This window comes from Salmo salar, chromosome ssa12 (assembly GCF_905237065.1).
Source record: "Salmo salar chromosome ssa12, Ssal_v3.1, whole genome shotgun sequence".
In the NCBI taxonomy this organism is placed as follows: Eukaryota; Metazoa; Chordata; class Actinopteri; order Salmoniformes; family Salmonidae; genus Salmo; species Salmo salar.
Genome location: NC_059453.1, coordinates 22,825,556 through 22,895,576, shown reverse-complemented (window position 1 = coordinate 22,895,576; position 70,021 = coordinate 22,825,556). Strand labels below are relative to the sequence as shown.

General features: G+C 44.2%; 6 protein-coding genes across 29 annotated transcripts in view; 4 read left to right on the top strand and 2 right to left on the bottom strand.

The window, feature by feature from the left end:
• The window catches only part of LOC106590752 (nuclear factor 1 X-type), a 162,513-nt gene extending 160,207 nt beyond the window's left edge, over nt 1–2,306 (top strand). For all 19 annotated transcript variants that reach the window (XM_045691086.1, XM_045691088.1, XM_045691083.1 and 16 more), the window contains one exon: nt 1–2,306. This exon is cut by the window's left edge and continues 2,653 nt beyond it. The gene's annotated coding sequence lies outside the window, so the exon portion shown is untranslated.
• Nucleotides 2,307–3,615: 1,309 nt separating this feature from the next.
• LOC106590024 (RING finger protein 11) lies at nt 3,616–8,206 on the top strand. The gene is made up of 3 exons (XM_045691070.1): nt 3,616–4,091; nt 4,466–4,635; nt 4,893–8,206. The coding sequence occupies exons 1-3, from the start codon at nt 3,993–3,995 to the stop codon at nt 5,062–5,064; spliced, it is 441 nt and encodes a 146-aa protein (XP_045547026.1). The 5' UTR covers nt 3,616–3,992; the 3' UTR covers nt 5,065–8,206.
• Nucleotides 8,207–22,957: 14,751 nt separating this feature from the next.
• Nucleotides 22,958–26,763, bottom strand: LOC106590030 (heme oxygenase). Its single transcript, XM_014180523.2, has 7 exons — nt 26,570–26,763; nt 26,260–26,308; nt 25,589–25,700; nt 25,031–25,246; nt 24,277–24,549; nt 23,883–24,000; nt 22,958–23,705 (listed from the first exon to the last, which is right to left on the bottom strand). The coding sequence occupies exons 2-7, from the start codon at nt 26,304–26,306 to the stop codon at nt 23,578–23,580; spliced, it is 894 nt and encodes a 297-aa protein (XP_014035998.1). The 5' UTR covers nt 26,307–26,308; nt 26,570–26,763; the 3' UTR covers nt 22,958–23,577.
• A 2,004-nt stretch (nt 26,764–28,767) lies between these two features.
• LOC106590222 (HMG domain-containing protein 4) lies at nt 28,768–31,464 on the top strand. 2 transcript variants are annotated; one of them, XM_014181011.2, is made up of 6 exons: nt 28,768–28,885; nt 29,540–29,717; nt 29,916–30,046; nt 30,459–30,683; nt 30,920–31,048; nt 31,143–31,464. In XM_014181011.2, the coding sequence occupies exons 2-6, from the start codon at nt 29,549–29,551 to the stop codon at nt 31,185–31,187; spliced, it is 699 nt and encodes a 232-aa protein (XP_014036486.1). In that variant the 5' UTR covers nt 28,768–28,885; nt 29,540–29,548; the 3' UTR covers nt 31,188–31,464. The 2 variants fall into 2 exon arrangements, with proteins under 2 accessions (XP_014036486.1, XP_014036477.1); XM_014181002.2 differs by lacking the exon at nt 28,768–28,885 and adding an exon at nt 28,935–29,357.
• Nucleotides 31,465–33,967: 2,503 nt separating this feature from the next.
• LOC106589832 (zinc finger CCCH domain-containing protein 13-like) lies at nt 33,968–40,655 on the top strand. The gene is made up of 7 exons (XM_045691069.1): nt 33,968–34,259; nt 35,567–35,913; nt 36,120–36,353; nt 36,570–37,962; nt 38,140–38,205; nt 38,320–38,567; nt 38,902–40,655. The coding sequence occupies exons 2-7, from the start codon at nt 35,569–35,571 to the stop codon at nt 39,865–39,867; spliced, it is 3,252 nt and encodes a 1,083-aa protein (XP_045547025.1). The 5' UTR covers nt 33,968–34,259; nt 35,567–35,568; the 3' UTR covers nt 39,868–40,655.
• Nucleotides 40,656–47,263: 6,608 nt separating this feature from the next.
• Nucleotides 47,264–57,287, bottom strand: LOC106590038 (protein lyl-1). 5 transcript variants are annotated; one of them, XM_045691067.1, is made up of 4 exons: nt 56,948–57,287; nt 52,481–53,431; nt 49,122–49,216; nt 47,264–48,722 (listed from the first exon to the last, which is right to left on the bottom strand). In XM_045691067.1, the coding sequence occupies exons 2-4, from the start codon at nt 52,702–52,704 to the stop codon at nt 48,199–48,201; spliced, it is 843 nt and encodes a 280-aa protein (XP_045547023.1). In that variant the 5' UTR covers nt 52,705–53,431; nt 56,948–57,287; the 3' UTR covers nt 47,264–48,198. The 5 variants fall into 5 exon arrangements, with proteins under 5 accessions (XP_045547023.1, XP_045547024.1, XP_014036030.2 ...); XM_045691068.1 differs by lacking the exon at nt 56,948–57,287 and adding an exon at nt 55,288–55,733 and having other exon boundaries at nt 47,264–48,719; XM_014180555.2 differs by lacking the exon at nt 56,948–57,287 and adding an exon at nt 55,288–55,730 and having other exon boundaries at nt 47,264–48,719; nt 51,934–53,431.
• Nucleotides 57,288–70,021: the final 12,734 nt, after the last annotated feature.

Genomic DNA, 70,021 nt, shown 5'->3' with positions numbered 1-70,021 from the left:
TTATTGTCTCTTTTTTAATGTTTAACGTGTAATCATTTGTTTATAAAAATGTTTGGAGGGGCTGAAGGAAGAAACATTTCTTACAAAACATTTTTAAAAAATTGAACATGAAATGAAAAACCGGTGAAATGAAAAACCGGTACTTTTACACACTATAAAGTACATTCAAACTATTACAAAATGAATGATAATGAACAAAATAATGACTACCTTTAGGAAACCGCATTTATTATTCCTCTTCTCTATTTCTATTCCTTCTCCTGTTTGTAATATTGAGTGGAGGGAGGGGTTCCTATTCCTTCCTATATTCCTCTAGTAGGTTGTGAAACAAAAGGCATTTTGGTTCAACCTTTAGATAGGACGAGAGCTGTACTGTAGGCTTATCAATGCCCACAACAAATACTTCTGATTTCGCCCAGATTATTATACTCCTCTCTCCGAGTCTGAGCAAGGAAAAAAAAGAAAAATGTCAGTTTAGAATTTGTTTCATTTGAGGAGCCTGTCAGAACCATGACGTAATGATAGAAATACAGTAGGCCTATGCAAAGTGAGCTTCCCTCCACCCCTTCCTTCTCCACCCTCTCCCTCATTCCCCTGTAAATTCACCTTGACTAGTGCTTGTGCTGTAGTGTAGTTTCCCAGCAGTTAAAGGTTGTCCCTTAAAAGTGCCTTTTGTTCACAGACTCCATTTTGTAATCCAGATCGCTCCCCTTTCATTCGAAATAATTCAAGGTTGAGGTGGAAGTGCCCCTAAGTGCAGATATAGGATCAGTTTACTGTACCCCATATCCTGACCTGAACCATTAGGAAGGGATATGCAAAACTGACCTTAGATCAGTGCTTAGTGAGTAACTTAAGCCGACCTCCACCTTTCAAAAATGATCCCCCTCCATTGTATCAACCTTCCCATAAATCCTTTCCCTTTTCAAAATCCGTATATATATAGTACAAAAGGAAACTGGTGTGAATTAGTTCTTTACTTTTTATTGATAAATGATGACAAAAAAATACTGAAAAGGAAAAAAAACTTGTTCTCGTTCCCCCTTGCTCTCTGGCTTTTTTCTTCTTCCCTCCGTCTCCTCCTCTCCTCTCCTCTGTCTATCTGTTCTCTCGTAGACACTGGAGTAGTCTGTAACTGTGTCCTCTCTCTCCTTCCCCCCTCCCTCCCTTCCTTCCTTCTGTTAATGGAAGGGGTTGTTGAAAAAAAAATGGCCGAAACTTTTTGTCTTGAGCAGAATGCAGTTAGCTTACGTTATTCTTGTCTGTATTGCCTCTTCTTCACATTGTATACCATTACCCATCCTCTTCAGCTTCTCCATTCAAACAGCTAATGTAAGTGAACAAATTACACCAATGGGCTTTTGGGGGTGCGCCTGCCCAGTGTAGGGTAGGACTGGGTGTTAGGGGTTATGGGGGTAAAGGTCTTAGGGGGTCAATAATGTTGGGGTAAAGGAGAAATTATAGGGGTACCTTTTGGGTGTTGGGGAGGGGGGGCTGCTGTTCTGCTGTGACAAGTTAAGAGTTTATTTTTATTTATTTTGTTTTATTTTATTCCTTTATTTTATTTTAGACTTAATTTGGATTTTTGCTTTCATAGTTCCTATCTATCAGGGTATGCCGTCATTGAAACTCTAAGAGAGTCTTGGACTGTAAATGAAATGCTACAAGCACCTTATAACTACTGGCTGAGAAAAGGGGGTTTGCAATACTACCAGCACACACACACACCTAGTCATGTATCAAATACTCTAAACTCTTGTATTATTATTGTGAGGTTTTATCTAGTGAAGCCAGCAGCAGTATTAGCCATTGGCAAAACACAGACCACAACCCACCATATAGAGCCAGCATGAACCAGGCTTGAGGCATACTCTCAAGTGAAGCGTAGAGATATCAGTTTGAATGCCAGGCTCTAAAAACTCTGTTCCGTTTTGAGATTTGGTTTTGTTTTGTTGTTTTTGTTTTGTTTAGTGGTGTCTAGACAGTACGCCCTTTGACCCCCGACCCTACGCCCTCAGAGCAGAAGAGCCCCACTCATGCCTGTAGCTCTGTCTGAAATGGCACCCTATTCCCTACATAGTGCACTACTTTTTCACTATTCCCATAGGGTCCTGTTCAAAAGTAGTGCACTATGTAGGGAATAGGGTGCCATTTTAAATGCATCCCATGTCTTTGTGTATAAGAAACACCCCCAGAGCTCTATAGGTGAAATGCATGTGTTAATTACAGTTTCTTTTCCATAAGAAGAAAAACACAGTTTGAGCAGAGCAGCACCTTGATTGAATAAAAGGATGTTCTTGACTGTAGCATCTTGACTGTGTTGTGTCTTTATTTATGATCATGACTGAGAATGGAAATGATGATAGTGAAACCTCATACCTACATGACAAGTTCAGGTAGTTTGATGTGGAAAGGTAGCCATACAGTGAAGGATGTTCTTGACTGTTGGATCTGTGTTGTCTTCATTATGATGACTGGAAATTAAAATGATGAAGGGATATAACTATTGTTAGTCTTATTAGCAGTGGGGGGAAAAGTACCCAATTTTCATACTTGAGTAAAAGTAAAGATACCTTAGTAGAAAATGACTCAAGTAAAAGCCACCCAGTAAAGTAAAAGTCTAAAAGTATTTGGTCTTAAATGTACTTAAGTATCAAAAGTATACTGAACAAAAATATAAATGCAACAAGTGTTAGTCCCATGTTTCATTAACTGAACTGAAATATCCCAGAAATGTTCCATATACACAAAAATCTTTTCTCTCAAATTATGTACACAAATTTGATTACATTGCTGTTAGTGAGCATTTATCCTTTTCCAACATAATCTATCCACCTGACAGCTGTGGCATTTCAAGAAGCTGATTAAACAGCATGATCATTACGCAGGTGCACCTTGTGCTGGGGACATTAAAAGGCCAATCTAAAAATGTGGGAGGGAGTGTGCAATTGTCATGCTGACTGCAGGAAGATCTACCAGGCCTGATGCTATTCTCCAGTCATGTGAAATCCATAGATTAGAGCCTAATGAATTTATTTCAAATTGAGTGAGTTCCTTCTATGAACTGTAACTCAGTAAAAATCTTTCAAATGTTTTGTTCAGTATAAATGTTATTGCAAAAATATACTTAAGTATCAAAAGTAAAAGTTTAAATCCTTTCACATTCTTTATATTAAGCAAACCAGACGGCATGATTTTCTTTTGTTTTATGGATAACCAGAGGCACACTCCAACACACTGACATTGTTTACAAACAAAGCATTTGTGTTTAGTGAGTCAGACAGATCAGAGGCAGTAGGGATGACCAGGGATGTTCTCTTGATAAGTACTTGAATTGGACCATTTTCCTGTCCTGCTAAGCATTCGAAATGTCATGAGTACTTTTGGGTGTCAGGGAAAATGAATGGAGTAAAAATTGCATTATTTTCCTTAGGAATGTAGCGGAGTAAAATTTCTCAAAAATATACATAGTAAAAGTACAGATAACCCCAAAAAACTACTTAAGTAGTACTTTAAAGTATTTTTACTTAATTACTTTACACCACTGCTTATTAGGCCCATTTTCTCGTCCACCTACCCGCCATTTTTTCAAAAAGCAACTTCCGGATCTACCAACTTCCCATTAACTAGCGACGTCATTTCTGTGTATACAGATTGTAAACAAAGCCAAAACAAAGATGGATTCATCAAAAGGTTTAATCTAAAAAATATAGTCAGATCGAATAACCAAATAGCACAAATTGGAATCGCTGTCATTTACAGTTCGCTGACTTAGGTATTGGTAGAAATATTTCCAAGTTACACAGCGATTAGAATTGTTTTTCTGCATCGACGTTGGAGTGCTGCTGTTCATTCCTACTCGCTAGCTACCCAGCAGGCTAGCTAAAAAGACAACTTATTTAGCAAGACACGTAAAAATATTTGTTTTTGTTGCTGTCCTGTTAGCTAGCTGTCCTGTTCGTAGTGGGGGTTGTGTGTGCTGGTCCAGTTCAATGGGGAACTGTTTGTCTTCGCAAGGCGCCGACGACTTGTCTCTCCTCAACGAGTCCCAGGAAGCCAGTGTTCCAGGGGAGCCTCCACCGCCTTACCAGGTAAATTCAGGGGGAGATGGATCACATCTATACCGGGGATTCATTGATAACAATGTCAACTAACTGTCCACGTTGTTAAGTTAGCCTAGTAGTATGTTGCATGGGCTGTGTTTTGTATCTTGTTGCTCATTTTGTATTCTGTCAGACGTGTAGGGTTCACTAGTAAACTATAACTGTCATGTGAGAATTTATGGCATGGTTTAGCTTACTAACGCTTCTATAAAGGCTTTCTGTCCATTTCCCCATCAAGTCAATTGAATAAAATCTGACTGTGAGATAGTAGAGGATCCACATGTAGTTTTGGAGGGGTCCAGAGACTCCCTGATGACTGTATCATGGGTTACCCTGTACCCCTCTCCCTACATGCCATACAGGAGCGTGTCCAAGCGCCAGTGTACCACCCCACCCCGAGTCAGACGTGCCTGGCCAGCCAACTGACAGAGGAGGAGCAGGTCCGTATCGCCCAGCGGATTGGCCTCATCCACCACCTCCCCAGAGGCATCTTCGACCCCGGCTCTGAGCCCTCTGACAAGAAAGTCAAAGAGTGAGTATGTCTTTTTCTGCCCTGTGACCAACCATATCATTTTTCTTGTAGCACAACCAATTTAGACACTAATTTACTAGCAATGTCCTATTTCTAGCCACATTATCTTGAGCCATGGCCCAGAAAGATATTTGTGGGTCCTCCCCTCATCCATTACCAAGTGTATGTAAGTTAGCTGTAGGCCTCTCATTATTTGAAACCTGTACCAAATTTTGACTAAATGCTATCTATCATGTTGTGCGCCTCACTCTCTCCAGGTGTGCGATCTGCATGAATGACTTTGAGTACGGCGACCCCATCCGGTTCCTTCCCTGCCTGCACATCTACCACGTGGACTGCATTGACACCTGGCTGATGAGGTCCTTTACCTGTCCTTCCTGTATGGAGCCTGTGGATGCCGCCCTGCTCTCCTCCTATGAGACCAACTGAACCAAACAGAAGAAAACGGATTAAAACAGGGAGGGACTTGACCTGGATTGTCCAATAAGAAATGCTTGTTCAATTTTTTTCAGTTGCAAAACTATTCCCTATTTAATGTACTACTTTTCACCAGCCTTATAGGCCCTGATCCAAAGTAGTGCATTAAATTGGGAATAGGGTGCACACAATCCTAGAAACTTCCCCTCTAACAGAGGTGCCAAACGCCCTTATGATCCATCACTTCTTTAACCCGGATGTTCTGTTCTAGTCACACAGCCTTGGGAGGAGAGATGGGTTGTGTCAAAATATATATATATTTTAAATGTAACCTTTATTTAACTAGGTAAGTCGGTTAAGAACAAATTCTTATTTACAATGACGGCTTACGCCGGCCAAACTCGCCGCCCTATGGGACTCCCAATCACGGCTGGTTGTGATACAGTCTGGATTCAAACCAGGTTGCCTGTAGTGATGCCTCTAGCACTGAGATGCAGTGTCTTAGACCACTGTGCCACTTGGAAGCTCCATATGTAGGGAGTGCCACACTGAGTGTGTTGAAAGTGGGGTTTTCTACTCTGTATTGGGGCTTTTGGAATTAGGAACGTCTGTCTCTTTCGCCTTTTCAGACTTTGCCAAATACATCTTAAGTGAAGTGAAGGATATAGATGGAGAACTTTAGAAGTCATCATGAGAGATATTATTGACAACTGATTTCATCTTTGGATGATCTGAGGGTGGTAGACTAGAGATTGGCCCATTAGTTTAGTTTATGTAGGCTGGTCTTGGATCTGTTAGTGCTGTCTTCTTGACAACAACTGGCAAGACAGCACAAACAGATCTATATCTTTGTTTATGTGGTTGGTTTATTTTAATTCCCTTTTCAATCATCCCCCTCCAGACTAAAATGTGCAATATGATGTGAGGAAGTGCTAGAATTGCACCGTTCTGATTGGTCAACAGAAGGTGACCCCCGACCTTAACACTGCTGTCTCGGCCAATTAGCTTTAAGACGGGTATGGCCTTGAATGTCTCTCAAAAAAGCACAGGGCTTTTCACTAGAATGCCATTTTTTTTCTAATTAAAGGGCAATCATAGAGAAAGTTCACAAAGTAATGAGATATGAGAATAAGCTATGAGGTCTCCATCCCATGCCGGTCTAGTAGGTTACTTCATGACTTACTACTGGCCTCATACCTTTATTGGAGATGTTACTACTGGCCTCATACCTTTATTGGAGATGTTACTACTGGCCTCATACCTTTATTGGAGATGTTACTACTGGCCTCATACCTTTATTGGAGATGTTACTAGTGGCCTCATACCTTCATTGGAGATGTTACTACTGGCCTCATACCTTTATTGGAGATGTTACTACTGGCCTCATACCTTTATTGGAGATGTTACTACTGGCCTCATACCTTTATTGGAGATGTTACTAGTGGCCTCATACCTTCATTGGAGATGTTACTACTGGCCTCATACCTTTATTGGAGATGTTACTAGTGGCCTCATACCTTCATTGGAGATGTTACTACTGGCCTCATACCTTTATTGGAGATGTTACTACTGGCCTCATACCTTTATTGGAGATGTTACTAGTGGCCTCATACCTTCATTGGAGATGTTACTACTGGCCTCATACCTTTATTGGAGATGTTACTACTGGCCTCATACCTTTATTGGAGATGTTACTAGTGGCCTCATACCTTCATTGGAGATGTTACTACTGGCCTCATACCTTTATTGGAGATGTTACTACTGGCCTCATACCTTTATTGGAGATGTTACTAGTGGCCTCATACCTTTATTGGAGATGTTGGATTTGTATGCATGTTGTTTTACAGGGTGGGTTGTTGTAGCTGTTAGTTAGTCTGGTTCCAGATCTATTTGTGCTGTCTTGCCAAGGTGGCGAGCCTTACTAGGCTAGCTCTTAGTACCTTAAACTGCATTTTCACCTTGGCTCTTTTTCCTTACAAAGCTTTGCCTTGACTGTGCTGTCTTACTCTTATGAGATCATGGTTTGTTGTTGTTGTTCATTCTTATGTTTACTGTTAGTGAGTGACTTGTGTCCAAAATGGCACCCTAATCCCTATATAATGCACTACTTTTGAGCAAAGCACGATGCAGGAACTGGTCAAGAGTAGTGCACTACTTAGGGATTAGGGTGCCATTTTGGACGTAGCCAAAAATGCTGTGCTATTATCTATCCTCGAACTCTATGCACCTTGGGATCTCCTCTGGTACCGTGTAGGTCTGGGACTGTATTCACAAAGAGTCTTAGAGTAGGAGACCGTTTTGCCTTTTGGATCATAGTTATATGGACTCCTAGTCTTTGTGACTACAGGCCTTGAATCAGGACGGAGGAAATATCTTGTTTGTTCTCCTTTTCCCTCTTCCTCCTTCTATTTCTCCTACTACTCACTCTATTGTCTCTTTGAATAACTTTATTGTAGAAGTGTTTGACAAGAGAAAAGAGAATGAATATGTGTCAAAATATAATTTACACTGTTTTGGATACTGTGTGTAAAGGTTGTATCTAAAGTGTTTTCCAATGTTGTCAGAAAATGTGTTTGTGAATATAGATCTGTTTTTTGTATTGTAGTGATGATCTATTCTACATGATTGAATTCCAGAGACTTTTAAACTGTTTTGTCGATTGATTATTGGACTAAAATTAATAGGAAACTATTCTTGATTGACTGTGGTTTGATACTAACAAAGTAAGGACACGTGAGAGAAGGTACAGACTCAAACTGAGGAGAATGGATAATGAATTGAACCCATTCTGAATGTAACTATCTGATCGTGGACGTTACTGTGGTGAAGTCAAAATCAGGTCCGTATTTGAAATGTACCCTCATCACCAACTCTTAAGGTGAAAGTGGGGAAAATATAACTGCTATTCAATTCAATCCTAGACCTATGGCCTTTTAGGTGAACGTGAGCCAACTCCTGTGAAGTACAATCATTTCTGATACTCGTGTCATTGTTTTAGTGCTCCTTGAAGCTGGAGATGGAGAGTGTGTCTACTAAAAGAAGAAAATGATCAGTCAGAATGTTCCTGGCTGCTGTTTCTGGGGTTTGTAATGTGTGTGCAGTGAGGGCTCAGCTTTTAGGAAAAACTACAATAAAAAGTGGATGCCAAATCTAAGCTTCTTCATATATGGCTTCTTATTACCATATTCTAATTTTGTATCTGTTTCATCATAGTTACATTGTTTTAAAACAATTTGTAATAATGAATTGCAAGTGCACCATCTTTGGCATAACAGGTTAGCTAGATTGAGGTGTCTTATGATTCCAGTGTATATCCCACCCACAGGATGCTTTCACCATCATAGTCCACCCATCTATTGTCCGCTACAGCGAGGTCATGAAGAAAGAAGAACCTATTTACATGTTTTTTTGCCTGCTAAGAATGGAAGAGAGATGACCTCTATGATGACACAGAGGTCTTCTGTCCCCTGTAGACAAGGACCACCTCAGTGATGACACAGAGGTCTTCTGTAGACAAGGACCACCTCAGTGATGACACAGAGGTCTTCTGTAGACAAGGACCACCTCAGTGATGACACAGAGGTCTTCTGTAGACAAGGACCACCTCAGTGATGACACAGAGGTCTTCTGTAGACAAGGACCACCTCAGTGATGACACAGAGGTCTTCTGTAGACAAGGACCACCTCAGTGATGACACAGAGGTCTTCTGTAGACAAGGACCACCTCAGTGATGACACAGAGGTCTTCCGTCCCCTGTAGACAAGGACCACCTCAGTGATGACACAGAGGTCTTCCGTCCCCTGTAGACAAGGACCACCTCAGTGATGACACAGAGGTCTTCCGTCCCCTGTAGACAAGGACCACCTCAGTGATGACACAGAGGTCTTCCGTCCCCTGTAGACAAGGACCACCTCAGTGATGACACAGAGGTCTTCCGTCCCCTGTAGACAAGGACCCTGGCCATGTTCAGGAAGCAAATAAGGAGGGTTTCTTTATGTCATCTTAAGAGTCCTATCTTCTAATATACTCAGCAAAAAAAGAAATGTCCTCTCACTGTTTATTTTCAGCAAACTTAACATGTGTAATTATTTGTATGAACATACAAGATTCAACAACTGAGACATAAACTGAAGAAGTTCCACTGACATGTGACTAACAGAAATTGAATAATGTGTCCCTGAACAAAGGGGGGGTCAAAATCAAAAGTAACAGTCAGTATCTGGTATGGCCACCAGCTGCATTAAGTACTGCAGTGCATCTCCTCCTCATGGACTGCACCAGATTTGCCAGTTCTTGCTGTGAGATGTTACCCCACTCTTCCACCAAGGCACCTGCAAGTTCCCAGACATTTCTGGGGGCAATGGCCCTAGCCCTCACCCTCCGATCCAACAGGTCCCAGACATGCTCAATGGGATTGAGATCCGGGCTCTTCGCTGGCCATGGCAGAACACTGACATTCCTGTCTTGCAGGAAACCATGCACATAACGAGCAGTATGGCTGGTGGCATTGCCATGCTGGAGGGTCATGTCAGGATGAGCCTGCAGGAAGGGTACCACATGAAGGAGGAGGATGTAACGCACAGCGTTGGGATTGCCTGCAATGACAACAAGCCATGTCCCATGATGCTATGACACACCGCCCCAGACCATGACGGACCCTCTACCTCCAAATCGATCCCGCTCCAGAGTACAGGCCTCGGTGTAACGCTCATTCCTTCGGCAATAAACGCGAATCCGACCATCATACCTGGTGAGACAAAACCGCGACTCGTCAGTGAAGAGCACTTTTTGTCAGTCCTGTCTGGTCCAGCGACGGTGGGTTTGTGCTATAGGCAACATTGTTGCCGGTGATGTCTGGTGAGGACCTGGCTTACAATAGGCCTACAAACCCTCAGTCCAGCCTCTCTCAGCCTATTGCAGACAGTCTGAGCACTGATGGAGGGATTGTGTGTTCCTGGTGTAACTTGGGCAGTTGTTGTTGCCATTCTGTACCTGTCCCGCAGGTGTGATGTTCGGATGTACCGATCCTGTGCAGATGTTGTTACACGTGGTCTGCCACTGCGAGGACGATCAGCTGTCCGTCTTGTCTCCCTGTAGCGTTGTTTTAAGCGTCTCACAGTACGGACATTGCCCTGGCCACATCTACAGTCCTCATGCCTCCTTGCAGCATGCCTAAGGCACGTTCACGCAGATGAGCAGGGACACTGGGCATCTTTCTTTTGTTGTTTTTCAGAGTCAGTAGAAAGCCCTCTTTAGTCCTAAGTTTTCATAACTGTGACCCTAATTGCCTACCGTCTGTAAGCTGTTAGTGTCTTAACGACCGTTCCACAGGTGCATGTTCATGAATTGTTTATGGTTCATTGAACAAGCATGGGAAACAGTGTTTAAACCCTTTACAATGAAGATTTGTGAAGTCATTTGGATTTTTATGAATTATCTTTGAAAGACAGGGTCCTGAAAAGGGGAGGTTTCTTTTTTTGCTGAGTTTACATGCAGTCCAGACTGGCCAGTAATAGGTTGATACTGCCTATTTTATTATTTCAGTAGCCTAATAGGTTGATACTGCCTATTTTATTATTTCAGTAGCCTAATAGGTTGATACTGCCTATTTTATTATTTCAGTTGCCTAATAGGTTGATACTGCCTATTTTATTATTTCAGTTGCCTAATAGGTTGATACTGCCTATTTTATTATTTCAGTTGCCTAATAGGTTGATACTGCCTATTTTATTATTTCAGTTGCCTAATAGGTTGATACTGCCTATTTTATTATTTCAGTTGCCTAATAGGTTGATACTGCCTATTTTATTATTTCAGTTGCCTAATAGGTTGATACTGCCTATTTTATTATTTCAGTTGCCTAATAGGTTGATACTGCCTATTTTATTATTTCAGTTGCCTAATAGGTTGATACTGCCTATTTTATTATTTCAGTTGCCTAATAGGTTGATACTGCCTATTTTATTATTTCAGTTGCCTAATAGGTTGATACTGCCTATTTTATTATTTCAGTTGCCTAATAGGTTGATACTGCCTATTTTATTATTTCAGTTGCCTAATAGGTTGATACTGCCTATTTTATTACATGTATTCTCTGCTTAACAGCAGACTACTTTATTCCTAAAGGCTCATAATTCTAGATACACACATGTTAGAATCATTAAATATGTGAATGTCTTTGATTTATTTTTATTTTCATAATTCTAGATATTTTCAGACTCATTAAATACGGGAATGTCTTATATTTTGTGTTCATAATTAATGGTCTGTCTGAAATGAAAGCCAGTACATGTAAATCCATGTAATCCAAACTAATGTGTTGTGTACTTATGACATATGCAAATGTAATAGAATAAGAAAAGACTGTCTTAACATCATTTTCACGTGCTCAGCTAATAAACTAACAAACCGAAAGTATGCTTATAATAGACTAAAATGCTCTTGACTTTTAGGTTCAATTGTATACACACATGTTGCATTTGAGCAAAATGTTTGAAAAGCTCTTCATAAATAAGTTATTATTTTGAGTGAAACTATCCTGTTGACATGGCATTATTTAAGCATTCAGAAAAGTTTTTTTTTGGTAACATTAGGTATGTGTTTTGGTAAAATGAAAATTTTAGTTTTATTCAATGAACTACTGACAACATTTCTCCCAAATGTCAAGTAAAAATATTGTCATTTAGTGCATTTATTTGCAGAAAATAGACAGGTCATGGGTTCAGGTCTGGAGACAGTGTTCAGGTCTAGAGATTGGAGACCCTGTCCATGACAGGGTCTTGGTCTGGTGGTCCTCCATCCACACCTTGATTGACCTGGCTGTGTGGCATGGAGCATTGTCCTGCTGGAAAAACCAATCCTCAGAGTTGGGGAACATTGTCAGAGCAGAAGGAAGCACGTTTTCTTCCAAGACAACCTTGTACGTGGCTTGATTCATGCGTCCTTCACAAAGACAAATCTGCCTGATTCCAGCCTTGCTGAAGCACCCCCAGATCATCACCGATCCTCCACCACATTTCACAGTGGGTGGAGACACTGTGGCTTGTAGACCTCTCCAGGTCTCGCACCCACTGTGAAATGTGGTGGTGGAATTTTTGTGCCAGGAGTGGCATAAAGTCACCCAACATCAATGTGAAAGACTGGTGGAGGGCATGCCAAGACGCATGAAAGCTGTGATTGAAAATCAGGGTTATTCCACCAAATATTGATTTCTGAACTCTTCCTAAGTTAAAACATTAGTATTGTGTTGTTTAAAAATACATATTAACTTATTTTCTTTGCATTATTTGAGGTCTGACAACACTGCATCTTTTTTGTTATTTTGACCAGTTGTCATTTTCTGCAAATAAATGCTCTAAATGACAATATTTTTATTTGGAATTTGGGAGAAATGTTGTCAGTAGTTTATAGAATTAAACAAAAATGTTCATTTTACACAAACACATACCTATAAATAGTAAAACCAGAGAAACTGATCATTTGCAGTGGTCTCTTAATATTTTCCAGAGCTGTATATTACCTATGCCTATACTGCCATTCATTCTAATTAGACTGCTTTTGGATTCATCCCTAACCAAGATGGCTGCTATGTATGCCCAATTTTGGAAATTTGAGGGTTTATTGTCACATCTGCTCCTGCTACACCCCCTAGTGGACATCTGGTGTCTCCTTGACCTGCAGCCATTCTCCCAGTTCTCTCCCTCTTCTTCTCTCTGTGTGTGATTGTGTGGTTGGAGACAGGTGTGCTGGAGTCAGGGCAGTTCCCCACCAGCTGCAACCCGTTCCATAATCAAGTCCTCTACAAATACTCAGTCCTGCCACTTCCACTCTGCCAGATCGTAATCGCTGTTCATTTTGCCATTCTGACTGATTCCTGTCTCCTGTTCCACATCGCGCTACCCTGTTCTGGATTCAACTCATCACTCCCTTGGATTCCCCTCTGGGCCTGTTTGCCCTGTCCCAGCTCACTCCAACCTCAGCCTCCACATCGGGTTTCCTACAACTCATCCAAGCTTCCCTGGATCTGCACTTCATCTCTCCCTGTTACAGTAAATATCTTGGTTCATTCATCTGTTTCCTGGTCTGAGTCTGCTCTTGGGTTCCCCTGTGCTGCTCTGCCTAACAGTACGATCTGGCCAAGATATGAACCTAGCAGACTCGGATGCTCTCCACCAAATTCTCATTGGTCAAGGCACCCTCGACCACCCGGACACCGCTAAACGACTCCTGTCCCTGAGTCAAGGCTCCCAGTGTGTTGCTGAAATGGCATGTTAGTTCCGCACCCTCGCCGCAGAGAGCGGCTGGAATGAGGAGGCTCTTCAGGAAGCATTCCAGAACTCACTCACTGAGACCCTCAAGGAAGAGTTGGTGTCCAGGGAGGAGCCTGATCTTGATGAACTCATTTATCTTACTATCCGCATTGACAACTCTCGGAGTGTCGGCGGGAGAGAGTAGGTAGGGTTACAAGTTCCTTAACATCTGTTTCAGTGCCTTGCCCTTCTCTGACTGCATCCCTACCCCAGGCATGTTGTAAGCCTGAACCCATGCAGCTCAGCCGGACCCATCTATCTCCAGAGGAGAGGCAGCGGCATATCGATACCAGGAGCTGTCTATACTGTGGCCAGGTTGACCACCTGGTGTCCACTTGTTCCCTGTCCAGTAAGAGGCGGCTCGTTGTGGGAAATACTGTTGAGTCAAATCGATGGCCCATCTTCATCCAGAACCCTGTTTGAGGCCAACCTTGTGTGGCAGAGCCAGAATTTTCCGCTATCTGCTCTCATAGATTCAGGTGCCGATGAGAGCTTTCTGGACCGAGGTGTTAACCAGTTGGGCCTGGACACTGTTCCACTTAACGCACCTCTCAATGCCAACGCTCTCAATGGTAAGCTTCTCCTCTGTGTCTGTGAGAACCGTTCCAGTCATCCTGGTCTCTGGTAATCACCAGGAAAAGATCAGTTTCCACATAATCAACTGTCTCAACCCTCCCCTGGTTTTGGGTCATCCATGGTTAAGACTACACAACCCACAGATTGACTGGACTACCGGGAGGGTAACTACTTGGAGTACCTTTTGTCATTCCAATTGTCTACATTCTGCCCTTCCACCTGCCTTGTCTGTACCCAAGTCCATTCCAGACCCCTCGGACCTGTCTTCTGTTCCGCCAGAGTATCACGGTCTAGCTCCTGTGTTCAGTAAGCACCCCACCTCTGTCTCATCTGTTGTACGACTGCACTACAGAGCTTCAGCCTGGTGCTCCTCTCCTCAGTATCAGGTTGTATAACCTCTCACCCCGAGCAAGAGGCTATGGAGGAATACAGCCAAGATTCCCTGGCTGTCAGACATGTCAGGCCTTCCTCCCCTACGGTGGGAGCTGGGTTTTTCTTTGTCAAGAAAAAAGGTGGGTTGAATAGTATCACTGTCAGGAACAAGTATCCCTTGCCACTCATCAGTTCTGCTTTTGTCCCCCTCCATGGTGCCACGGTTTTCACTAAACTCAACCTCCGGAATGCCTACCACCTTGTCCGCATCAGAGGGGGATGAGTAGAAAACGTCCTTCAGCACACCACTTGGACACTGAGTATTTGGTCATGCCGTTAGTGAGACCAAATGCCCCTGCTGTTTTTCAGAGCCTGAAGCCGCTACAGCGTTTGCTGGAGTTTGCCAAAAACATTTTTTACAACCTTTTCATCCGTGACTACAGTCGTTTGGCAGCTCCTCTCACCTCCACTCCGTTCCACTGGTCCCCCGAGGCAGCGTTCCAGAAACTCAAGCACCGCTTCACTTCCGTCCAATCCTTACCCAGACAGTTTGTCCTCGAGGTGGATGCTTCCGACATCGGGGTAGGTGCTGTCCTTTCTCAACGTTCACCCTCTGCTCAGAAGCTCCATCCATGTGCCGCCATGTCCCAGAAGCGCTCACCTGCAGAGACCGAGCGAGCCAACCAGGAGTTGGAGACTGCCCTACCCTGTGACTTCGGCTAACTCTTCCTCCTGGAGGTCCCAGTTACCCTGGGTGGAATATGCCCACAATACCCTCGTCAGGTATGTCACCCTTTGAGTGTGCCCTGGGTTATCAACCCCCCCTTGTTCCCTGCCCAAGAGGTCGAGGTAGTGGTGCCCTCGGTCCAGGACCACATGCGCCGTGCCGTTGTAATCACACCTGGAGGAGGGCCCGGACTGCTCTTCATGCCTCCACCAGGACCCAATCCCAAGCTAACCGTTGCCGTGCTTCAGCTCCAGTCTACACTCCAGGCCAAAAGGTATGGCTCCCGTCTAAGGACTTGCCCTTGAAAGTGGCTTCCAGAAAACTAGCGCCCTGATTTCATTGGCCCATTTGAGATTGATCATGTCATTAACCCCTCTGCTGTGCATCTGAAACTCCCAGACTCTCTCAAAATCCACCAAAAAAACAGTCTGCTCCTCCACCCCCTCGGCTCATCGATGACCATACTGCCCGGCGGCTTTTGGATGTACGCGGTTGGCAGTAACTGGTGGACTGGGAGGCATACGGGCCTGAGGAGCGCTGCTGGGTGCCCCGTCGTCACATTCTGGATCCATCCCTGCTACAGGATTTCCATACCTCACACCCTGACAAGCCAGGTTGTGCGCCAGGTGTCAAAGCTGCTCCTGCTACACCCCCCCTAGTGGACATCTGGTGTCTCCTTGACCTGCAGCCGTTCTCTCCCTCTTCTCTCTCTCTGTGTGGTTGGAGACAGGTGTGCTGGAGTCAGAGCAGTTCCCCACCAGCTGCAACCCATTCCATAATCAAGACCTCTACAAATACTCAGTCCTGCCACTTCCACTCTGCCAGATCGTAATCTCTGTTCATTTTGCCACTCTTGACTCTGGTTTCTGTCTCCTATTCTACATCTCACCACCCTGTTCTGGATTCAACTCATCACTCCCTTGGATTCTCCTCCAGACCTGTTCACCTTGTCCCAACCCAGCTCACTCCAACCTCAGCCTCCACATCTGGTTTCCTACAACTCATCTAAGTTTCCCTGGATCTGCACTTCATCTCTCCCTGTGTTACAGTAAATATCTTGGTTCATTCATCTGTTTCCTGGTCTGAGTCTGCTCTTGTGTTCCCCTGTGCTTCTCTGATTTCCCCTCTAGTAATTTAATAGGCTCTCTATGGGTTTACTGCAGCCCGCATGACAAATTCAATTGTATGATGACGAAAACATCGCTTGACATTGAGCGCCATCAAGTGACATCACTGTGTAAAACACCTCAATATTTGTTTATGAAGACAAATAACTTCATAACCTATAGATGTGTGTGCCACAACGCCAGATCTTTTTTTGCTTGATTATTTCCGTGATACATTTCTAGGTTCTCTTCACTTTAGAATAGGTTGTGGTGAACATGCATTTCCAGTGCATCCACACATACTGGCTTCTGTCATACCTTGATGCGCAGGTAAGAACATTTCCTAGATAAAAAAAAACAACATTAAATTATGTAGACCTACATAGGAAGTGATAAATAATAGGTCAAACGTGGCCTGTCGTATCCCTGAAGTTTGTATGCGTTCAAATGAATGGCCAGTTAGCTCTCTGCTCACTGGTTCCAGAGCTAATGATGGCCTGTCTTACAGAGAAAGCTCATCAGAGTTCCTGAGTCTTCAGCCTACATCACTGTCAATCACATGAGGGGATGGATCATTTTCAAAGTTGAGTAAGCCTTCCTGAAAAAGGGAGAGAGACCTAAAGGTCCACAGGCAGTCAACCTGTCCAACACTTTCCTGTATAGCTAATAATGAAGCTAAATACATGGCCAAAACACAATAAGTCTCTTTGCTGAATATATGACACAAAGTGACATATGCATTCTGTGTTTCATTTGTAGATTTCAGGACGTGAGAGGGGAGAAACCCCTACCTCATTGAGCTGGTAAGAAATATACGTCACTTAACCAGCGAGATGTGAAAGATCCATAATAGCCTGATCAAAATGACATTGTCAGGTGTTCAAAATGAGTTATAAATGCTATCATTCGTATAAACATTTGCCATGGTAATATACAACTCAATTCCACTAAATTCAAACTCGCAGACATTGAAGGTGAGGAGTTGGCACAGGCTTGTTAACATCGAGCAGGATGTTTGGAGCGAGCTCAATGTGGAACGATGCCCGTCTCTGCGGTCTACTGGAAAGGAATGACTGGCTTCTCTTATCCCTGTTTTTGACTATTTTCAGTGTAATACTGTAGTAATAGAGGCCTACTGTGTTTCATAAGAAATACATACAGTGCATTCAGAAAGTGTTCATATCCCTTGACTTATTCCACATTTTGTTGTTACAGCCTGAAATTCTAAATTGATTCAATTGTTTTTTTCACCCATCGACACGCAATACTCCATAATGACGAAGTTATAACAGGATTGTAGACATTTTTGCAAATTTATTGAAAATCAAATGTATAAATATCTTAATAGACTGCTGTTTTAACCTCTATCAGTAGTCATAAGAGGAGCTTTTAGAGAACATGTATTTCTCTCTTTTCCATGTGAAGTTCATTGTGGAGCAGCAGCAGCTCTTCACTGACAACGCAGAGAAACATTTGCTCCTCAGCCAAACCCACGTGGAGATTCCACAGGAAGTCAGGGAGGTCGTGGAGAGCCTGGTGGACATGGCGGCAGAAAGAGACCGCACGAGGGACATCGTCCAAAGAGCCCTCACTGAAATCGGGACCAAGGTGACGAGCTGCCTCCAAGACCTTCCCGAAGCAGGTCGTGGTGCTCAGTTAAACCATCAGGACATTATCTCCCAGGTAATTCTTCAAGTGAATTACAAACCCTTTCAGGAACTGACTTTCTCTGAAGGTCACTCCTCTTTTGAAGGATGCAGAAGCTCTCCTATGGTTCTTGTTATGGGTCCAGGTCACGTGGGGCAGCTGGTCAGCACTCTTCAGCAGTCCACAGATCACTTGGCGGTGGTGAAGTGTTAAACCAAGGCCTTATACCTTTTAAAGGGTTAATAAATTATGTTATGATAAACTGTAAGGTCTCCTCTTCAGGATACCTGTGTGTGTTAACCTGTTTTGAGTGTTGTGACCTTCAGACACTATCAGAAAGCGTCTACGTTCAGACTCCTCTTGTCTGGTTCCCACCGTGGTTCTGGTTCTCTGAGAACACAAAGCTGCCACAGATCTGATGAAACCAGCTCCCCTGTCAGAAGATGTTTACACTCGTTCACCTTGTCATGACCCTATACTTGTGATGTAAGGTCAAGTTTCAGTCAAACCCACTTCTGAGCTTTAAATTGCTGATAAGATGGTTACTGCTGTCAGGGGGAGGCTAGCTTTATTAAAATGTTGTTGCCAGGGAAACTCACGCAAGAAAGACTGGGAGAGGCTTTGAGTTACAGGATGTCTTATACATTTTGCAGAACTTGGGGAGAAACTATCATATAGTTGTGGGGCGGCAGGTAGCCTAGTGGTTAGAGCGTTGGACTAGTAACCGAAAAATTGCAAGATCAAATCTCCAAGCTGACAAGGTAAAAATCTGTTGTTCTCCCCCTGAACAAGGCAGTTAACCCACTGTTCCTATGGCTGTCATTGAAAATTAGAATTTGTTCTTAACTCACTTGCCTAGTTAAATAAAGGTAAAATAATATATACTGTACTCTGTACCAACTTCTGCCTACCAGTTGTATTACTAAAGGAGTCTTTTTTTTCTTAAAAAAAAAAGTTTACATACATTTAGGTTGGAGTCATTAAAACTCGTTTTTCAACCACTCCACAAATTTCTTGTGAACAAATTATAGTTTTGGCAAGTTCGTTAGGACATCTACTTTGTGCATAACACAAGTCATTTTTCCAACAATTGTTTATAGACAGATTATTTCACTTATAATTCACTGTATCACAATTCCAGTGGGTCAGAAGTTTACATACACTAAGTTGACCGTGCCTTTAAACAGCTTGGAAAATTCCAGAAAATGATGTCATGGCTTTAGAAGCTTCTGATAAGCTAATTGACATCAATTGGAGGTGTACCTGTGGATGCATTTCAAGGCCTACCTTCAAACTCAGTGCCTCTTTGCTTGACATCATGGGAAAATCAAAATAAATCAGCCAAGACCTCAGAAAAAAATTGTAGACCACAAGTCTGGTTCATCCTTGGGAGTAATTTCCAAACGCCTGAAGGTACCACGTTCATCTGTACAAACAATAGTACGCAAGTATAAACACCATGGGACAACGCAGCCGTCATACCGCTCAGGAAGGAGACGTGTTCTGTCTCCTAGAGATGAACGTACTTTGGTGCGGAAAGTGCAAATCAATCCCAGAACAACAGCAAAAGACCTTGTGAAGATGCTGGAGGAAACAGGTACAAAAGTATCTATATCCACAGTCAAACAAGTCCTATATCGACATAACCTGAAACGCTGCTCAGCAAAACCGCCATAAAAAAAGCCAGACTACGGTTTACAACTGCACATGGGGACAAAAATTGTACTTTTTGGAGAAATGTCCTCTGGTCTGATGAAACAAAAATAGAGCTGTTTGGCCATAATGACTATTGCTATGTTTGGAGGAAAAAGGGGGATGCTTGCAAGCTGAAGAACCCCATCCCAACCGTGAAGCACGGGGGTGGCAGCATCATGTTGTGGGGGTGCTTTGCTGCAGGAGGGACTGGTGCACTTCACAAAATAGTTGGCATCATGGGGATGGAAAATTATGTGGATATATTGAAGCAACATCTCAAGACATTAGTCAGGAAGTTAAAGCTTGGTCGCAAATGGGTCTTCCAAATGGACAATGACCCAAAGCATACTTCCAAAGTTGTGGCAAAAACGGCTTAAGGACAACAAGGTCAAGGTATTGGAGTAGCCATCACAAAGCCTGACCTCAACCCCACAGAAAATTTGTGGGCAGAACGGAAAAAAGTGTGTGCGAGCATGGAAGCCTACAAACCTGATTCAGTTACACCAGGTCTGTCAGGAGGAATGGGCCAAAACTCACCCAACTTATTGTGGGAAGCTTGTGGAAGGCTACCCGAAACGTTTGACCCAAGTCAAACAATTTAAAGTCAGTACTACCAAATACTAATTGAGTGTATGTAAACTTCTAACCCACTGGGAATGTGATGAAAGAAATAAAAGCTGTAATAAATCATTCTCTCTACTATTATTCATACATTTCACATTCTTAAAATAAAGTGGTGATCCTAACTGACCTAAGACAGGGAAGGTTTACAAGGATTAAATGTCAGGAATTATGAAAAACTGAGTTTAAATGTATTTGGCTAAGGTGTATGTAAACTTCCGACTTCAACAGTATGTTTGATAATTATATAGACCTGATCATTTGTTGAAGAAATTAACCAACAGTGGCCACAAACATCATGGAGAACCTGGAGGAGATACTAGGCCCCAGAACGGTGCTGGCGAGAGCACTTGGACTGGGATCAAAGATCTTTAACCACTATGTGGTTTGCCTTGTAGCTCTATGGATTGCTAAGAGTGTACCTGATCGGTTTGCTGCTAACAAGGAGGAGGGACTTATTACCCAGAGTATGATGGAGAACCATGCTCTAAGTTCTTGTTCAAAGAAGACATACAGCTGAAGAAGCAAGGTGAAAGCAACGCTGCTGTGTCAGACTCTGAACCACTGACCTCTAGCTCGGCACCTGACCAAGGAGACATTAGAGCAGAAACACAGCAGAATGAGGAAGTTAGTGACCCTTTTTCCCGGAATCGGAACCCTCCCAAGCTGTTGTTTCTGACTGGCATTTAAACCTGGAGCCCATCCTACCACAGAACCATCTACAGCTGGTATATGAGGCTAGAGAAGCACCTCTTTCTGATGCCACCAGCACCACATTCAAGACCATCAAAGAAGATGACCAGCCTTCTCAGTCTTCGAGGACTGCGCTGGACAGAAAGTGGAGCATGACAAACCAAAGAAGATGAGGAGGATTCGCAACGTCTTCAGAAGGAAATGTAATGAAGGGGGTTCTAAAGCCGCCTAAAGCCTATTACCACCACAAGACACATACATTAGAAGACAATTCTAACAGCCTGACATTGTTATTTAATTAGTCTGTTATTATTTGGGAAATAGAATGATGGGATTTTTGGCCTTGGCATTTCTAATTAGAAACCCCACAAGATTCCTACTACAACGGAACTGTAACAGCCTGATATTTGTATTTTTTTATTCCTATTTTATTGTTGCTTTCTTCATTTTAAAGTACACTGCTCAAAAAAATAAAGGGAACACTTAAACAACACAATGTAACTCCAAGTCAATCACACTTCTGTGAAATCAAACTGTCCACTTAGGAAGCAACACTGATTGACAATAAATTTCACATGCTGTTGTGCAAATGGAATAGACAACAGGTGGAAATTATAGGCAATTAGCAAGACACCCCCAATAAAGGAGTGGTTCTGCAGGTGGTAAGCACAGACCACTTCTCAGTTCCTATGCTTCCTGGCTGATGTTTTGGTCATTTTTGAATGCTGGCGGTGCTTTCACTCCAGTGGTAGCATGAGACGGAGTCTACAACCCACACAAGTGGCTCAGGTAGTGCAGCTCATCCAGGATGGCACATCAATGCGAGCTGTGGCAAGAAGGTTTGCTGTATCTGTCAGCGTAGTGTCCAGAGCATGGAGGCGCTACCAGGAGACAGGCCAGTACATCAGGAGATGTGGAGGAGGCCGTAGGAGGGCAACAACCCAGCAGCAGGACCGCTACCTCCGCCTTTGTGCAAGGAGGAGCAGGAGAAGCACTGCCAGAGCCCTACAAAATGACCTCCAGCAGGCCACAAATGTGCATGTGTCTGCTCAAACGGTCAGAAACAGACTCCATGAGGGTGGTATGAGGGCCCGACGTCCACAGGTGGGGGTTGTGCTTACAGCCCAACACCGTGCAGGACGTTTGGCATTTGCCAGAGAACACCAAGATTGGCAAATTCGCCACTGGCGCCCTGTGCTCTTCACAGATAAAAGCAGGTTCACACTGAGCACGTGACAGACATGACAGAGTCTGGAGATGCCGTGGAAAACATTCTGCTGCCTGCAACATCCTCCAGCATGACCGGTTTGGCGGTGGGTCAGTCATGGTGTGGGGTGGCATTTCTTTGGGGGGCCGCACAGCCCTCCATGTGCTCGCCAGAGGTAGCCTGACTGCCATTAGGTACCGAGATGAGATCCTCAGACCCCTTGTGAGACCATATGCTGGTGCGGTTGGCCCTGGGTTCCTCCTAATGCAAGACAATGCTAGACCTCATGTGGCTGGAGTGTGTCAGCAGTTCCTGCAAGAGGAAGGCATTGATGCTATGGACTGGCCCGCCCGTTCCCCAGACCTGAATCCAATTGAGCACATCTGGGACATCATGTCTCACTCCATCCACCAACGCCACGTTGCACCACAGACTGTCCAGGAGTTGGCGGATGCTTTAGTCCAGGTCTGGGAGGAGATCCCTCAGGAGACCATCCGCCACCTCATCAGGAGCATGCCCAGGCATTGTAGGGAGGTCATACAGGCACGTGGAGGACACACACACTACTGAGCCTCATTTTGACTTGTTTTAAGGACATTACATCAAAGTTGGATCAGCCTGTAGTGTGGTTTTCCACTTTAATTTTGAGTGTGACTCCAAATCCAGACCTCCATGGGTTGATAAATTGGATTTCCATTGATTATTTTTGTGTGATTTTGTTGTCAGCACATTCAACTATGTAAAGAAAAAAGTATTTAATAAGATTATTTCTTTCATTCAGATCTAGGATGTGTTGTTTAAGTGTTCCCTTTATTTTTTTGAGCAGTATATATTAATTTAACTTTTTTATGCACACTGATTGAGATAAAACGACATGTTCAATCTATTCGTTACTCTGTGGTTGGATGTTGATAGAGGAAAGGATTTTAAATAATGTAGACGATGAAGAAATTATCTGTGCATTTTATACCCCATATGGTATACTCTTTTATTAAAAAATTTACAAATATATACAATATATACAAATATTTTTGTTGAACAAATTTCAAACAGTATAACTGACTTTACAAAAATGGATTTTCGACACGTAGAAATATTACAGTAGTAATTGCTAAATCTTGAGATTGTAAATGAAAGAGGATAGATTTCATTTTGCTCTCATTTTCACAGTGACATTGATAAACGATACAGAGATTTCACAAAATGTTCAGGAGTACTAGTCTATTACTAGTGTACTAGTGATTTTATGCTGGTACATTGAGTCAGTACTGCCAGTCTGACACATGGACATGTATCAGTATCATACACATCCTAACTCATAGTGTAATGTGGCTACATACAACACAGGAACTACAAGAATATATATTACTAAGTTATTACTTACTTATGTACAGTATTTAGTTTTTTAACACCTTTTAAAACTATTTAGGATCAACAACATTGTAAAATATGGGGTCCTTCATCCTCTTTAAGGTCTTTAAAGTACAAAAATACTCCCAACATCATCTAGGTCTAGGGTAATCTTCTGTTATGGACGGATACAACTTTGCTGAAAACACTTCTTTACAACTTTAGAAAGCATAGATTCCCATGCCAACCGTTGCCAGGGCTACACAGATCCCCAGCACCATTCTGAAGAAGGGTGATGCGTTGACCAGACTGGTCTGGATCTGAAGGGATCTAGCCGTCACTTTCTCTCCTGAGGAAAGAGGAAAGGAGGAATGATTAGTATTATCTAACACACTAACTGCATATGTACTAAATATCACCGTCATCATATTCTACCTGTGTGTGTGTGTGTGTGTGTGTGTGTGTGTGTGTGTGTGTGTGTGTGTGTGTGTGTGTGTGTGTGTGTGTGTGTGTGTGTGTAACTTACCATCAGCCAGTTTGGAGTGCGTCGACGTGTGTCTTGTGCATCTATTTCTGGTTGTCGTATGCATGAGCTCACTTTCCCTCTCTGTCACAGACACCATCTTCTGAAGATCGTCAAAGACCTGCATCACAGACAGAGGCAAGACAACATCAGTCAAAAGTCAGTCATCTTATGTACGAAGAGCCAAGAAGCTCCTCCAAAAAAACTAAATGGCACTCACTTAGCTTATAGTTGAACACCAACCCTAATATCTAACCTTATATCACCCCTAAACCATGGCTGTCCCGTTTCCCTATTCCTTGTCATCCCCCCCCCATCTCCCCAACCACCTCATCCTCCACTCCTCTCCTCCTCCTCCTCCTCCACTCCTCTCCTCCTCCACTCCTCTCCTCCTCACCTGGATGTTCAACTCGAAGGCTCTGACAGCCTCCTGCAGCATTCCTTTCCTCTCCTCCTCCTCCAGCTCTATGCTGTTCATTCGACTCCTGTACAGCTGTTTGAACAGGTTGGGGCTGCTCACGCCCGGGAAGGAAAAGAACGACAGACCCTCGCCACCTTTCAGCCCCAGAGACTTCTGGGTAATGCGGCCAAGGACTTGTCCGCCAGATAGGTCGCCGAGGTAGCGGGTGTATGCGTGTGCCACTAGGTACTCAGGGTTGTCTTTGCCGATCTGTAGAGGGAAGGAGAGAAAGAGAAAAAGAGAGAGTCAGTACAGTCATTGGTGTGAATGCACTATAAACCCATTCCAAGCAACCAAATTCTTTTAAAAAAATTGTCTCAACTTCTAACGTTTGGCTGAATTTACATTGGATTTTTGAAACCCTCATTTGCCCCCTTCATGGTTCCATAAGGCAGGGTTTCCTAAACTCGGTCCTGGGGCCCAGCTAGGGGGCACGTTTAGTTTTCTGCCCCAGCACTACACAGATGATTCAAATAATCAAAGGTACACAGCTGATTCCAATAATCACATTTTTATGATGAGTTGGTTATTTTAATCAGCTGTGTGGTGCTAGGGCAAAAACTAAAATATGCACCCAGAGGAGACCCCAGGACCGTTATAAAAAAAAAACTGTTATAAAGCATTATGGTACGATTCAACTTCCACAGTAGCTGGTAGGTTAGATTCCAGACCAGTCCAGTTTAATACACACCTGTCTGAGTCTATGGGCATAGATTTTAGTGGCAGCCGGTACAACAATCTTCTCTCTCCAGTCCTGCCCATAGAAATGCTCCAGGTCTCTCTCCACTGACTCCAGCCGTGCTAGTTCCAGGGGGAAGTATATAGGCGCGACACTCGGGTGGTTGGAGTTGTTGTCCAGAGCTTCCTCTAGTGCTTGATAGATCTCATAGAGGGAGCACAGGAGAAGCTGAGGAAAGGAGATAAGAAAATGATATAAACTAGGGTTAGTCTCAATACTTCCATTATACACAAAATACAGTACCTTGACCCACAACAATTTATAGCAGGACATGATAGAATGATGGAGCATGATGATGCACGGCGCTCCAGCTTGAAAAATGTTGCATGTCCACACTGAAGATTGGAATCAACTGATGGGAATTACAGCGTAGATAGGGAATCACAAGACTAATTGCGTTGTACTTGCTAGTATCTCCATTTACTAACATGCAGCAGAGTTTTAAACAGAGAGATGAATAGATGAAGACTCATCTTTGTCTTTATTAATGATATGTTATTGATTGATTACCTTGTACTGTGGCAGACTGACGTTTCCTCTCTGGTAGGCCAGCATCAGCTCAGTGTTCTCTGCTCTGACATGGCTGTCCTTGGTTACAGCTTTAATCTGCTCAGACAGATCACTGTGGGAGAGAGAGAGAGGAAAACACATTAACCCCTGTATTCAACCTGTAAAGTCCCACCATTACTGTACTGTTCACAAATGGAGAGAGAGAGATGGGGGGGGGTCATGTTAACTTCTGTTTTCAACCTGTGATAAAGACTGTCTTACACACTTAGCATACATGACCCAGTTCACACACTGAGTGATGATTGACAGAAGGATGAGAGGGGGAATGCCCACTGACGTATAGAACAGCTGGGTGACACATCACTTAAAGGTGGAAAACCAACACGGGTCTATCGATGGAGGCTAACTGCTAATGAAGATAAGATACTGCAGGCGACAGCAGGTAGATCAGAGCAATAGACACCTACTCAGAAGAACACCCCATGAAACACTGTCTCTTGCAAAAGCAGCATGTTTATAAGACACTTACTAACACAATAAACATTTTAGTTTGTCTGAGATCTTCATATGCTTGGTAGAGGCAAGCACAGAGACAGTGTATGTTAACTGTGTGCTAAGTTAAGTCAAAACACAGAAATCAGTAGCATGCATACTGCTGGCTGTAACAATACCTGTCTGTGAGCTCCACTTGTGTCTGCATCTTCTTCTCTGTCTCCATATCTGTATTTACAACAGAGAAAACCATCAGTATGACTGAGGTAATACGGTGTCGTACAGTATGATCTATAACACAGTATACCATATAAACATGATATGTATGTTGATAATAAGCCTTTAAAATGATCACACATCAGATACTTGCATGTTGCTATATGACCCAAACAGGAATTGCAATGCCAGTTGCTATAGAAAGTTATGACTGAAAGCCATAACCCAGAAATGGCACAAAAGTGAAATTGTAAATCATTTTTTTTCACTCACCAGTTCACAAGTTATACAATAGTTGGTCCTTTCTTTGTTGTTATATTCCCACAATGAGAGACTGTCTTCTCCTTCTCTCTCTTTCTCCCTAAGTGTACAATCCTTACTTTGTGTGCCTCCTCTCTGGTCTCTACCTCTCTTTATACTGTCCTCCCCTCCACCCTCCCTCCCTTCTTCTCTTTCACGGGTTAGCTGAGCTGAGAGAAACAGGAAGCAGTAAACCTGACTCAACAACAGCTCTGCTAGGAACAGCTATGGGAACATTGTGGAGGGAGGGACTAGGACTAAACATGACAGGGCAACTTTAGGAATACTAGTAATGGAAAACTGGAGGGAGGATGGACCCACGCTTAACATGACAAGGCAACTTTAGGGATAGAAATGGAAAACTGGAGGGAGGAGGGACCCATGCTTAACATGACAAGGCAACTTTAGGAATATAAATGAAAACTGCAGGGAGGAGGGACCAGCGCTTAACATGACAGGGCAACTTTAGGGATAGAAATGGAAAACTGGAGGGAGGAGGGACCCACGCTTAACATGACAAGGCAACTTTAGGGATAGAAATGGAAAACTGGAGGGAGGAGGGACCCACGCTTAACATGACAAGGCAACTTTAGGGATAGAAATGGAAAACTGCAGGGAGGAGGGACCCACGCTTAACATGACAGGGCAACTTTAGGAATATAAATGAAAACTGGAGGGCGGGACCAGCGCTTAACATGACAGCGCAACTTTAGGAATATAAATGGAAACTGGAGGGAGGGGGGACCAAGAGTAAACATGACTAACTTTTTTACCACCCTGGAACGAAGAGGGAGGAGTGAGGGAATAGCAATGGACAACTGGGGAGTATGGAGGGACTAGGACTAATCATGACAGAGCAACTTTAGGAACAACTTGGAATGGTGGAGGAGGGATCAGAAGTCAGCACTAACTAAACATGACAGTGTAACTTCAGCACTCTGGGGAGCAGAGGGAGGAGTGTTGAAATCCGGACTCTGTGTAAACTACACAACACAATCACATGACTATGGTGTGTTTTGTCAAGAAGTGGTAGTAATCTAATGTTTGATGATTCAAGTTTGCTACTTGAAGTTCGCTAGTTGGCTCTTTGTGGGTCAATTATGTATGGTTTACTGTCCATTATATATATATATACATATGTATTATAAATATTTAAAAAAAGGTAATGAAATACATGTGATTGAATACATTTTCCATAAACTCGTGAAATACTGTAAATTCCCCAACACTAAATGCAGAAGAGGTAAGAACAATTACCCAATGTACAAATCACATTGTGGTTTATGTGTCATTACTTGCTGATACAGCAACATTTCATAATGGACTCGCTGACATTGCACTCTCCTGATGTTCAAGTGCAATGTCTAGCTAAAATAAGACAGAGTCACAGACACAGTGAACTTCAAGTCCACAGTCCAAATACACTCTTAGAACAAAGGGTTCCAAAAGGGTTCTTCGGCTGTCCTCATTGGATAACCTTTTTGGTTCCAGGTAGAACACCTTTGGGTTCCATGTAGAACCTTCTATGGAAAGGGATCTACATGGAACCCAAAAGGGTTCTAGCCTACTTGGAACCAAAAAGATTCTACCTGCAACCATTCAATTAAAATGGGTAAAGAGAGATTCATACAAACCTGTTGGTTTAATTGTTAACAGTGTAACCTAAATACTCTCCACTGTTTCTGTACACACAGTGTGCTGCTATGCTGTTTGACTTATCTCTGACTGCCAAATTCAATCTCCCTCTCTCTGTCACAACAAAGCACTCAATCAGGCCTGGAAATGGCAGTGGCACTTTGGCAATGATGTATCACATACTGCTATTACTATTTAATTCCCTCTTAGGTCTAATATCAGTTGATGATTCATATATGAATGATATTGTTAATATGGTTTATAAGGGTATAATTATTCGATTTTGATGCAATAAGATTTGGTTTAAAGATTCATTTATTTAATGGAGAATAATCCATAACTGTAACTTTGTTGCAACCTGCAAGTCTGCAACAATGCAGCCAAATATATAGATTGCGTATAACTGGTGTGCCAAATTGTAGCAATAAAATAATTGGCCATAAACGTTTAGGACGTGATTTTCATGCCGAAGCAGTCAGCGATAAAAAAAATATTGCTTTGAACGCTTATCGTGATTCAGCGACTATGTGGACGTGAGGGAAGGGGGAGCAAATGGGGTGAGAACGATTCGACCATTTCCTGAACATGAGTCCGCGGAACTTGTACCAGAAGGGACTCGCATTCCAATGGTGTTGAAATCATCAGCCAGCGAAGGTGACTTCAAATTCAGGAAATTATGGAGCAACGATTTATCACCCATAAATTGAGTAGAGTAGGCTAGCCTGACAGTCTGTGAGTAAAAACATATGATTTTTATCACACGGCAAAATTGTAACATACATTGCAGTGTTTTGCAAATAATACTTTCACCAATAATACTTTATTGTTACCCTATGACAAGTATAGGCCAATGTCTCATTTTACGTAAAGCACGCGCCTCCACCCACCGGGTGCGTTATCCAGCGCAGCAAACTTTGAACTCTTCAAAGATGGCGACAAGCGGTGGGTGAAGTTTGGAGATGGTCCATCAGTTCTTTGTCGACACATCGGAAAGCCAAAACGGAGCTATCTTGATCTGCTACCAATTCGTTGTTGAAAAACACATAGCTATTTCATAATCGAAGATACCGCGAGCTGTTGAGCAACATAGCCACCTCCGTACTACGTTTACATTTGTGCGGAGCAGGTAGGCAGTGTTTGTTTAGAGGTGGTAGAATGCACCTTTTAGGAGGTTCAAATGCATATTCTTGCCAGTGTGCCCCAGCAGATTCTTTGCAATAGTAGCCTATTCAGTATATTTGAACCTATACATTGTATCATGTAATGTGCATCGATTTTGATGTCTATATTACTGCCTCTCTTTCCCAGGTGTAGAAGATGGAGGGAGAGGTGGGCCTTGTGACCAGCCGCAGTCAGAGAGAGAAGAAAAGATCCTACAAAGATTTCCTGAGAGAGGAGGATGAGGATGATGACCTCGTGGCGGACGAGGAACAACTTGTCAAAGAACGCAAATGCAAGAAGTCATACAAGAAGAAGAGACATGCAGGTTTGGAACGTGGCTACATAGTGAGCATGACTATGAAATGTGGAGCAATGGCACCCTATTCCCTACATAGTGCACTACTTTTGACCATGGTCAAAACTGGAGCACTATGTAAGGAATAGGGTGCCATTTGGGACGCAAGTCTCCCTGTAATTTTGGCTCAATCTCATTGGTGCTGCATCCTTTCCTTACTCTCTACAGGTGACCACACCCACAGTTGGACCAATGGCAGTGCAGGACCGGAGTTGTATGTTCTCTCCCATCACCAGTACGACCACCAGACCTGTGAATCACCAGACCAATGGTTGACAGAGGGGGAGAGAATTGAGGAAGTGAGTGAATAGGTGGGGTGAGTCTCCATTTTATGTCCTTGATTCCTTGCAGCCTCAGACGTTCTCCTCTAATGAGGTTTAAGAAGGAGTCAAGGAGAGAGGATACAAGGAATCAACAAAAATACAATTGAGATTCACCTGGGGACTAAGGCCTCTTTCTGTAGATAGATAGTAAGAGGAAGACCAAGTTGCCCTCTAGACACTGACCTAAGTTATGTCTAGCATTTCCCCACTAGTGATTAATGTTAAGGATATAGGGAGGGTGTACTGATCCTAGATCTGTCTAAAAGTGCAGCTTCTAGGTGTTATTGTGTAAAATGGACAGCAGAGGGCAGTGCTTGGTAAGTTTCCTTCCACTGATCTTTTCTGCTTCTTACTCATCCCTGGTTTCTTTTTCCCGCTCCTCTTCCAGAGTAGGGAGGAGTCTCCCATGCCATCGTTCTGGATGTACATGGACGACCAGCAGAACCAGATAAGAGCAGAGGCCTCTACAGCTAGTTGTAGTCTCATGACCCCTGATGCCACAGACTCACCCATGTTGACAGGGCCTGAGGTAGACCCAGTGAACGCGGCGGCCCACCTACAGCTGCTGGGGGAATCCCTGTCTCACATTGGCCACCGGCTTCAGGGAACTAAGGTGGGCTGGTTGAACACTGTTGGCTTCATTGTCCTCACACTGAAAGGCTACTGAATACGGACATGTAATGCAAGCATTGTTTGATTGAAATTGCTGATAGTTTGATGAATCGGTCTGTCTGTTTCTACCACTCTCTCTCTCTCTCGCTCTCTTTCGCCCTGACGCTCCCTTTATTTCTGTGTCTCTTTCCCTGTCTCTCTCTCTCTGTCTCTGTCTCTCTTGTTCTCTCTCTCTAGGAGATGATGGCAGTGTCAGGTAGTCTGTCTGTGTTACTGGACTCTCTACTGTGTGCCCTGGCTCCCCTGGCCTGTCTCACCTCTCTGGTCCCTGAGCTACGCAGCTGCCCTTCACACTCACACACACTGGTGAGGCTTACACACACACACACACATTCAGTAGCTGTTAAATGATTAGGACTCTCACCACCAACTTCTTCTATTATCCCTGTCTTTCTTCTAGGCAAAGACTCTGGACAACATTGCCTATGTGATGCCTGGTTTGTGAAGTCTGTCTGATGAGAAGAGCCTTAACCAGGGCAAGCAGGAAGTTGTCATACTTTGAAAAGATGTTCCTTCCTGTCTGTTTGGGGCCTTTTGAAGGGATGGGGGAAAAATAAGCCATTTGTTTTAAGAGGGGCTTACGCGAACGTCCCAATCTGCACGGAGCACTCTACTTTACCTGTGTCCAAAGTTATCTGGGTTCATATTGAATTTTGAAAGATAAACCATTTGTTTAGTTTCATTGTTTTATTTGTTCAATTAAAACGTGTTTTGTTCATGCACTCGTTTTGATATTTTTCTAACTTGGCTTGGCAAGAGCTTCTAATCAACGGTTCTTGAATTATTGTTCCAGATTAAATACTTTGATTATTTAAGAGAATCATTTCCACTTCTTGAGCTCTGACTCATCACATAAGACTGGCAGTGTCTGTTCTCACAACGGCCACATATTTTTAGACTGACTGGATATGTCAGACAATGCCGGAGGCGCTGGAGTGCTTCTTCTGGTTTGGGTCTAGAACTGTAAAACACTGCAGTGGGTATCTTGCTACTTGGGTATAATTTTCCAGGGCCACGTTCATTTGCCAGAAGTTGTTGAATGTTGCAGATCGACTAGAAATGCGTTCATCCACCTCTGGCCTGCTCGCCTCCCTACCTCTGAGGAAGCACAGTTCCCGCTCAGCCCAGTCAAAACTGTTCGCTGCTCTGGCACCCCAATGGTGGAACAAGCTCCCTCATGACGCCAGGACAGCGGAGTCAATCACCACCTTCCGGAGACACCTGAAACCCCACCTCTTTAAGGAATACCTAGGATAGGATAAAGTAATCCTTCTACCCCCCCCTTAAAAGATTTAGATGCACTATTGTAAAGTGGTTGTTCCACTGGATATCATAAGGTGAATGCACCAATTTGTAAGTCGCTCTGGATAAGAGCGTCTGCTAAATGACTTAAATGTAAAATGTAATGAATAGAGCCAATGTGATTCCTTGTTTTACATGTCAAAGAGGCATGTTTGTTCTACACAGCCTATTTCTCTGAACATTCCAAAATGTTGCATCCTGCTGGGCACGCCCCAGATGTTCAACCATACCTGTACAACTAATCTAGCTCATAATGTACCATCACATATACAGTACCAGTAAAAAGTTTGGACTCATTCCGGGCTTTTTCTTTATTTACTATTTTACTATATTGTGGAATAATAGTGAAGACTAAACTGAAATAACACATGGAATCATGTAGTAACCCAAAAAGTTTTAAATCAAAATATATTGGAGATTCTTCAAGGTTTCTACCCTTTGCCTTGATTAACAGAATGTGACTGGCAGAACGGGTGTTGTATGTGGAGGATGAGGGCTGCAGTAGGTATCTCAGATAGGGAGGAGTGAGGCCTAAGAGGGTTTTGTAAATAACCATCAACCAGTGGGTCTTGCGACGGGTATACAGAGACGACCAGTTTACAGAGAAGTGTAGAGTGCAGTGATGTTTCCTATAAGGAGCATTGGTGGCAAATCTGATGGCCGACTGGTAAAGAACCTCTAGCCGGACCCTTACCTGCCTTGTTAAAAGTTCATTTCTGGAATTTCTTTCCTTAATGTGTTTGAACCTATCAGTTGTGTTGTGACAAGGTAGGGGTGGTATACAGAAGATAGCCCAAGTCCATATTATGGCAAGAACAGCTCAAATAAGCAAAGAGAAATGACAGTCCATCATTACTTTAAGACAAGAAGGTCAGTCAATCTGGAAAAATTCAACAACTTTGAAAGTTTCTTCAAGTGCAGTTGCAAAAACCATCAAGTGCTATGATGAAACTGGCTCTCATGAGGACCACCACAGGAATGGAAGACCCATATTTACCTCTGCTGCAGAGGATAAGTTCATTAGAGTTACCAGCCTCAGAAATTGCAGCCCAAATAAATGGTTCAGAGAGTTCAAGTAACACATCTCAGTATCAACTGTTCAGAGGAGACTGTGTGTATCAGACCTTCACGGTCGAATTGCTGCAAAGAAACCACTACTAAAGGACACCAATAAGAAGAGACTTGCTTGGGCCAAGAAACATGAGCAATGGACATTAGACCAGTGGAAATCTGTCCTTTGGTCTGATGAATCCAAATTTGAGATGTTTGGTTCCAACCGCCGTGTCTTTGTGAGACGCAGAGTAGGTGAACGGATGATCTCCACATGTGTGGTTCCCACCGTGAAGGAACAGGACAATGACCCCAAACACACCTCCAGGCTGTGTGAGGGCTATTTGACCAAGAAAGAGAGTGATGGAGTGCTGCATCATATAACTTGGCCTCCACAATCACCCAACCTCAACCCAACTGAGATGGATTGGGATGAGTTGGAACGCAGAGTGAAGAAAAAGCAGCCAACAAATGCTCAGCACATGTGGGAACTCATTCAAGACTGTTGGAAAAGCATTCCTCATGAAGCTGGTTGAGAGAATGCCAAGAGTGCAAACCTGTCATCAAGGCAAAGGGTGGCTATATGTTTTGATTTGTTTAACACTTTTTGGCTACTACATGATTCTGTATGTGTTATCTGCTGGTATTGTTGTCCACTATTATTCTACATTGGAGAAAATAGTAAAAATAAAGAAAAACTCTTGAATGAGGTGTCCAAACTTTTGACTGGTACTGTAGATTGTTACCCACTCTCTCCATCGTAGGCCATCGCCACCCATGTACCCCTCATTGGCTGTGGTGAAAGTTTGGCATGAGTGTCACTGTTTAAACCTCCGCCTCCATGGAATACCTGGTAGCCTCTGAACAATAGAGCCAGAGAATGTTGGTGTGTTTCAGCGTGCGTGTGACAGAGAAAGGGAGTGTGTACTAGGTAGACAGGTGACTCACTGATACTGACACTCCTTTATCCATGTAGTTTGGCCGTATTTAGAGGTAGATGAGGAAGGATAGATGTTGCCATAACAGACTGAAAGAGGTGAGAAGGGTTGTATAGAAGAGACAAGTCGGTTCAAAGCGATTGGGTTCATCTGAGAAAAGGAAGGAGAAGAAGTACAGGGATACAGACAGAAAACCCAGCAACCCATTCCAACAAACTCCCATCTGGGTAAGGGTGACACCTCAGTAGATTTAGTTGGTTGATGTGCGTACTGTGTATGTAGGTCAAGGAGGGGTTCTTAAAACTAAACATATCATGGAATATAAGGTATTTAAACGCCTTGAATTTCTTCTTCTTTCGCTGCTAGGAGAATAGGAGTTAGGAGTTGACAGGATATGGTCATCTGTGGTTATAAACAACATGTTGTCGGGGCGTATCTAACTGAAGTACATGCTGTATATGTCGTACTGTTTGTACGTTTTTTATGTTCTGTTACTATGAGCATGCAGTGTACATTTTGTGTTTGAGTACTGCTCCACACGCTGTTCTAAACAGAATGTAGTTGGACAGGCCTGGCAGGGGTATGTAGTTGGACAGTCCTGGCAGGGGTATGTAGTTGGACAGTCCTGGCAGGGGTATGTAGTTGGACAGTCCTGGCAGGGGTATGTAGTTGGACAGGCCTGGCAGGGGTATGTAGTTGGACAGGCCTGGCAGGGGTATGTAGTTGGACAGGCCTGGCAGGGGTATGTAGTTGGACAGACCTGGCAGGGGTGTGTAGTTGGACAGACCTGGCAGGGGTATGTAGTTGGACAGACCTGGCAGGGGTGTGTAGTTGGACAGACCTGACAGGGGTGTGTAGTTGGACAGACCTGGCAGGGGTATGTAGTTGGACAGACCTGGCAAGGGTGTGTAGTTGGACAGACCTGACAGAGGTATGTAGTTGGACAGGCCTGGCAGGGGTGTGGTGGTGTGGCTGGAAATTGGTCACCCATGCACATGATGCATACACACACACAAGGAAAGAGAGATGGGGAGAGAACAGAGAGAATAGAGGAGGAGGGAAAGATTGACACTACATAGGTAGATCAGTGAACACCAAAAATACCTCACCTGTAACTTGAATCTTTGCATTTCTGATACGCACATTACAATTGAAAGATAGATACACACACACCAGACACACAACTTCAAAGATGTTCACTGACAGTAAGCATTTATTTGTAACATCTCTTCTGGATTATCTTTTGAATTATAATTGTCATAGGATGACTGACCTAGGTTAAGACAGGAGGCAACCCAGCCCACATTTCCAGTTTAACTTTCAGGTGTGTTAATCATGGCAGTTAGACAGACTGGGTGTGAGAGAGAAGCCAGCGGCTACACACAAAGACACACACCCTTACATGTTATTCCCATGCTGATAACTAGTGGTATGGAGAACAAAGTCATTCACGCAAATGAACATCTACTTCGCCATCAGGTATACTGTAAGTAATACCTCTTCAGTATCTGTAACCAATCTCTCTCTCTTTCAGCTATGACTGACGTCCTCCCCGGCAGCCACGCCGGAACTACAGAGCCAGAGCTCCGCCTGGTCCTCCTAGGGACCATCGGCTGTGGCAAGACCCTGTCAGGAGACACCCTCCTGGGCCAAGCCTCCTCCGGCTCTCCCTTCGCCTCTGGTTCTTCCCCCAGGCTTTGCCAGCTGAGGCGTGGGGCCTCTGAGGGCCGGAGGTTGACTGTGGTGGAGGCCCCTCGCTGGTACTGGAGCGGGGGCCACATGGAGGCTGGGGTGAGGAAGGAGACAGAGAGGGCACTTGAGCTGGCTGCCCCGGGGCCACACGCCTTCCTGCTGCTGGTTCCTGTCGGCCAGTTCACTGAGGTGAGTCTAATAGTTCTCTAATCGTTCAGAGGTCGTTCAGAGAAGTTTCTTTGTTATTGTGTCTCTGGTGTTTTGTCATGTAGTTTTACTATGGTGTTGTGAGCCTTGAACAGTCTCTATGTTCTGTGTTATTTCCTTTTGTTTGACTTAATGATGCACATTGTGCTTATGAATACCATCTATTTGCATGGTTCTAATTGATCCAGGTGGAGCGCAGAGTGCCCGCTGAGCTGGAGGAGGTGTTTGGGGAGGGGGTGTTGAAACACACCCTGGTGCTGTTCACCTGTGGAGACTACCTGATGGGCCGGGGGGCGGGACAGTACCTGGAGGGAGAGGACCCTGGGCTCAGGGAGGTGATTGACAGGTGTGGGGGCCAATACCACGTCATCAACAACCGCCGACCGCAGGACAGGGAGCAGGTCAGGGAGCTGCTGGAGAAGGTAACCATGACAACCATCCCATCTTATAATGATAATGATAACAATGGATCCAATTGATGTAGTGCCTGTATGTGCTTCTACTGTCAATTTGTAGGACCCACCCACTTTATTGACACATCACTTTTAAATACTTTATTACTATGTCCACGGAATGTTGCAAATACGTATAACCACCCAGTTGGTATTTTATATTTGAGGCACTGTGCTTTATTGCAGGTGGACAACATGGTACAAAAGAACAGAGGATACTACATACGACAAAACACCCTGCAGAGAGAGATGGAAGAACAAGCGAGGGAGAGAGAGAGGGAACTGAAGGAGAAGGTGGAAGAACAAGCGAGGGAGAGAGAGAGGGAACTGAAGGCGAAGGTGGAAGAACAAGCGAGGGAGAGAGAGAGGGAACTGAAGGAGAAGGTGGAAGAACAAGCGAGGGAGAGAGAGAGGGAACTGAAGGCGAAGGTGGAAGAACAAGCGAGGGAGAGAGAGAGAGAACTGAAGGAGAAGGTGGAAGAACAAGCGAGGGAGAGAGAGAGAGAACTGAAGGCGAAGGTGGAAGAACAAGCGAGGGAGAGAGAGAGAGAACTGAAGGAGAAGGTGGAAGAACAAGCGAGGGAGAGAGAGAGGGAACTGAAGAGGTACAAGGTGAAAGAGGAGAAAGAGACTGTGCTGGAATCTAGACACGTCACAAACACAGAGACACGCAGATATTGTGGAAGCCAGAAAAGAGAGGTTATACCTAACTCTTCTATAGAGAGGAGAAGAGAAGTAGAGAGGGAAGAGATCAAGAGAGGGGAAGAGAGTGAGGAGATGGAAAACTGGAAGGAAGAGATGGAGAAGATAAAGAAAGAGAGGGATGAGATAATGAAGAGCAGGAAAGAGAAGGAAGAGATGGAGAGAAAAATAGAGGAAGAGTGGGAGAAGAGAAGAAAAGATGGGATGGAGAAGAGAAGGGAGAGAGAGAGGAAACTGAAGGAGAAGGTGGAAGAACAAGTGAGGGGGAGGGAGAGGGAACTGAAGGAGAAGGTGGAAGAACAAGCGAGGGGGAGAGAGAGGGAACTGAAGGAGAAGGTGGAAGAACAAGCGAGGGAGAGAGAGAGGGAACTGAAGGAGAAGGTGGAAGAACAAGCGAGGGGGAGAGAGAGGGAACTGAAGGAGAAGGTGGAAGAACAAGCGAGGGGGAGAGAGAGGGAACTGAAGGAGAAGGTGGAAGAACAAGCGAGGGAGAGAGAGAGGGAACTGAAGGAGAAGGTGGAAGAACAAGCGAGGGAGAGAGAGAGGGAACTGGAATCTAGACACGTCACAAACACAGAGACACGCAGATATTGGGGAAACAGGAAAAGAGAGGTTACGCCTAGCTCTGCTAAAGAGAGGAGAAGAGAGGAAGAGAGGGAAGAGATCAAGAGGAGAAGGGAAGAGATGGAGAGGAAAAGAGAAGAAGAGATTGAGAGGAGAAGAAGGGAAGAGGGGGAAGATATGGAAGAGAAAGTGACTGTGAAACCCTTGGTTAACTGTCTTCATTCAACACCAACACCACAGCAGCAGCCAACAGAGCCCCAGAATGGTGGTCCAGCACTGTTCACGAGGATCCCTAGTTTCCATCTGACTGAAGGTAAAGACCCATTTTGTATGGAAACTGTCCACTAGTCACACTTCGGTATGGATATTTATGTCCATTACTCAAACCAAGCTCAAACAAACTACTATGACACTGAAAGTAATGTGTGGTAATGAAGGGTTGTTCACTAGACTGTGTTCCTCTGTTGTAATTCTATATTTTTGTCTCTAGATGGCGCTATACTGTCACAGCTGTCCGAACTCGAAGCAAAACCAGCCCAGAAAGTTGTTAATACCTGTAAGTCACATACTTCTCAGTGTAACACAACAATATCAATTGTTGTGTTCTTTAACTTTTCCCCATTTCATCTAAATGTGAGAGAGATCTAAACATTCTGTCTGTCCTTGTCAGTCTGCCACAGAATCAACAGCATTGGAGAGAAGACAACCTCCTACTCTTTACCCTCCTCCTCCTACACCTCCTCCTCCTCCTCCTCCCAGTCAGAGTTGCGTGTGGTTCTGCTGGGTAGGTCAGGGTCGGGGAAAAGTGCAGCAGGTAATATCATACTGGGCCGGGAGGAGTTTGTGTCTCGACCAGACATGACCACAGCCGTCACTCAGGACTGTCAGAAGAGCAGGGCCCTCGTCGCCGGGAGACGGGTTAGTGATTGATTAATCATTATTACAGCTTTATTGGGTTTCTATTTTCTTAATCATTGAATAATATGAGTTGTATTGAGTTCTATTGAGGTCTATTGAGTTCTATTGAGGTCTGCAGTTTGACTTGTTTCAAACGGAAAACCATCAAGTATTGTGTCTAAGAATGTTATAGTGTTAATGACTAAACACTTTCACAGTAAATGGGGGGGTCAAGTTGAACTTTTGCGTCAGTAAAATCAATATAGTATTGACCTCAAATGACAAGCTACATGCCAGTCATTTCAGACCTCAACAAATCCTCTTCTCCCCTTCTTTATCCTCCCTCTCCCTCCAGGTGGCAGTGGTGGACACTCCAGACTGGTTCCGCTCCGAGCACCCTCCAGACGTGGTCCGTTCCCAGCTGTCGTCCTGTGTGGCCCTCTCGGCCCCTGGCCCCCACGCCTTCATCCTCTGTGTCCCTGTGGACCAACCAGCCCAGGCAGAGCTACAGGCTCTAGGGGCCCTGGAGAAAGTCTTTGGTCCCGGGGCGGTCCGGACCCACACCCTGGTCCTCTTCACTCACTCCGATCGGCTGAAGGAGAGTGGGAAAGTGGGAGTGGAAGGAGTGGAGAAGTATATTTCGAGCCAGAGGAGAGATTTGTTGGAGTTGGTTAAACGATGTGGGGATCGGTATCATGTGATGGAGAGAGGGAGCGGAGGAGAAGAGGAGAGGAAGAGGAGTGTGGGGGAGTTATTGGAGAAGGTGGAGCAGATGGTGAGAGAGGGAGGAGGAGAGTGTTTCTCCTGTCCTCTCTTCCAGGAGGTGGAGGATAGGGTGAGACAGAGACAGAAGGAGATAGTGAGGGAGAGGAGAGGAAGAGAAGGGGAGGTGAAGAGACAAGCACTTCATTCCTACTCCATGCAGCCCTTGAGAGAGACAGAGGAAGAGGTGGATGAGGAGGAGATAGAGAGAACGAGAGAGGAGGCGGAGAAAAGTGTGAGCGCCATGGAATTGGAAAATCTTCCCTCTCTCTCGTCCTCCTCTGCATGGTCTTCGTCGCTCCTTCGCTCGGTGTGGGAGAAGGTGGGGGCGGGAGCGAGTCAGGTCCCCAAGCTGACGGCTGGAGGTGCACTGCTGGGTGGGGTGGTGGGCGTGTTCTTAGGAGGGCCCATAGGGGGAGCTATAGGGGCCACTGCTGGATCTGTGGTCACTGAGGTGGGGAGAAGGAGGTTTAGCAAGACAAAGAACTCAGCAGAAGAGACAGACGCCACAGGGAGAATCGAGGGAGAAATCTTGGACAAAGTGTTGAAAACCGAGTGAGAGAGTCAGATCCACACAAGTCGATATGGATGTACAGTACAGCATTTTATGAGAGATTATTTGCTAGGTTTCTACCTATGATATATATCCACAGGTGATTGCGACTGTGCAGACGTTGTATATATCTGTGATTATAAACTGGGTGGTTCGAGCCCTGAATGCTGATTGGCTAACAGCCGTGGTATATCACACCATATACCATGGGTATGACAAACATTTATTTTTACTGCTCTAATGACGTTGGTAACCAGTTTATAATAGCAATAAGGCACCTCAGGGTTTGTGGTATATGGCCAATATACCACGGCTATATACCACGTTCCGTCGTGCCTAAGAACAGCCCTTAGCCGTGGTATATTTGCCATATACCACACCTCCTCGGGCTTTATTGCTTAAACATAATGTTGGTAACATTGTATATTGTATATCTGTGAACATAATGTTGGTAACATTGTATATCTGTGAACATAATGCTGGTAACATTGTATATCTGTGAACATAATGTTGGTAACATTGTATATCTGTGAACATAATGTTGGTAACATTGAACAACATATACTGATGTGTAAGTTGTTTTGCAGCAAATATCGGTTCTCATTGACTACTTTAATGTTTTGTTGTATTTCTTTTCCAGCGGTTACAATTATGACTTGTTAAATAACTCACATGTGCTACGTCATTATTATACAAATTACATTCAACATGGTTTCTTTAAATGTAAAACTACTATTGTGCATATAGTTAATGCTTTTATTAATGCTAATAAAACACATTGCATGATAATATCATTCAGTTGGGTTTGAAGGCCTCATTTGCCCCTATCAGATGGAACATGGCTTCATGGTTACAATATGTAAAGTTGGTCCTGCAATATGTAATAAAGCCCAGAGGGGAGGCAGAGGAAAGGGGTATTATCTCCATTTCCCAGACTGCTTTGCCTCACCCTCCAGGCCTCTTGTATCAGTAGGACTGGATAGAGCATGTCTAGGACACCACCCACCCCTCCCCTGTGTGATCTGATCCTCAGGGGCCTCCGTAGTTCACCCTACAAGCTCTCACAGTCTCAGGTCAGAATTAGACGTTCGTCCATGTTTCTCAAACGTCAAATTTCAAAGTGTTTGAGGTTTAGTTCAGGCATTAACTCCAAATTCTTAAGGTTAGGCATTCATTCTGAATGGTTAATGCAAGGATTAAAACAAAATATAAAAAACAACTTTATATCACTGGATTTGAACATGCAACCTTTGGCCCTTTGGAACCACAGGCAGATGCTTACGCCCATCCCCATCTACAATGCCGCGGAGCGCACCACTGTTGGCCTGCACGGAGGGAGCCAGGGCCAGGTTGGCACGTCAGAGATGGAGGCTAGAGGCAGAGGCAATAGGGTTATGTAACCAGTCCTTCCTGTTGTGTCAGAACGACCGGGTGTGGTGGGGGGTCTGAGAGAGAGAAAGGGAGAGGGAACGAGGGCCCTTGTGGCTGTTTTTCTCTTATTTCCGGCTCTTTTTTTGCCCTTCCCTCTCTCCCCTCTTCCATGCATGTAGCGGTTGATTGCACCACTGTATCCCCATCAGGCAACTTAATGGCTGTAGATGAGACAGCACTAACTGTAGAGCCATTTCCTGGCCACCTGATAGCTGGAGACACACAGCCAACCTGGGGGAAAGGGTTGAGGGGGACACCAACTAGGGCTGGGAGATATCGTCAACATTTTTGACGGTATGATGGTACTTGACAGTATTTTATGTTTTTTTATAATAAAAGTTGTAAATATGCTTCATGAGTAGTGCAGGACCGTCGGTAGGGTGGCAACAAATACATTCTAGGTGGTTTCGATGGGGCTTTCTCTTCTGATTGCTTTATACTGTTCAAACTTCATCCTAACATTATTTTCAGCATTTTCATCCATTTCTGCATTTTCTTCACTCGTGTTATCATCTCTCCTCGCTGTACCACCTTTCTTTTGTCTTTGTATGCCTCTGTTGTGAAAAGGTTACTTTTCCTTTATCAGAATAATTATTCTACTCAATAACTAGGTTTCCATCCAATATGCACATTTTCCCACCAGTGGTGTTTCCACCAAACTGACTTGTTGAGGATAAAAATCAGTGCGTGATGACGTAGTGCACAAAAACATATATTTTTTGCTTAAGGTTTCATCTGCTGAATAAAAATTGAAAGTTCAATGTGTTTCCGTCGCATTTTCAACTCTACCGATAGTTGTGACACAAAAGCTGTTGCATTAAATAGAAAATGTGCCTTCTCTGGTCTTGCGCTCAAGCCAACAACAGCTACACAGTGCAGGTAATGTATGCTGTAGTCTACATGATGAGATTATTATGGCTAAGAGAGAGAATATTTTGTCAAACAGCAGTCAAGCATCGATCATCATGTCACCAGAATAAGACAACGTTTTTTGGAAAGGAGCATCAAGTTCCTCAACATGCACTTTCACCCCCCTGTGAAGTTCATCATAACACATTTCATCTGTAGCCTAATAAACAGCATGGTTCCTGAGTCGTAGCAGGGAGGACCACACACCATATCATAGTGTGACTCCAAGTTTACTTCCATATGATGGTTATTATATTAATATTTGCGCATAAAGGCGTTTCCACCGCCATTTCACGCATAATGAATTTTACTGACACAAATAGATCCCACCATTTCGAACGAAGAAATTATCTGTCAGCATTCACAAAATTGTACCTAAACGTCCTGTTTCACAGCTGTCATGATTTTACCACCCCTTACCCTCCACCCCCCCAGTGGCGGTTCTAGACCATTTCAACTGGGGGGGCCAAGCTGGGGCCAGTTGTACTGTTAGAAGGGCCAGTTACATTAGACGTTATTGTTGTCATATCATTCTCTTCACTGCATTGCAGGCATTAGCAGGCAAAAGACCATGTTCATAATCATCATCGTTGCCACTGTCTAATGACGGATGTAAAAAAAGAACGATAGCAAAAATGTATGTAAAAATGATTTCATACTCCACATTTAGGGGGGCACAAGGGGGTCCAAAATTGTTGTCACAGGGGGACTGCCCCCCCCAGAACCGCTAGTGACTCCCCCACCACCATCAACACCCTTCTCACCACAACCCCTTACTCTCCCCCCCACCACCACCAACACCTCCACCACAACCACTTACCCTCCACCCCCCCACCACCACCACCACCACCACAACCCCTTACCCTCCACCCCCCCACCACCACCACCTCCACCACAACCCCTTACCCTCCACCCCCCCACCACCACCAACACCACCACAACCCCTTACCCTCCACCCCCCCACCACCACCAACACCACCACCACCCCTTACCCTCCACCCACGCCTCCATTTCCACACCCGTTTGCAGCTGCACTGAAGGGAAAGAACGGACACGTTGTCCATCGCGGACTGGAGGTTAAAGCAACGCTACCGCCACCAGTTTTTTCCACGTCCGGGATTCTCACGGTACTCTGTCATGGGTCAGCTATGTCCGGCTTGGGGACATCAGCAGGGAGCATTTTTCCACCTTTTTTTCCCAAACCGGTACTCTCTCTCTCACTCTCTCTCTCTCTCTCTCATGGTTATAAATCTGTCATGTAACTAACCAACGCAAACAAACAACCATAAACAGAATGATTGAAACCATGTATTGAACGACGCCCATTTCCTAAATGTAATGGATGACTGATTGAGTGCAGACAAGGCATTCTCTCAGAGGGGTATTATAGGGCTAGGGGTAGTGTTAGGGTTGAGCTGGGATGTGGACATGAAGTTAGGGTTAAGGGTTTAGCTGTGATGTGTACAGGAAGTTAGGGTTAGGGATGAGCTGGGATGTGGACAGGAAGTTAGGGTTAGGTTTGAACTGGGATGTGGACAGGAAGTTAGGGTTAGGGTTGAACTGGGATGTGGACAGGAAGTTAGGGTTGAGCTGGGATGTGGACATGAAGTTAGGGTTAGGGTTGAGCTGGGATGTGGACAGGAAGATTGAGCTGGGATGTGGACATGGAGTTAGGGTTGAGCTGGGATGTGGATAGGAAGTTAGGGTTAGGGTTGAAATGGGATGTGGACAGGAAGTTAGGGTTAGGGTTGAGCTGGGATGTGTACAGGAAGTTAGGGTTAGGGTTGAACTGGAAAGTGTACAGGAAGTTAGGGTTAGGGTTGAGCTGGGATGTGTACAGGGGGTTAGGGTTAAGGGTTGAGCTGGGATGTGTACAGGAAGTTAGGGTTAGGGTTGAGCTGGGATGTGTACAGGAAGTTAGGGTTAGGGTTGAGCTGGTATGTGGACATGAAGTTAAGGTTAGGGTTGAGCTGGGATGTGGACAGGAAGTTAGGGTTAGGATTGAACTGGGATGTGTACAGGAAGTTAGGGTTGAGCTGGGATGTGGACATGAGGTTTGGGTTAGGTTTGAGCTGGGATGTGTACAGGAAGTTAGGGTTAGGGTTGAGCTGGGATGTGTACAGGAAGTTAGGGTTAGGGTTGAGCTGGGATGTGTACAGGAAGTTAGGGTTAGGGTTGAACTGAGATGTGGACAGGAAGTTAGGGTTAGAGTTGAGTTGGGATGTGTACATGAAGTTAGGGTTAGGGTTGAGCTGGGATGTGTACAGGAAGTTGAGGTTAGGGTTGAGCGGGGATGTGTACAGGAAGTTGAGGTTAGGGTTGAGCGGGGATGTGTACAGGAAGTTGAGGTTAGGGTTGAGCGGGGATGTGTACAGGAAGTTGAGGTTAGGGTTGAGCGGGGATGTGTACAGGAAGTTGAGGTTAGGGTTGAGCGGGGATGTGTACATGAAGTTATGGTTAGGGTTGAACTGGGATGTGTACAGAAAGTTGAGGTTAGGGTTGAGCTGGGATGTGTACAGGAAGTTAGGGTTAGGGTTGAGCTGGGATGTGTACAGGAAGTTAGGGTTAGGGTTGAGCTGGGATGTGGACATTAAGTTAAGGTTAGGGTTGAGCTGGGATGTGGACAGGAAGTTAGGGTTAGGGTTGAACTGGGATGTGTACAGGAAGTTAGGGTTGAGCTGGGATGTGGACATGAGGTTTGGGTTAGGTTTGAGCTGGGATGTGTACAGGAAGTTAGGGTTAGGGTTGAGCTGGGATGTGTACAGGAAGTTAGGGTTAGGGTTGAGCTGGGATGTGTACAGGAAGTTAGGGTTAGGGTTGAACTGAGATGTGGACAGGAAGTTGAGGTTAGGGTTGAGCGGGGATGTGTACAGGAAGTTGAGGTTAGTGTTGAGCTGGGATGTGTACAGGAAGTTGAGGTTAGGGTTGAGCGGGGATGTGTACAGGAAGTTGAGGTTAGGGTTGAGCGGGGATGTGTACAGGAAGTTGAGGTTAGGGTTGAGCGGGGATGTGTACATGAAGTTAAGGTTAGGGTTGAGCTGGGATGTGGACAGGAAGTTAGGGTTAGGGTTGAACTGGGATGTGTACAGGAAGTTAGGGTTGAGCTGGGATGTGGACATGAGGTTTGGGTTAGGTTTGAGCTGGGATGTGTACAGGAAGTTAGGGTTAGGGTTGAGCTGGGATGTGTACAGGAAGTTAGGGTTAGGGTTGAGCTGGGATGTGTACAGGAAGTTAGGGTTAGGGTTGAACTGAGATGTGGACAGGAAGTTAGGGTTAGAGTTGAGTTGGGATGTGTACATGAAGTTAGGGTTAGGGTTGAGCTGGGATGTGTACAGGAAGTTGAGGTTAGGGTTGAGCGGGGATGTGTACAGGAAGTTGAGGTTAGGGTTGAGCGGGGATGTGTACAGGAAGTTGAGGTTAGGGTTGAGCGGGGATGTGTACAGGAAGTTGAGGTTAGGGTTGAGCGGGGATGTGTACAGGAAGTTGAGGTTAGGGTTGAGCGGGGATGTGTACAGGAAGTTGAGGTTAGGGTTGAGCGGGGATGTGTACATGAAGTTATGGTTAGGGTTGACCTGGGATGTGTACAGAAAGTTAAGGTTAGGGTTGAGCTGGGATGTGGACAGGAAGTTAGGGTTAGGGTTGAGCTGGGATGTGTACAGGAAGTTGAGGTTAGGGTTGAGCGGGGATGTGTACAGGAAGTTGAGGTTAGGGTTGAGCGGGGATGTGTACAGGAAGTTGAGGTTAGGGTTGAGCGGGGATGTGTACAGGAAGTTGAGGTTAGGGTTGAGCGGGGATGTGTACAGGAAGTTGAGGTTAGGGTTGAGCGGGGATGTGTACAGGAAGTTGAGGTTAGGGTTGAGCGGGGATGTGTACAGGAAGTTGAGGTTAGGGTTGAGCGGGGATGTGTACAGGAAGTTGAGGTTAGGGTTGAGCGGGGATGTGTACAGGAAGTTGAGGTTAGGGTTGAGCGGGGATGTGTACATGAAGTTATGGTTAGGGTTGACCTGGGATGTGTACAGAAAGTTAAGGTTAGGGTTGAGCTGGGATGTGTACAGGAAGTTAGGGTTAGGGTTGAGCTGGGATGTGGACATGAAGTTAGGGTTAGGGTTGAACTGGGATGTGTACAGAAAGTTGAGGTTAGGGTTGAGCTGGGATGTGTACAGGAAGTTAGGGTTAGGGTTGAGCTGGGATGTGGACATGAAGTTAAGGTTAGAGTTGAGCTGGGATGTGGACAGGAAGTTAGGGTTAGGGTTGAACTGGGATGTGTACAGGAAGTTAGGGTTGAGCTGGGATGTGGACATGAGGTTTGGGTTAGGTTTGAGCTGGGATGTGTACAGGAAGTTAGGGTTAGGGTTGAGCTGGGATGTGTACAGGAAGTTAGGGTTAGGGTTGAGCTGGGATGTGTACAGGAAGTTAGGGTTAGGGTTGAACTGAGATGTGGACAGGAAGTTAGGGTTAGAGTTGAGTTGGGATGTGTACATGAAGTTAGGGTTAGGGTTGAGCTGGGATGTGTACAGGAAGTTGAGGTTAGGGTTGAGCGGGGATGTGTACAGGAAGTTGAGGTTAGGGTTGAGCGGGGATGTGTACAGGAAGTTGAGGTTAGTGTTGAGCGGGGATGTGTACAGGAAGTTGAGGTTAGGGTTGAGCGGGGATGTGTACAGGAAGTTGAGGTTAGGTTTGAGCGGGGATGTGTACAGGAAGTTGAGGTTAGGGTTGAGCGGGGATGTGTACATGAAGTTATGGTTAGGGTTGAACTGGGATGTGTACAGAAAGTTGAGGTTAGGGTTGAGCTGGGATGTGTACAGGAAGTTAGGGTTAGGGTTGAGCTGGGATGTGGACATGAAGTTAGGGTTAGGGTTGAACTGGGATGTGTACAGAAAGTTGAGGTTAGGGTTGAGCTGGGATGTGTACAGGAAGTTGAGGTTAGGGTTGAGCGGGGATGTGGACATGAAGTTATGGTTAGGGTTGAACTGGGATGTGTACAGAAAGTTGAGGTTAGGGTTGAGCTGGGATGTGTACAGGAAGTTGAGGTTAGGATTGAGCGGGGATGTGGACATGAAACTAGGGTTCATACACTCTTTTTATAGAATCACAAACCAACTTACAGGCATAAAAGAAGCCAGGTTAATTTCCTGAAAACAAAAACACATCTTCACCCCTTCACACAACAATACCTTTGCCAGCGAATACACTGTCTGTTTCTCAAACTGGACACAGCAGCAAAACAATTGTATGGGTTGAGAAATTGTGCTGATAACAGGGCTGCATGTATTCTGGAGTGCAATAAGAGGATGTTGAATAAGGAAGAGAGAACTAAAACACTCTTTATTTCAGTCAGCTAGCACGGTCAATGTCCCAAATGGCACCCTATTCCCTACACAGTGCACTACTTTTGACCAGTAGTGCACTAAACAGGAAATAGGGTGCGATTTGGGACAACTATGTCACAATTTTATCCTCTAAGGGAGGGAGGGTGGGACCATCTTCTTCATCTGACTAAAGAAAGAAAATAGGAAACTTCAAAAACTGCCACATAAACTACTGGCTGAAGGTTACCGTCATTGATGTTTTTTGATGTCTCAAACTCCAGGAAGCAAAGCCATGAGGTCAACATGGCTCCTTCAGAGGTTTTAGGGTAAGTGACACTGTGCTGACTGGATGTACAAACAGTCAAGCCTACATTTCCCAGGTAGCCCTATAGAAGCCTCAGTTCTGATGAAACAGCTTATGTTACCCAGAAAGCCTCAGTCCCACACTGCAGGACACAAAATCCAGACAGAGGGACAGTCAAACACTACCACAAACTGCTACAACAACTCAGAGCTGACCTTGTAGATACACCATGTCATTGAAAGAACTACATCGATTCCAAAAGTCTCAAAGATTGCTGGTAGACTAGTAAGTATACTGTACATTTTTGTCCTTTCCGTCAGTTTGTCGGATATTATTTACTACCAGGTATTCAATTTTGTCATCTTTGTGTCGTCACATGTCATGTCACCGCTGGTCGCTGGCAAGTGTCACCGCAGTCCGAATCTGACCTTTGACCTTTCCCGGAATGCCCCGTGGCACCACCATTGAGCTCTTAGCCCCGCCCCCCAGGTTCTCCTCGCTGTCTGTGTTGCTATAGCAACTGGAGGTTGGGGAGGTTGCCAAGGCGATGATTGATGAGTCTGTGGAGTCTCCTCTGTCGTGGTGGACCATAGTTGAAGAGGGAGTGTCATCCTGGAAAAGTGGGTGCATATCCTTGTTGTTCAGCCCCGCTTGGGCCCTCTCATCCTGGGTCTCCTCTTCAGGCAAGTCCCTGGCTTTGTCTTGGGACTGGTCGTTGAGCAGGGTGACAAGGAAGTCGATGTACTTCATGGCCAGGCGGAGGATCTCATTCTTGGAGAGCTTCTTGTCCGGAGGGTGGGTGGGGATGAGCCTGCGGAGGTCTGAGAAGGCCCCGTTGACGTTCTGCTGGCGCCAGCGCTCCCGGCTGTTGGTGAACACACGCCTCGCCAGCTTCTGAGGAGGGCCTGCTGGATGAGGATACACAGGCACAGTGCATTAAATACACATACGTACCAGTATGCACATGTACATACACGCAACTGAATATCAGGAAGATGTTCCTAATATTTGGTATACTCAGTGTATATCACAGGAGGTTGGTAGCACCTTAATTGGGGAGGACGGGCTCGTGGTAATGACTGGAGCGGAATCAGAGGACTGGTGTCAAATCCATCACATACATAGTTTCCAGGATGCCATTCCATTCACTCCGTTCCAACCATTATCATGAGCTGTCTTCCCTTCAGCAGCTTCCTGTGGTGTATATGTACATACATACACTACATAAACTGTATCTCATCGATTTATCATATGCTGGTATTGGTCAGTAGTCCATGGACAGTCACACCAGTTTATCTTCTATTTACCATCACTGAGATCCAACTCATAGTGTGAGGAGGGCCGTCTCTTGATGCTTCTACTGGAAAAGATTCCATAGTTACCAGAGGGACCAAGATGAGAACTGAGAGAGAGAAGGAGAGAATCAAATCAAATCTCATTTTAACGGTCGCTTACAAATATTTAGCAGATGTTATTGCAGGTGTAGTGAAATGCTTGTGTTCCTAGCTCCAACAGTGCAGTAATATCTAACATACACAACAATGCACATATAGAAACATTAGGACAAGCAATGTTGGAGTCCGGAGTACAAATGTATATATACAGTTGAAGTCGGAAGTTTACATACACTTAGGTTGGAGTAATTAAAACTTGTTTTTCAACCACTCCACAAATGTCTTGTTAACAAACTATAGTTTGGCAAGTCGGTTAGGACATCTACTTTGTGCATGACACAATTCCAGTGGGTCAGAAGTTTACATACACTTAGTTGACTGTGCCTTTAAACAGCTTGGAAAATTCCAGAAAATGATGTAATGGCTTTAGAAGCTTCTGATAGGCTCACTGACATCATTTGAGTCAATTGGAGGTGTACCTGTGGATGCATTTCAAGGCCTACCCTCAAACTCAGTGCCTCTTTGCTTGACATCATGGGAAAATCAAAATAAATCAGCCAAGACCTCAGAAAAAGAATTGTAGACCTCCACAAGTCTGGTTCATCCTTGGGAGCAATTTCCAAATGCCTGAAGGTACCACGTTCATCTATACAAACAATATTACGCAAGTATAAACACCATGGGAGCATGCAGCCATCATACCGCTCAGGAAGGAGACACGTTCTGTCTCCTAGAGATGAACATACTTTTGTGCGAAATGTGCAAATCAATCCCAGAACAACAGCAAAGGACCTTGTGAAGATGCTGGAGGAAACAGGTACAAAAGTATCTATATCCACAGTAAAACGAGGCCTATATCGACATAACCTGAAAGGCCGCTCAGCAAGGAAGAAGCCACTGCTCCAAACCCGCCAAAAAAAAGCCAGACTACAGTTTGTAACTGCACATGGGGACAAAGATCATACTTTTTGGAGAAATGTCCTTTGGTCTGATGAAACAAAAATGGAACTGTTTGGCCATAATGACCATCTTTATGTTTGGAGGAAAAAAGGGGATGCTTGCAAGATGAAGAACACCATCCCAACCGTGAAGCACGGGGGTGGCAGCATCATGTTGTGGGGGTGTTTTGCTGCAGGAGGGACTGCTGCACTTCACAAAATAGATGTCATCATGAAGAAGGGAAATTATGTGGATATATTGAAGCAACATCTCAAGACATCAGTCAGGAAGTTAAAGCTTGGTCGCAAATGGGTCTTCCAAAGGGACAATGACCCAAAGCATACTTCCAGAGTTGTGGCAAAATGGCTTAAGGACAACAAGGTCAAGGTATTAGAGTGGCCATCACAAAGCCCTGACCTCAATTTCATAGAAAATTTGTGGGCAGAACTGAAAACGCGCCTGCGAGCAAGGAGGCCTACAAACCTGACTCAGTAACACCAGCTCTGTCAGGAGGAATGGGTCAAAATTCACCCAACTTATTGTGGGAAGCTTGTGGAAGGCTACCCAAAACGTTTGACCCAAGTTAAACAATTTAAAGGCAATGCTACCAAATACTAATTGAGTGTATGTAAACTTCTGATCCACTGGGAATGTGATGAAAGAAATAAAAGCTGAAATAAATCATTCTCTCTACTATTATTCGGACATTTCACATTCTTAAAATAAAGTGGTGATCCTAACTGACCTAAGACAAATTTTTACTAGGATTAAATGTCAGGAATTTTAAATGTATGTAAACTTCCGACTTCAGCTGTGTATATATGTGGTGGAATGTATAGACATTATGGACAGTATGCGGATAGAATATGTAGTATATCTGAAGAATACGTAGGATAGACTTGTATATGTATAGCAATAGTTAAATATAATGGTCTTGACTAGACTAGTATATACTTAATATGAAAGTGGGTAAAACAGTATGTAAACATTATTAAACATTATTAAAGTGACGTCCAAAGAGGGAGGAACGTGAGAGAGGGTGCATTGGAAATAAAAGATAACAAATAAAAGTATCCAAGCAATACAAGAATACAACTGTAAAAGTACAAACGATGTTTTTCAGGGGAGTAATCATATTTTAAATGGTTTTCAAATTGTTAAATGGATTTGAAATGGCAAAAACATTTCAAATTGACTGAGGGAGAGAAAGCGAGCAAAGCTATCTGTATGGTGATTATGTTTGGGATGCTGATGGCGTGTGCATGCTGTCGGCAGGCTATGTCTCATTAGGGTTTGTAACCAACTGACACTGGCCGAGACATGCTGCTAAAATAGAACAATGTTCCTGCTGAAAATGAAGAAGAAGAAGGATATTTCATCATAGTGATTCTAGGAAATGGGGCTCTATGGGGAAGTAGTAGTTCTAGTTTAATAATTGGTTAGGATTATGGGTTAGGAAAAGCAGAAAGAGAAATCTGTTATAAACTGTCATTTGTAGTAGTGAAACTGTCAGTTATAGTGAAACAGTTTTCCATACAGTATCAGAAAGCCAGTCATAACATGAAATATGATAATGCCAGTGGAGGCTGCTGAGGGGAGGACAGCTCATAATAATGGCTGGAATGGAGTCAATGGAATGACATCAACCACATGGAAACCACATGTTTGATGTCTGTGATGTCATTCCATTGACTCCATTCCAGCCATTATTATGAGCTGTCCTCCCCCTTAGCAGCCTCCACTGGATAATGGAATATAATGTGAATATGAAACATTTCCCTATCACCTGTTGAAGAAGTGGTGTGATGGCAGGTACTGGTGGGGCAGCAGGGGGCCCTGGGAGGGGATCGGTGGGGCCCCTGGTCTGGTCCCTGACAGGGAGGTGAGCTGGGTGAGGCGGATGCCCCCCGTGGTGGTGGGTGTGGTGGTAAGGGTCATGGTAGTGGGGGTGGTTGGGGATGGGGTGCAGGGTGGTTAGAGGGGTGTTACTGGGGAGGGAGAGGGGGTGGGGGGGTTTACTGTGTCCCAGACTAATAACAGGGATGTGGGGAGGGAGGGGGGCAATAGAGGAAAAGAAGGAAGAAGAGGAGGAGGAGGATGGGGGGAGGACGGCAGGGGTAGTGTATGTAGACACTGGGGCTGGGAGGAGGGGAGGACGAGAGGAGGAGGGGGCTTTCGGAGAGGAGCGAATTAAACCTCCTCCCTTGGTGTTGTTTGTTTCCATGGCGACCGGTGGTTCAGGTGCGATGTTGGTGGCGGCAGGGTGGTCAAGCAACTTGGTAGGGGGCTCTGGAGGTGGAGGAGGGGAGGCAGGGGGGCAAGGTGGGACAAACCTGTCTCCCGGACTCCCTGGTTCATTAACTGGCGGTGGGCTGCTAGCATCAAGTGAAGCCGGTGAGGGGGCCTGCTGAGGGCTCAGTCGTTCAGACTCCGATAGGGGGTCTGAGGGGGGGGAGGCAGAGGGGGGGTCCAGTTTCTCCATCATGGTACCTGTGGGAAGGCACCCCACCACTGCACCCCTCACCCCTTCCGCTGTTCTGTCTCTCTCACCCAGCATGGTGTCTAGGCCACTAGCTGCTGCTGCTAGACGCCTATAGACCTCCACAGACCTCTCTCAGCCCTGGGCCTCTGCTGCTACTCCAGATAATATCCCCTTATTATGCTGTTAGTCCCCTGGTCCTCCTGAACGACGGGTTGTCTACTGCTGTTATTAATCAGTCCAGGGATGTCTGTGATGGGCTGTCTGGGTCATGGGTTTTCAGGGGTCAGGAGTCAGGGGATGGTGTTGTTGCTAAGGCTGATGCCCTCGGGTTTGGCTCAGTCCAGTCTTATTGTCACCTCTCATTCTGAGGGCTGTTGCGTGTGTGAGAGCGAGTTTGTGTGTGTGTGAGAGAAGGAAAAAAGGAGAGAGCATGTGAGTGTGATCTTGCATTCATGGCCCCACTGAAGAGGCTGTGTCCAATCTACAGTGGCTGGGCAGACGATGCTCACATCAATTATCATGTGCCAGTGTTTACTAGTGGTGTGACTGAGGCGTCTCTGGGTCTTCTTGGAGCTTCACAGCAGACTGGTTGGTCTGGCTTTAAGTTTAGTAGTCTAGATGTCTTTTTCCCATAGGACATCCTGAGGAATAGCCAAGTACGTTGTCTTTGAATGAGTCACCATCGACCGACACTGTTGATTAGTCCAACAGTCTGTCTGTCTGTCTTTTCGGATATGAATCAAACTATCCATACAATCCACATTGTCCCAGGTGCATAAAAATTGGACGGTTTTCAAAGAACCTGTAGAACAAAAGAGATAAGACACATTTGTTTTACATGAGTTAGTGGGTCAATTACTGGAATGAATGAATGAATGAATGACATTTTATTTTCGTGTCAAATCACCAGTTGCCAACCCATCCCTTAATGGATTAATTGACACATAAACAAACATTACAATAATTCACTTTGGTAATTCAGTGAATAAAAAATAAAGCTAGATTTAGAATTAATTAGGAGATTATAATGATACATTTTTCCATAAATAATCTACATCAAAGCAAAATCTAGTATCCCTGGCCCTCTCATGAGCTGATGACAGGCTCAACATGGTTGTCATGGGTGTCCATTGTTTGGTATCATACTGCGTGTGTGTTTTCCTAATTTCAAGGAAGTTCACAGCTGTCTTATACGTTCTGCTTCTGCAAGACTTGGGTGATTCATTATTCATGGCTGGATTTGGCAACTGTCTCTTCTCCTAATGCAAAGCCTTATGTTTGGGGCAAATCCAACACATCCCTGAGTACCTGCCTCTGTATTTTCAAGCATGGTGGTGGCCGCATCAGGCCAAACGGTATGCTTGACATCAGCAAAGACTGGGGGAGTTTTTCAGGATAAAAAGAAACAGAATAGAGCTAAGGAGAGGCAAAATCCTAGAGGAAAACCTGGTTCAGTCTGCTTTCCAACAGACAATAAGAGACAAATCCATCTTTCAGCAGGACAGTAACCTAAAACACAAGGCTAAATATACACTGGAGTTGCTTACCAGGAAGACGGTGAATATTCCTGAGTGGTGAAGCTACAGTTTTGACTTAAATCTGCATGAAAATTGCTGTCTAGCCTTGATCCCCAACACCTTGACAGAGCTTGAAGAATTTTTTTAATAATAATGGGCGAATATTGCACAATCCAGGTGTGCAAAGCTCTTAGAGACTTACCCAGAAAGACTCACAGCTGTAATCGCTGCCAAAGGTGATTCTAACATGTATTGACTCAGGGCGGTGAATAATTATCTAATCAAGATATATTAGTGTTTCATTTTCATTAATCTTTAAAAAAAATAGAATTTTTCTTCCACTGACATTCCAGAGTATTTTGTGTAGATCATTGATAAGAAATGACATATAAATCCACACATTTTTGAGAGAGAGAGAACAGGCAAGGTGAGCTTTCAATACAAACATTTGATTCATAGAAAAGTTTAATCAAAAAAATTACAATGGAACAAATACACTCCCAAAGATGTGTTGAAGTCTTTCTTTTTATAATATATTTTTTTGTAATATTTTATTATTTGCAATCAAATTATAATGTTGCTTAATTGCTCCACTATTTATTTGTGTCATGAAGAATATGTTACCTTCGATGTTCAGCTGCATTTGTGCCTACAATTCAATTTGAACTTGATTAAATTGTAATTAATGTTCATAACGTTTCAGATTTTTTTTTTTATTCCTTGTTTCCTTTGACATGAGACAAAAATCAAATTGTATTTTTGTGTAAACTCAATGCACTCATTTGTTGTTAATTTCAAGTCATGAAATATGAATATAATTTGGTGGTCTTATATCTGTATGGCTGCAAAGATATATATTTTTTGATGTATATGATGTTATGTTTATTATAGCAGTGGTAAATACACAAACATGTATTTTATTGTCTGCAATGTTTTCTATATTATGTATTTGATCAAAGAACAGGCAATAACACATAACAGGTTTTCCTCCATAAAACAATTTAGCACGAAGAAAAATGAACTATAACTTCATGCAATAAATTAACAATAATAACTTACGATAAATTGAGAAATGGCTTTGAACTCAATAGCATTTGCCCTGTACAGTAATATTTAAATTGACCAGTGTAAACCTACTCACCTACGCAGCATGAAAACCAGCGTGCTCTGTCAGTACAGTTGTTTACCCACAGGACCCTACAGTACCATAGGTAAGGTAACACATGGCACGTCTACTTTGCTTTCCGTCCTCCTTAAATAAATTGGGAACTCCAGTAATGTTAAAAAATATATGTAATATCAAACATCCAAAATCACCAAGAGATGAAGTCAAAAATTGGTCAAGGAATAACAAAATGAACAAAATGCCCTTATGACTCCTTTGTGGTGATTCTGTTGAACGAAGGCGCACAAGCTGACAAGGTGATGCTGACCATGTCGTACTCGTGTTCTTATGTCATTCTCTAGTTCCCAATCTCTCTTTCTTTACTTTCTTCCCTCCTCTCCCTCCATGCCAGGAAGAGACAGCACTCTAGTTGGATGGCGAGAGAGAGAGAGAGAGAGAGAGAGAGAGAGAGAGAGAGGAAAGAAAGAGAGCGAGACAGAGACAGAAGAGAGACAGAGAAAGAGAGAGAGAGAGATTGAGAGAGAGAGAGAGAGAGAGACAGAGAGACAGAGAGACAGAGAGACAGAGAGCAAAAGAGAGCAAGAGAGAGAGAGAGAGAGAGAGAGAGAGAGAGATAGAGAGAGAGAGAGACAGAGAGAGACAGAGAGAGAGAGAGAGAGAGAGAGAGAGCGAGAGAGAGAAAGAGAGAGAGAGAGCGAGAACTTCGTTGCAAGGAGAGCTTTTCCGCTCTCCCTGGACAAGAGGATGTGCTAGTACAATGTGGTGGCTACTGATAACGCTCTCAAAGCCGCCTGTGGCCCGCAGATAAGGAAATGTCTCCCCCTCCTCTCCTCTCCCCCTCCCCCCAACCCCAATACCAACACACGCTTGCGCATACATGCGCATGCACACGTACGCATGCGCATACAATCTCACTCTGTATAGATATACACTCATGTGTTCACACACACACACAGACACGCGTCGTTCCACCAGGACAGCCAATCCTAGAATATGAAGGGACTTGGATGGTAACCATAATGGAGGGAATGGGTTTGTATCACAATAGAATAACACCACAAAGGAAGACAAGCAGACACAGACAGACAATAGATCTTATTGGGAAAACCTAATATATCCATTTCCTATTTAAACAACTTCCCTGTCTGCAGCACTTGCAGCACCATAGCTCGGACAAGTGTTTACCATAGGATCAACAGAGGTGGGAAAAGGTAGACAGATAGAGAGAAAGAAAAGGATAGAGAGAAAAAGATAGAAATGGAGACATTCCTGGTTGTTTCTGTGATTACATCATCACACCTGTGGTACTGCACTGCATGGTGGCCAATACCGTCATCTCAGTAACTTTCCTCAAGACCCTGCTTCCTCTCTCTCTCTTTCAAGGTCAATTCCTCTTTTTTTATTGTCCCTGTCATTTCCTACCCAGACAGTCTGAAAGACAAACATTGCAAAGGCCCCAGAGAATGATGACCATTCGGGACCTGTGATGGCATAGGCTGTAAGTTTACGTATTAAACCAATCATCATGAGTTTAGCTCCTATGAGTTTAGCTCCTATGAGTTTAGCTACTATGAGTTTAGCTCCTATGAGTTTAGCTACTATGAGTTTATCTTTGAACTCAATAGCATTTGCCCTGTACAGTAATATTTAAATTGACCAGTGTAAACCTACTCACCTACGCAGCATGAAAACCAGCGTGCTCTGTCAGTACAGTTGTTTACCCACAGGACCCTACAGTACCATAGGTAAGGTAACACATGGCACGTCTACTTTGCTTTCCGTCCTCCTTAAATAAATTGGGAACTCCAGTAATGTTAAAAAATATATGTAATATCAAACATCCAAAATCACCAAGAGATGAAGTCAAAAATTGGTCAAGGAATAACAAAATGAACAAAATGCCCTTATGACTCCTTTGTGGTGATTCTGTTGAACGAAGGCGCACAAGCTGACAAGGTGATGCTGACCATGTCGTACTCGTGTTCTTATGTCTATGAGTTTATCTCCTATGAGTTTAGCTCCTATGAGTTTAGCTACTATGAGTTTAGCTCCTATGAGTTTAGCTCCTATGAGAATAGCTCCTATGAGAATAGCTCCTATGAGAATAGCTCCTATGAGTTTAGCTCCTATGAGAATAGCTCCTATGAGAATAGCTCCTATGAGAATAGCTCCTATGAGAATAGCTACTATGAGTATAGCTCCTATCAGTTAAGCACCTGCAGTTTCAGTTGAAAGCACTCAAATAATTATAACTACAAGTAATATTGTAGCAAGGCTGTATCAATCTGGGTGGATTTGCGTGTAGCGTATAAAAAGCAACATGCGGTCTGAAGACAATTCCCCTGAGTCAGGCCTTTTGCCTGCTACCAGATATATATTCTGTTCCATGACCCGTGAGTCCCCAGGCAATAACTTAACCTTGTGCTTCTGCATTAAATTGGTAGTAATATACTTAGAAAAAGTATTAAATAAAATGTACATTACACATATAGAACAATATACATGTAAGATAGCGCGAGCTGAAGGTAGACCGTTCAGAGCAGAGTCTTTATCTGTTCTAAAAGCTGACATCAAAAGATTGCATGGCAGCCCAGTCCAGTTGAACACAAAACATCCCCAGTCAGATTGGGCCTCCCCCTTCAAAGACTGCATGCCTAACTGACCTCAAAGTTCACAGACAATCAACTCCTTTGTGCTCTCTCATCCGTGACAAAAAGAGAGAAGAAACTTGACAAATTGTTGACATTTTCATTTGGGCTCCTGCGGTACTGTGTGAAACCCAAACTGTAGATCAGGAATAATAATAGCAACAAAACCTTAACAGACCACTTCCCTTCAACCCTGACTGAGGAAGAAAGCAGAGAGGATTGTTTTAATGTTAGACCGACAACGTTCTCTCATGCAAAACACTAAACAATCAGCTCAATATAAATGTCCTGAGGAAGAAATCAGAGTTGTTTCGGCGTGGTTTTAATGTTAGATTGTTTTAATGTCAGAGCGACAACGTTCTCTCATGTTCTCTCAACGTTCTTCTTAATACAAATGTCCTGAGACATTGTCAGGAGCCTTTATAGTGTAATTACAGCTTCGGTCAATAGGGAGGATTTGCAGGTAATTGGTGTGTGTGTGTGTGTGTGCATCAGTGTGTGCATGTGTTTGTTTGTTTGTGCGTATGCAGTGGTGTAAAGTACTTAAGTAAAAAAAAAAGTAATCCCTGGACATTCCTACTGCATCTGATCTGGCAGACTCACTAAACACAAATGCTTGGTTTGTAAATGATGTCTGAGTGTTGGACTGTGGTCCTGGCTATCCATAAATTAAACAAACAAGAACATTGTGCTGTCTGGTTTTCTTAATATAAGGATTTTAAAATGATTTATACTTTTACTTTTGATACGTAAGTATATTTGAGCAATTACATTTACTTTTAATACAAATAGTATTTTACTGGGTAACTTTCATTTTCTATTAAGGTGTCTTTACTTTTACTAAAGTATGACAATTGGATACTTTTTCCACCACTGTGTGTGTCACTGTAACAATATTGATCACAGCTGGTTTGTACAACATGTCCTAATGATGAGTGAAGAGCAAGGTGAAATGGAAAAAGTAATCAGTGTACAGGACCACCAAAGTAATCAGTGTACAGGACCACCAAAGTAATCAGTGTACAGGACCACCAAAGTAATCAGTGTACAGGACCACCAAAGTAATCAATGTACAGGACCACCAAAGTAATCACTGTGCAGGATCACCAAAGTAATCAGTGTACAGGACCACCAAAGTAATCACTGTGCAGGATCACCAAAGTAATCAGTGTACAGGATCACCAAAGTAATCAGTGTACAGGACCACCAAAGTAATCAGTGTACAGGACCACCAAAGTAATCACTGTGCAGGACCACCAAAGTAATCAGTGTACAGGATCACCAAAGTAATCAGTGTACAGGACCACCAAAGTAATCACTGTACAGGACCACCAAAGTAATCAATGTACAGGACCACCAAAGATATCAGTGTACAGGACCACCAAAGTAATCAGTGTACAGGACCACCAAAGTTATCAGCGTACAGGACCACCAAAGATATCAGCTTACAGGACCACCAAAGTAATCACTGTGCAGGATCACCAAAGTAATCACTGTGCAGGATCACCAAAGTAATCACTGTGCAGGATCACCAAAGTAATCACTGTGAAGGATCACCAAAGTAATCACTGTGCAGGATCACCAAAGTAATCACTGTGCAGGACCACCAAAGTAATCAGTGTGCAGGACCACCAAAGTAATCAGTGTACAGGACCACCAAAGTAATCAGTGTACAGGACCACCAAAGTAATCAGTGTACAGGACCACCAAAGTAATCACTGTGCAGGATCACCAAAGTAATCAGTGTACAGGACCACCAAAGTAATCAGTGTACAGGACCACCAAAGTAATCACTGTGCAGGATCACCAAAGTAATCAGTGTACAGGATCACCAAAGTAATCAGTGTACAGGACCACCAAAGTAATCACTGTACAGGACCACCAAAGTAATCAATGTACAGGACCACCAAAGATATCAGTGTACAGGACCACCAAAGTAATCAGTGTACAGGACCACCAAAGTTATCAGCGTACAGGACCACCAAAGATATCAGCTTACAGGACCACCAAAGTAATCACTGTGCAGGATCACCAAAGTAATCACTGTGCAGGATCACCAAAGTAATCACTGTGCAGGATCACCAAAGTAATCACTGTGAAGGATCACCAAAGTAATCACTGTGCAGGACCACCAAAGTAATCACTGTGCAGGACCACCAAAGTAATCAGTGTACAGGACCACCAAAGTAATCAGTGTGCAGGATCACCAAAGTAATCAGTGTACAGGACCACCAAAGTAATCAGTGTACAGGACCACCAAAGTAATCAGTGTACAGGACCACCAAAGTAATCAGTGTACAGGACCACCAAAGTAATCAGTGTACAGGACCACCAAAGTAATCAGTGTACAGGATCACCAAAGTAATCAGTGTACAGGACCACCAAAGTAATCACTGTGCAGGACCACCAAAGTAATCAGTGTACAGGACCACCAAAGTAATCAGTGTACAGGACCACCAAAGTAATCAGTGTACAGGACCACCAAAGTAATCAGTGTACAGGACCACCAAAGTAATCAGTGTACAGGACCACCAAAGTAATCAGTGTACAGGACCACCAAAGTAATCAGTGTACAGGATCACCAAAGTAATCAGTGTACAGGACCACCAAAGTAATCAGTGTACATGACCACCAAAGTAATCAGTGTACAGGACCACCAAAGTAATCAGTGTACAGGATCACCAAAGTAATCAGTGTACAGGACCACCATATACCAATGACAGTGTACTCATATTAATCTATATGTCTGTACATCTTAACTCCATTAAGTCCACATCATGTAACAAACTAACAAATGACTACATGCGTCATAACATACACACGCAAACACACACATGAGCACTCAAGCACACACACACTCATGCAATCACTCACACCAAGACACATACATAAGCATTCAAGCGCACAAACAGATGGGCTCCATGGCCATGTTTCCTCAGCCTCATGTAAACACTATTGTGTGTCTGGTGATAGGAATCAGTACGGCCTAATTGTTTGAGGCAATACTCGCAGTGCTATAGATGGAGAAAGTGACAAACAATACAGTGCAGCGTGTGTGTGTGTGTGTGTGTGTGTGCGTGTGCGTGTGTGTGTGTGTGACGGCCAGTGGGACAGACGACAGACACGTCTAAGCTCATAACCCCAGATGTATTTGGGTGTTATTTTTCCTGGTTGTCTTGGAGTCTGGCTATTCTTCTTCAAACAGAACAAAATGCATTAGTTATGATGGGGTGAACTCCCATTAGGTGAGAGTCCATTTAGCACCGGAATTTAGGCCAATATATAGAAAGACTAAGGCAATTTGAGAGCGGGGTGAATGTGCCAAATGCTATGATTTTGATTAGATGGGACTTTTATAGGAGATGGAGCCCAGAACAATTACTCATACAGGTAGACTGTAGTATTTATCAATGTATTTCATATCTGGTCCCTGTAATCGTCAGGGAGAATCTAAACGAACATTGCACTTACTAAATGTTGGTTAGTATTATCAATAGAATTGCAGTACAGGGAAATATGTCAATCTACACAATTATGTCTCCACTCAGTCATAATAGTGATTTGGCTGGGTTGTAACGACGCCATAGAAGAGCTGAACGTCAGTCGATGTCGACGGTCACACATCACTTCTTTCCCAGGATGCACCTGGCCGGAAGGGGGTCGAACGGACGCAGGGGACAGCTGTTTCCTGTGCACACTTCCTGGCAGCAGAGGAGGAGAGATGGTGTGTGTGTGTGTGTGTGTGTGTGTGTGTGTGTGTGTGTGTGTGTGTGTGTGTGTGTGTGTGTGTGTGTGTGTGTGTGTAGGGGGGGGTCGTAAGGGCGTTGGTGAGGCCTTCGGTCCTTTCCATACAGGATATATCTGCCACAGCCACAGGTGTGAAAGCAGTGGACCACCAACGCCCATCACTCACACACACCACCCATGCAGCGGAATCTCACTGCACTGAGAAGCCCATGTTTCTGACTGGCTGGGAAGGGCAGCGAGAGAGGGGGGAGAGTTAGAGAGGGTGAAGTACTATAGCAACTCAGTTATAGTTGGAGAATGGCTGTTGGAATGATACAAGATAATCGTTTCCTTTAACAGCAGATACCACGGTTAACACAAAGTTCAAGTTCACAGCCACAAAGCAAAAAGTGGTAACTTCCATTTCTGGATATTTCAAATCTGTCCCCACAGTTAAAGCATTAAATACTGTGTAATGCATTTTCAACCCACCAATTGGTAAGTGGTACATGGGACCTATCCTCACAGCCACGGCCTCTGCTACAATCAACTTCCCTATATGACCCTTGACCCCCGGCAAGTCCTCATCCTCATTCTATTACGTGCTCATCCCACTTCCCCTTTTGGCAAAGCCACCACAGATACTTCCAAAAGAAGAAACTACAATGGCTGAGTGGGTTAGGGGTTGTGTGTGTGTGTGTGTGTGTGTGTGTGTGTGTGTGTGTGTGTGTGTGTGTGTGTGTGTGTGTGTGTGTGTGTGTGTGTGTGTGTGTGTGCATACATGCGTCCGTGCTTGTCAGTGTGTGAATGTGTGTGTGTGTGTGTCTGTATTCTTGCGAGCAAGTTTTCCGTCTGCTTATCTGCGTGCACGTGTGTTAGTGTGTGTGCAAGCGTGTGTAATCCCCCAGGGTCACGATGACACTGTGTACCACAACAGAGTATCTTCTTCCTCTCTCCACTCATATTCCCCATCAACAGCACGGGCACCGTCCAAATTCCACTCGAAATGGGTTCCGGCGTTCCGGGTTCATTCAGCGTGACCGACGGGCGGTGAGCCATGTTTGTCAAAACCTCTGCAAAATAGGAAATACCGCCACATCACTTTTCCACTTTCACACACTCACACAATTTTCAAAAATAACTTGTTCCCATGTGATGGTTAACCTACACTACTCAACTCGTGTTCAGTCTCTGTACAGTTCCCGAATACAACCTCTAGGTGGAGACATAGGCCTGCGGTAGCCTACAGACAAAGCTGGCACCGCTACAGTTCAAGTCCTCCTGGTAATTCCCGGTGCAGTTCTCCAAGTTCACCACATGGTGGTGCTGTTCTGGTATTCCCCCAGCCTCAGCTCTCCTCTCCTCTGCTCTGCCTCTCTGCTGGTGGGCTGCTGGCTCAGTTCTATAGTGCTGTGAGAGAGTGGGTGGTCCAGGCCAGGTGGAAGAGAGAAGGATTATCCCCATGCCTGCCTGCACTCACAGAATGAGAGGGAGTGAAAAGAGAATGAACAGAGAGAGAGAGAGCGACAGAGGGAGGAAAGAAGGAGGGAGAGAGAACTAATATGTTCTGCCTGAGATAGACATCTGCCATCCAGATGTGAACTTCATGGAATGAAATGAAAAGTAAAAAGGATGAGAGAGAGAGGGGGGGGGGGGGGATGTTGGCCATGATGTTGAAGAATTGGAGTTCAGTCTTTCTCTCTCTCTCTCTCTCTCTCTCTCTCTCTCTCATCCCTTCTTCCACCCACCTCCCAAGGGTTCATAGATCTACTTGAATGCGATGAATAAGGAAGACCACCTGTCTAAACATGGAGATGGTGATGACAAGGGAGAATGTACAGTATGTACCATGGGGATAGATGTGATGGTGATGAAGAGGGGGAATGTACAGTATGTACCATGGGGATAGATGTGATGGTGATGAAGAGGGGGAATGTACAGTATGTACCATGGGGATAGATGTGATGGTGATGAAGAGGGGGAATGTACAGTATGTACCATGGGGATAGATGTGATGGTGATGAAGAGGGGGAATGTACAGTATGTACCATGGGGATAGAGGTGATGGTGATGACAAGGGAGAATGTACAGTATGTACCATGGGGATAGATGTGATGGTGATGAAGAGGGGGAATGTACAGTATGTACCATGGGGATAGATGTGATGGTGATGAAGAGGGGGAATGTACAGTATGTAACATGGGGATAGAGGTGATGGTGATGACAAGGGAGAATGTACAGTATGTACCATGGGGATAGAGGTGATGGTGATGAAGAGGGGGAATGTACAGTATGTACCATGGGGATAGAGGTGATGGTGATGAAGAGGGGGAATGTACAGTATGTACCATGGGGATAGATGTGATGGTGATGAAGAGGGAGAATGTACAGTATGTACCATGGGGATAGATGTGATGGTGATGAAGAGGGAGAATGTACAGTATGTACCATGGGGATAGAGGTGATGGTGATGAAGAGGGGGAATGTACAGTATGTACCATGGGGATAGATGTGATGGTGATGAAGGGGGGGAATGTACAGTATGTACCATAGGGATAGATGTGATGGTGATGAAGAGGGGGAATGTACAGTATGTACCATAGGGATAGATGTGATGGTGATGAAGAGGGGGAATGTACAGTATGTACCATGGGGATAGAGGTGATGGTGATGAAGGGGGGGAATGTACAGTATGTACCATGGGGATAGATGTGATGGTGATGAAGAGGGGGAATGCACAGTATGTACCATGGGGATAGACATGATGGTGATGAAGAGGAGAATGTATGTACCATGAGGATAGATGTGATGGTGATGAAGAGGGGGAATGTATGTACCATGGGGATAGATGTGATGGGGATGAAGAGGAGGAATGTATGTACCACAATGTTCACTCTGTCCTTCCCAGTCACCACACATATCCATGTGTCTGCATTCTATCTGTTGACGTATCTTACAGTGGGTGAAGCCAGTGTTTAACATGCTCTACATGGCTGCTTCAGGGCTCTTAGCCTTGTAAACCCAGGATGAAAGCTGCAGCCAAATTAATCAAATAAAGCCTAACAGGGAAAAGAAGTGGCCTGTAACACAGCATTAGATTGTAATTGCACTTTTAAATGATAAAAAACAATCTCTGTTTTGGTGGTCCTGGCTATCGTACAATTTATAAAACAAAACGGTCAGTGTGTGTGTGTGTGTGTGTGTGTGTGTGTGTGTGTGTGTGTGCAGGGCAGCGGCCCATACAAGGCTCTGGCATGCATTGAGACAAAGGTTAATAACATTATTTATAAAACATTTTTCATCTCCACATGTTTCTCATAGTTGGCTGAAACGACCCAATAAATAACCTGTATTCATAATGAGAGACTGAGTTCACCCTGTATGCCGAGAAAATACAACATCATGGATTACCCTCTAACCCCATTCATTATCCCTATTCACACACACACACACACACACACACACACAGCCACACACACACACACACAGCCACACAGCCACACAGCCAGGAAGGTGTGTGTGTTACCTGTAACTATTAAAGGTTATATGTGGTAACGTTCCTGGTTATAGGGTGTTATTAGTTTTATTCACGTTGGCCTCGTAATGGGGAGTTGTTTTTGCTCCGGCTGTATAAAAGGGCTGTAAAACAACACCTTTCCATCCCCTTTTTGAGTGATAAACCAGGGAAGAGAACAGACCTCCACAAAGCAGAGTTGAATGAGATGAATGTTTTTCATAGCCACCGTGCTTCTACACCTGCATTGCTTGCTGTTTGGGGTTTTAGGCTGGGTTTCTGTACAGCACTTTGTGACATCAGCTGATGTAAAAAGGGCTTTATAAATACATTTGATTGTTAAAAAGCCCATGTTCAGTTGTTATTAACTTTTGTAGTTGTCTAATTACAAGTCATTCACTCATTGACTCAGTTTCGCTAACAGCCATATTCCATTATTAACCTTATATTTTTGCAATTTCATTGACTCGATCTCACTTCAACGTGGTAGGATCTTTTCATCAGTATGGAATACCATAGAAAGTCTCAATCAGATACAAATAAAACATATGGAGTCTATGATACATTATATAAATGACAGCCCACTTCATAAACGATTGAATGTGAGTCTTGAGTCATCTGTACAGGCTCAATACAGGCCTCTGAGCCTTAGTCCTGCCCTGCTTCACTCAAGCACAGCAAAGCCTCTGTTATGTAGACCACTGCCAGTCAGCAACCAGACAGAGCTGGGATGCACTTCACACACTAGGAAATACAAGAAAAGGGGGAAACCAGAGAGAGAGAGAAAAGCCTGACTCGTTCACAAAACACAACACATGAGCCGAGTTGAAAGACATAAGAGCCTGAATGGATTTGTATTGAATGACCATATGGAGACCAGACTTGTAGCAGGGTTATAATCACATGAGTCAAATTACAATGTGGTTCAAGTGGTTTCATTTCAGGGTTGTCTGTCTGTCTGTGTGTCTGTGTGTCTGTGTGTGTGTGTGTGTGTGTGTGGAAAGATTCCTAGTCATGACTTTTGATTGACAGATGGATTGGAGGTGCGTGGGGGAGTTCTGCGTGACTTAATAATGTAGCAACCCTTCTTATAATGTAGCAACCCTTCTCATAATGTAGCAACCCTTCTCATAATGTAGCAACACTTCTCATAATGTAGCAACACTTCTCATAATGTAGCAACACTTCTCATAATGTAGCAACACTTCTCATAATGTAGCAACCCTTCTCATAATGTAGCAACACTTCTTATAATCTGAGACCCATCTGTCAACTCTATAGTGTGTTTTAAATATCTGCCCTTTATGACAACTTTGTGTTTGTTGAAATGTGCTGCAAAGTTGCTTTATGGTCTAAGTTACACACATGCTGTACATACAGGTCCATTATATTACCACACTGTACATACAGGTCCAGTATATTACCACGCTGTACATACAGGTCCAGTATATTACCATGCTATACATACAGGTCCAGTATATTACCATGCTATACATACAGGTCCAGTATATTACCACGCTATACATACAGGTCCAGTATATTACCATGCTATACATACAGGTCCAGTATATTACAATGCTGTACATACAGGTCTAGTATATTACCAACCTGTACATACAGGTCCAGTATATTACCATGCTATACATACAGGTCCAGTATATTACCACCCTGTACGTACAGGTCCAGTATATTCACATGCAAACAAATCTGTGCCAATCACCCTAATATCTTTCTTAAATATGTTGCTTACAGTACGGCAGTATACACTGACACAATGAATTGCTCAGAACACCTCAACATCCCCATCCTAGGCCTTTTCAGATTAAGGAACAGAATGACAGAGAGTGGGAGGAAGGAGAGGAAGGGAAGGAAGAGGAGGAAGGAGAGGAAGGAAAGGAAGGAGAGGAAGGAAAGTAAGAGGAGGAAGGAGAGGAAGAGGAGGAAGGAGAGGAAGGAAAGGAATGAGAGGAAGAGGAGGAAGGAAAGGAATGAGAGGAGGAGGGGGAGTACCTAGAGGAAGCCCTCTGCCTACTGTCTGCCACAGAGGATGATCAGCATGAAACCGTGAGGCTCAGCCATCTTGGACTTCCACCAAACATGGGATCAATGTACCCTTCCTTGGTTAGCCCCACACCCTACAACATACATAATAGCTATGACGGAAGTTCTTTACCATGCAGATCATTTTGATTGACGAGGAATGATAACAGTGAATATGATTGTAATGATGATGCAGTATTAAAACTATGAGAGCTAATAAAGAGAGCTAATGGAGAGAGCTAGTAGAGAGAGCTAAAATGAATAATATGCATGTCAATCTCTCCTGGCTCAAAGTGGAGGAGAGATTGACTTCATCACTACTTGTATTTATGAGAGGTATTGACATGCTGAATGCACCGAGCTGTCTGTCTAAACTACTGGCACACAGCTCGGACACCCATGCATACCCCACAAGACATGCCACAAGAAGTCCAGAACAGACTATGGAAGGCACACAGTACTACATAGAGCCATGACTACATGGAACTCTATTCCACATCTAGTAACTGATGCAAGCAGTAAAATTAGATTTAAAAAATTGATTAAAAAAAACACCTTATGGAACAGCAGGGACTGTGAAACAGAAACATAGGCACAGACATGCATACACACACACACACAGACGATAACATACGCACTATACACACACATACACATGGATTTAGTAATGTAGATATGTGGTAGTGGTGGAACAGGGGCCTTAGGGTACACAGTGTGTTGTGAAATCTGTGGATGTATGGTAATGTTTTTAAAATTGTATAAACTGCCTTAATTTTGCTGGACCCCAGGAAGAGTAATGGGGATCCATAATAAATACAAATTATCACGCCTGCCCCCGCACCCCCTCCGAAGGCGCCAGGCTCCTCAGCATTACGCACTCCTGCCACCATCATTACGCACACCTGCCTTCCCCCGTCACGCACATTAGTGATTATTGGACTCACCTGGACTCAATCACCTCTGTCATTACCTCCCCCATATCTGTCTGGTTCCCCACTCTGTTCCCTGCTTCAGCATTAATTGTCGTTGATTACCCGTGTGCCGACGCTGTTGCTGTTTTGTTACCTGTCTGTTCCTGAATAAATGTTGACTCCCCGTACCTGCTTCTCATCTCCAGCGTCGGTCATTACACAAATACAAATACCAGCAATGCATTCTGTATTCCAAAAATGATGCTAGTAATTAGGTCTACTGTAGCTAATGATGCTCAGCCTACTGTAGCTAATGACGCTAGGCCTACTGTAGCTAATGACGCTAGGCCTACTGTAGCTAATGACGCTGGGTCTACTGTAGCTAATGACGCTGGGCCTACTGTAGCTAATGACGCTGGGCCTACTGTAGCTAATGACGCTGGGCCTACTGTAGCTAATGACGCTAGGTCTACTGTAGCTAATGACGCTAGGCCTACTGTAGCTAATGACGCTAGGCCTACTGTAGCTAATGATGCTAGGCCTACTGTAGCTAATGACGCTAGGCCTACTGTAGCTAATGACGCTAGGCCTACTGTAGCTAATGATGCTAGGCCTACTGTAGCTAATGATGCTAGGCCTACTGTAGCTAAACGAGTGGTGTGACAGCTGTGAAAGCAGGCGAACTATCAGTGAATAAAATATGAACATTGGAAAGGAGAGAATCTCTTCATGCACGTTTACTAGACCAAATAATAATTCCACCAGGGTGGTCCGGCAGTGCAGTATGTGGGATCGTCAATACGACCCCGGAAAACATCCTAGCAATCCCCCCCGCTCCCATCTGTGTAACTGGCTGGACCCACAAGGCTGGGGAAGGGGGGAAGGAGGAGAGGGTGGGAATAACAAGTCCTCCTCTAAAATAACAAAGCTATCATTGACACTGGCGTTCCCTCCCCCACTGGTCTGGCTGACTCGCCCTTTCTCCCCCCTACCTCTCCCCCTCTCTGGGTTGAGGAAATGTGGTTCAGGTATTGAGGCATGTTGGCTTCGAGGAATAGGGCTAAGTTGCCCTGTACTGTAAATGCTAGTCTTAGGTCAGTTTTGCATTTCCTCCAGTAATGGTTAAGGTTAGGACTTGGGGAGTGAAGCTGATTCTAGATCTGTAGCACTGTGTTGCCCTGTCTAAATGCACCCTCCACTGTAGCGTCTACAATTAAAACACTGTAAAAGCTCTCTCTCTCTCCCTCTCCCTCCCCCTCCCCCTCTCTCCCTCTGTCCCTCTCTCCCTCTGTCCCTCTGTCCTGCTTTGGGTCTCCAGCACCTGTCAGCTCTGGTTTTATGAGCACTGGAGGCAGAGCTGGACACAGAGCAGGGAGAGGAGAAAGCGAGAGGTAGGGATGGCAGGGGCATGTTTATGATTTTATGGGCTGTAGGACGGCACACAGCACAGTGCAGTCTGTCCAGCCCCCAAACGCTCATGAACATACTGTGAGAAACTCTTTATTTAGATTTTCATCCTCCCCTCTCTCACTCCCTCCTTCCCTCCCTCGTTCTAACCCATAACCCTGGGCACAGGAGACCACCACTAGCCTGCTTCAATCTCGGTAACACAACATTTGGATTGTCCATCTGTAGATGCTCTACAGAATAGCAGTTACATTTCAACTAACTATCTACTAACCCTAAGCTTAGCTCTAACCTTAACCCTTATCATAACCCTAAACTTAACCCTTACCCTTATTCTAAACCTAACCGTAGCAAGCAGTTGCTTATCAGCAGATAGTTTGTTGATAGTATGATAATCTCTAGAGCATCTACAGAGGGACTATCCAAATAAAGTGTGAACTCAAATCTCACACTTCAACATGTTCCACCCAGACAGATCACAACTACCCTAAGTGTCTGAGAAC

Bases quoted from the DNA above. Each gene is read 5' to 3' on its own strand.
- LOC106590024 (XM_045691070.1), top strand. From the start codon at position 3,993: ATGGGGAACTGTTTGTCTTCGCAAGGCGCCGACGACTTGTCTCTCCTC. The intron at 4,092-4,465 runs GTAAATTCAGGG...CATGCCATACAG, and splicing joins AGCCTCCACCGCCTTACCAG to GAGCGTGTCCAAGCGCCAGT. The intron at 4,636-4,892 runs GTGAGTATGTCT...CACTCTCTCCAG, and splicing joins TCTGACAAGAAAGTCAAAGA to GTGTGCGATCTGCATGAATG.
- LOC106590030 (XM_014180523.2), bottom strand. From the start codon at position 26,306: ATGGAGACAGAGAAGAAGATGCAGACACAAGTGGAGCTCACAGACAG. The intron at 25,701-26,259 runs GTATTGTTACAG...TCTCTCCCACAG, and splicing joins CAAGTGGAGCTCACAGACAG to TGATCTGTCTGAGCAGATTA. The intron at 24,001-24,276 runs GTGAGGAGGAGA...TCTGTGATGCAG, and splicing joins CCTTCGAGTTGAACATCCAG to GTCTTTGACGATCTTCAGAA.
- LOC106590222 (XM_014181011.2), top strand. From the start codon at position 29,549: ATGGAGGGAGAGGTGGGCCTTGTGACCAGCCGCAGTCAGAGAGAGAAG. The intron at 29,718-29,915 runs GTTTGGAACGTG...TACTCTCTACAG, and splicing joins CAAGAAGAAGAGACATGCAG to GTGACCACACCCACAGTTGG. The intron at 30,684-30,919 runs GTGGGCTGGTTG...CTCTCTCTCTAG, and splicing joins ACCGGCTTCAGGGAACTAAG to GAGATGATGGCAGTGTCAGG.
- LOC106589832 (XM_045691069.1), top strand. From the start codon at position 35,569: ATGACTGACGTCCTCCCCGGCAGCCACGCCGGAACTACAGAGCCAGAG. The intron at 35,914-36,119 runs GTGAGTCTAATA...TAATTGATCCAG, and splicing joins CTGTCGGCCAGTTCACTGAG to GTGGAGCGCAGAGTGCCCGC. The intron at 38,206-38,319 runs GTAAGTCACATA...TGTCCTTGTCAG, and splicing joins CCAGAAAGTTGTTAATACCT to TCTGCCACAGAATCAACAGC.
- LOC106590038 (XM_045691067.1), bottom strand. From the start codon at position 52,704: ATGCTGGGTGAGAGAGACAGAACAGCGGAAGGGGTGAGGGGTGCAGTG. The intron at 49,217-52,480 runs GTTTGTCCCACC...TCTCTCTCTCAG, and splicing joins CCAGGGAGTCCGGGAGACAG to TTCTCATCTTGGTCCCTCTG. The intron at 48,723-49,121 runs GTAAATAGAAGA...ATCCTCATCCAG, and splicing joins TGAGTTGGATCTCAGTGATG to CAGGCCCTCCTCAGAAGCTG.